General features: G+C 32.7%; 2 protein-coding genes and 1 pseudogene across 2 annotated transcripts; 1 reads left to right on the top strand and 2 right to left on the bottom strand.

Moving 5' to 3' along the window:
• The first annotated feature begins 38,274 nt into the window (after positions 1-38,274).
• Positions 38,275-39,998, top strand: LOC120195332 (annotated as a pseudogene).
• Positions 39,999-40,573: 575 nt separating this feature from the next.
• On the bottom strand, positions 40,574-43,015 carry LOC120195417 (G-box-binding factor 1-like). The gene is made up of 11 exons (XM_039197451.1): positions 42,912-43,015; positions 42,741-42,788; positions 42,548-42,637; positions 42,358-42,447; positions 42,092-42,249; positions 41,927-41,981; positions 41,723-41,771; positions 41,247-41,446; positions 40,989-41,066; positions 40,791-40,916; positions 40,574-40,663 (listed from the first exon to the last, which is right to left on the bottom strand). Exons 1-11 carry the CDS (start codon positions 42,972-42,974, stop codon positions 40,589-40,591), a joined length of 1,032 nt encoding a protein of 343 aa, XP_039053382.1. The 5' UTR covers positions 42,975-43,015; the 3' UTR covers positions 40,574-40,588.
• A 25,864-nt stretch (positions 43,016-68,879) lies between these two features.
• LOC120195368 (homeobox-leucine zipper protein ATHB-40-like) lies at positions 68,880-70,861 on the bottom strand. The gene is made up of 5 exons (XM_039197416.1): positions 70,593-70,861; positions 70,421-70,508; positions 70,066-70,156; positions 69,659-69,972; positions 68,880-69,092 (listed from the first exon to the last, which is right to left on the bottom strand). The coding sequence occupies exons 1-5, from the start codon at positions 70,859-70,861 to the stop codon at positions 68,880-68,882; spliced, it is 975 nt and encodes a 324-aa protein (XP_039053347.1).
• Positions 70,862-72,089: the final 1,228 nt, after the last annotated feature.

The raw sequence follows: 72,089 nt of genomic DNA, 5'->3' as shown, positions 1-72,089 counted from the left end.
ATCATATCAGATTAATTACAGTAAATACATACATACACATAACTCATCAATAACATTTTATCATGTAATCACATACTTTTATGCGTAACCTTTTCAATCAAACACTATACATACACAACACCATATCATTTCTATAACATTTATCATATCACTAACATATATTTGTTTATATCTCTTGATTAGCCCATGTACATATGTGAGAACTATAGATATGTGAGTTTATGGAGGTTGTGCACTAATGCTGTCACCACAGCTCATATAAATGCACCGAAGTGCCACATAGAATTGCACCGTAGTGCCGCGTAGAATTGCACCGTAGTGCCATATAATAATGTCCATAAGGACAACATATCATTCCTTAAGAATCATATACATATACTAGGGATCAAGTATGTGTCTCACCAGACTTCACACATGTTCCAAAGAATGCATATATGTCTCGAAGGACCACATAGACCCTCGACTCTTGGCATGCCAACTATACCCCTAGCTCTCATGACACATAACATGGGCATTGTCATTTATATCATTTCATATTCACACATGCATATTAATTATCTTTTATCACATGTCTGATCTCTTATAATCATGTAATCACATAGCTCATGTCATTTCTTGTAAAATCACATATATCATATAACACATATAACTTATACACTTTCTCATATGTTCACATGGTTCACATCACATGAATCATATCTTTTCATATAGTTTATGATTTATTCTCTTATATTCCCATACATGTAATACATATCAAGCATGGTTACACCACTCCTTTCGATATAACTTGCATGTACCTATATTCTTTTTCATATACTCACATAGTCATATAGTATAATATTTCATATAACCTCATGAAACAACTCACATGGATACATACTCAAATACTCATAGTTACATATCACTTAAATTATTCATATTTACCTAATCCATGGTCATATAGCTTTTATCACCAAGTCACTTATCTAATCTCTTATTCTCATATGTTCATATTTATCATATAACACATAAGTTTTATTGCATATTTATATCTCATTCCTACATCACTAATTCATAATATAATTTACATCTACCTTATTATGTATTTCTTAGTATACACTTACATTACCTAACCTACATTATACTTATAAACCTGAATATATTACTTCTATTATTTCTTTTATGTACAATTTAATCTATTTACTTAATTCAATTCCGTACAACTCCTATAATCATTTCATATCACTCCATAGCTTCTATTATACAACTAATGTATCATAATTTTATTTAAGCATATGAATCTTTCTCCTCTATCTTATTTTATATGCTCATAATATCACTGAAGTTCAAGTCTCCTAGTTAATATATTATTTATGTAACCTTTGCTTACTTAGTTCATATCCTTTTTCATAAACTCACTTTTACCATATTCTCATATTATTACTTAAATTATCTCATAACATGTATTCACGTAGTAATATTTCATTTATATATATATATATATCAAAGATCTTATCACATAACTTATCTTTTATATTCATATAATTTATTATCATATCATATGGTTTATATCATCATAACATATCACATATTCACATCAACCATATAATACATGTATGCAATAACATGTCAACACATATATACTTCTATTTATGAATTCATGCATTTTATTATGGAAATAGACTTGTCACAAGTCTTATTTCCATTTAACATCATATAATACTAATATGCACTCACCTGGCCTCACTAGTCCATTCCAATCTCTTATCTTCCCTTTTTATCGATCTTACTTGTCAATGATTCCGGAACTCGTTTAGGCTCTGAATCTACATAATTATACATTTTAAGACAATTATTAGATACCTACACCTTGTAATTTGATACTAGCAACTTAAACGAACTTATTAAACCAATATTTACAATTTTCCTTTAGGGGGTATCGATTCCCTACTGGGGTATCGATACCCTCATGACATTCTAGAATTATGTCGTTTGAGAGGGTATCGATTCCCCTTGAATGGGTATCAATTCCCCTAGCCCAGAAATCCTATTTTGAGCTCGAAATTCACTTCATTTCAGCTTAAACTTTCATATTTTACTTCCTTTAATATTCCTAACTTCCATACACATATTTAAACTCATTTCTATTCCATAATCACTTCTTTAAACCCAAAATTCCATCATTTACATGGCATTCAAGAATCACACTAAATTTTCAATGTGTTCTAATTCCAATTCTAACACTTCATACTTCTTAATTAGATTGATGACAAGTCAAATTCATCCATAAAACTTCAACAACCATACCATATCAAAATTCCATCTTAAAACTCATATTACAAATTCTTTTTTAATTCCTTTATCTTATTGTTTAAATCACATATAAGCTTTCCTTAAGCTTATTTAATAACCAAAGAATCAAAATCCACTTAATATTTACAGTAATTAACTATAAAAACCCAACTTACCTATTGTAGCTAAGCCCCACGTGAAGAAGAGAAAGCAAGAAGAAGAAAGCTTTCAGATAGCTCTCTTCCCACGTTTTTTTCCACTCTTATAAAAGAAAAAAATATCTTTTAAAGGAAAAAGACCATAATACCCTTAATTTCCTTTAATAATTACTAAATAACCTTCATCATATATTTCCAATAATCATTGAATTATTTCATTCTTCTACTTTAGTCACCAAATTCTGAAACTTTTCAATTTAGTCACTAACCCGGTATTGCGGATGTTACATTAACCATTGACGACATATATATAAGGAATTGTATGAGCGTTATTCAGGCCTTCGATAGAAATAAGAGATAAGTGTTAGAGAAGATCAACATTCTTTTAACTATTGTCATATCCACCTATATGGTTGAATTCCTTGTAATGGATATCATGCCTACCTAAAAAAATTTATTAGAGAGACCTTGGATCTATCAGGCAGGGGCAGTTTTATCTGTTCTGCATCAGAAGCTCAAATTTTTATTAAAGGAATGCTGATATGTATCCATTCCAAATAGGATATAATAAAATCTATCTTTACAAACAACCCTTACTTAAAGTAAGTGAAGAGGTCCTCAAATGTTCCTTTAGGTTTCTTGAGTTCGTTAACGATACCTTCATGATAGAAGGGAAATGGATGCCAAACCCTAGATGGTGAATATACACTCAGATGTGAATCAATCAAATCCTTGAAAGAGGGGCAAGAGATGAAAGAGCTATGGGCAGTGCCTTCAAGGGTCAATTAATGTCATATCCCTATCCACTAAGAGAGATCACTTTGGTTTGGTGTATCAGCCAAACTTGAAAGAGAAATTGAAGGAGATCTAGAAGAACCAAGAAAAGAGAAGAGCTAAATGGGCTGGGAAGAACTCAAATGGGAGACGAAAACTTTCCTACCACTTTACAATACCTTTGTATCTAGAGGTTATATATTTTAGGGAAGTCAGCCAGTGAAGAAGCCTATTATTAAATAAGCCATGAGGGATTTAATCATCAATGTCATTTTGGAGGATGAAGATAAAGAATGAAGGGTTGTAAGAATTTACTCTGCTCCGTCAGGCATTGTGTTAAATAATTAGATCGTAGAAGAGTTGCATGTAGTTTACATAATTTTTTCAAAGTAATACATGAAAACTTTCCATATTTTCTAAATATGGGGAAACATGTGATCTTTTGTATTTAATTTACAATAAAATATGCCTTTCTTTAAATCTCACTTGGCAAACATTCTTTCATTCATTCTTCCATTCATTCTTTCATTCCTTCTTCCATTCTTTATCATGTATGTGTGATATTTTATTCTATTTATTTCAAATGGGGTTGATTTCCCGTATGTGTATATGTATATATCCACTCATTCTTTATTCTTTTAGGTCCATATATATCAATGGAAATGATGACGATGATTCTGACCGAGAGATTGATTTCGAGCTACCCATATTTCAAGTGGAAATTAAGAATTGTGATAATGATGAGATATGTGACTTGCCTTTTGAATTACTAAAATGGTGGAAATGGAGGATAGACAGATTATGCCTTATGAGGAGGCAACAAAAATTCTAAATTTGAGACCTGCTAAAGAAAAGAAAAAGGCAAAATGGACACTACTTTATAAACTGAAGGATGTTAAAATTTGATTGAGTTGCTTTGAGAATACAAGGATGTGTTTCTTAGTCATCTAAGGACATGCCATGTTTACATACCAAAATGGTATTATATAAATTTCCAATAAAGCAGAGTGCAAGCCAGTGCAAAATAAAGTTTATAAAGATGAGACCCAAAATATTACTAAAAATAAAAAGAGTGAAGAAACATTTTGTTGTTAGTTTCCTTAAGGTAGTTAAATACCCTAAGTGGGTAACAAATATTATCCATGTACCAACGAAAGATAGAAAGTTTCGCATGTGCATTGATTAGCAAGACCTCAATAGAGCAAGTTCGAAAGATAATTTTCCTTCATCACACATAAACACCCTAGTGGACTGCTAGTAACTCATTGTTTTCATTCATGGATGGATTCTCTGACTATAACAAAATAAAGAATACCAAGATATGGAAAAGACCATATTTGTTACATTATAAGGAACATTTTGCTACAAGGTGATGTCATTTGAGCTGAAGAATATAGGGGTAATGAACCAGAGAGCCATGGTGACATTATTTCATGACATGATGCATAAAGAGATAAAATTTTATGTTAGTGATATGATTGTCAAAGCCAAATAAGAGTAATTACATGTTGAGAATTTGAGAAAATTATTCCAAAGATTGAGGAAATGTCAACTAAAACTTAATCTGAATAAATGTACTTTCGGGGTATCATCTGGGAAATTATTGGGCTTTTTATTAGTGAAAAGGGGATTTAAATAGACCTTGAAAAGGTTAAATCCATAACAAATTTACCACCCCACAAGTTCAAAAAGTAGTTTGAAGATTTCCATGAAGATTAAATTACTTTGCTCGATTTATCTCACAATTAACTAAAAATGTGATCTTCTATTTCACCTTATTCAAAAGAATAACCCGGGAGTATGGGGTGATGATAGTAATGATGCTTTTAAGGAAGTTAAACTATATTTTTCTAATAATCTAGTCTTAATCCAACTTATATTTGAGAAAGTGCTAATCTTGTACCTTAACAAATTGTTTTACTAATTGTGAGGTTATGTATTCACTAATTGAGAAGTTGTGTTTTGCATTGGTCTGGGCCACTCAAAGATTCGGGCAATATATGTTGTATCACACCACATGGTTGATATCCAAGTTGAACCATTTGAATTATTTGATGAGTGTACCTACTTTTTCTAGAACATTACCTCATTGGTAGATTCTAATATCAAAGTTTGATATCCAATATGTAAGTCAGAAAATAGTAAAAGATAATGTTATAGTAGATATCATAACAAGTAAAGCTTCTAAAGAGTATGAGCCATTGAATTTTATTTTTTGATAAAGATTTGATGGATATATCAATAGAGGAAGTAAGCACTTCTACAAATGAGTACTAGAAGTTGAAATTTGATGGTGCATAGAATTTATTATGGCATGAAATATAAGCAATTTTAATGTCACCCAATGGAGATCACTATCTTTTCACCAGTCTATTAAATTTTAAGTGTATGAACAACATGGCTAAGTATGAAGCTTTTGTCTTGGATCTTAGAGCTTCTATTGAAATAAAAATAAAGACACTTAAATTATATAAGGATTTAGCTCTAGTGGTCTATCAACTCAGAGGTGAATAAGAAACAAAAGATCCCAAACTGGTGCAATATCGTAAATTGGTCATGGAACTGATTGAGGAAGTGACATTCAATTATCTCTCCAGAGAAGAGAATCAAATGCAGATGGTATGGCCACTTTAGTAGCAATATTCAAAGTAAATGAGCATTCAAGTATGAGGCACATTGATATGCAGGCTTACAAGTACCCAACTCGTTATTATAACATTGAATAAGAAGAATATGGAAACCCTTGTTACTATGATATCTTGCATACATTAGCTATCAAAGTTATCCTAAGAAGGAAAGTGAGAACTACGAAAAAACTATCAGAAGGATGGTTACAGGGTATGTGCTTGATGATAAGATCTTATGTATGAAAAGTCTGATCAAGTTCTTTTAAGGTGTGTGGATGCTAATGAATCTAAAATGATCATAGAAGAAATGCATGAGGGGGTATGTGGTACCCACACCAAAGTACATACAATGGTTAAGCAGATAATGAGTTATGGGTATTATTGGTCGACAATAAAAAATGATTGTATCAATCATACTAAAAAAATGACATAATAGTCAAATCTATGGAGACATAATTCATACTCCTTGTTCATTGTATGTGATGAAAACTTCGTGGCCTTTCTCCATTTGGAGAATGGATTCGTTGGGTAGATTACACCCAAAGCTTCTAGTGTTCATGATTTTATCCTTGTGGTAATATACTACATCACCAAATGGGTAGAGGCAACCTTGTATGCAAGCGTAACACATTTTACAATATACAAGTTCTTCAAAAAAAGATATCATTTTTCAGTATGGTTTGCAAGAAAGAATCATCTCTGACAGCGCTCTAAATCTAAATAATAAGATTATAGAGTCAACTTATGCAAAGTTCAATATGAAGCATCATAATTCCACCACTTATTGTCCAAAAATGAATAGGAAAGTGGAGGAAACTAATAAGAACATCAAAATACTTCTAGAAAAGATGACTAAAACTTACAGAGATTTACATGAGAAATTACCATTTCCCTTGTTTGCTTATCGAACTTCAGTGTGAACTTCAACTGGGGCAACGTCGTTCTCTCTAGTTTATGGAGTGAAAGTTGTGTTACCCATCGAGGTGGAAATTCCATCACTTCGAGTTTTATCATAGGTGAAGTTAGATAAGGCAAAATGGGTCCAAGCTATATATAATCAATTGAATCTAATTGAATAAAAAAATTGAAACTTATATGTCATGGTCAAATGTACCAGAAGCGTAAGATGCAAGCACATGATAAGAAAGTTCACTCAACAGGAGTTTTATGAAGGAGATCTAGTACTTAGAAGGATCCTACCCTTTTAGAAAGATTTTATTGGTAAATGAATGACAAACTAGGAGCGACCTTACGTTATGAAAAAGGCCTTTTCTGGAGGTGCTTTGATTCATACTGAGATGGTCGAATTGGAGCAACCCAGTCAAGTGAATTCTGGTGCTACAAGAAATATTTTTCCTGAAGAAGAAAAAAGAAAAATATAGAACAATAAAAAGAGGGAACCAAAGTGAAAATTGAAATGACGCTTTGAGAAGAGAATTTTAAAAATATATATGGCGAAAAACTAAAAGAGGAGCTTAAGATATAAATAAGAGGTAAAAAATGAAATGAAATACAAAAGGAAAGGAAAGATAAATAAAAGAGGGTTCAAGATGAAAATCTGTAAAGGGCTTCTTGAAGACAAATGAGGTCTTAAGTTGAAAACTCAAAAAAGTCAACTTGAGTTTTTGTTGAATCCATGATTTGTGCATGGTGGATGTCTTGAATTGATATTAAATATGAAATTAGTTCTTGAATTTAAAGATATGAAGTTGAATAGGCTTCTAGCTTAAATGACAACATCAGGTGGAGATTAGATTTGGGACCTGTGATTGAAAAGGTCCTGATCGAGAAAACCAGAAGTTAAATTGAACGCAGATGAGATTTGATACTAGTTTATGGAATCTATTTTCTAGAGATTTGTTTGTTTAAAGGGAACTTTACACCCGTACGTACTGTCATAATTTTCTAGGTCCTCACAATAGAAGTTACACTTGAGTTAGTCTGTAGTGTGTCAATTCAAAGGCATTCCCACTCTTGATATATATGAGCACTTGCTTTTTTTCCAGTTAAAAGTTTTTCGTTTATTTACCCAAAAACTCTTTACATTTATATCAATAAAAAGATGCCTTTTCTTGTTAGCATTCATTTACAAGCATCTTATATTAAAATTAAATACATTTAGTTTAATTGATTTGAAAAAATGAGATCAACTTGTATTATCATACAAAAAGTCTTGAAAAATATAGGTTTTCAGAAGTTGACAGTGGTTCTAGCATGAAGCTTGAGTGATGATTGGCTCAAGGTGAATAAAATCTTGAGGTACCCAAAGAATTCTAACAAGTTAGGAATAATTCAAAATATTTGTCACCAATGGAGGAGATGAACCATGGAATCTACTGAAAACTATTAGAAAAGAGAATATCACTCTTTATTACCAAAGGTGTCTAGAATCGAGCAACATGCAAGGGGTTACTACTTAAAGAAGAAAAATATTAACAAGTAGTTGTTCATAAAAATTGTTTGTTTTCAAGAATAAGGGAAACAGGATCATGTCTATAATAGTATCCAAATTATCAAGACTGTAGGTCAGGTGGACTTTGATGGTGCTAAAATCTGAGATAAGATCGATTCAAGAGGCAATCAACAAGAGAATAACTTCTTCTGAAGATTAAAGATGCTAAAAAATTGCATTATCAATGCATTTTAGGCATAAGCGGGAACATGACAGTCATGAAATGCATGATAATAATGCAATTGATTATTTACAAGTCTTTTAGGAGAAACTGAAGACTAATAATAGTGAAACTTCAAGACAAGAGTAACCAGTCCCAAAACTTCTTAGACGGAGCAATTCAAAAACCACAAAATTCCACGCAAATTTTTATATCTATTGAATTTGAGCTAGACTTCTACAAGAAAAAATGAATTTTTTAAGTACTAAAACCTTTCAGTATGATATTTCTAATACTCTAATACACATTAACTATTTGTAATGTTTGATTTACAGATCTAGTCTTTCCTAAAGAGTAGCAAAATAGATCCCTTTTATAGATTTGATCTTCCTGAATAAAGGTGAAGCAAATCAACTAAAATTCAATTTTCCTTAAAGAGTAGTGAAATGAATCAAAATTTTCAAATTTGACCTCTCTAAAGAGTAGCAGAGCAAATCTCTTTTACAAATTTGATATTCTTGAAGATTAGTGAAGCAAATAATCCACGATTCAATTTTCCATAAAGGGTAGTGAAAAGAATAAAAAATTTCAAATCTGATCTCATTAAAGAGTAGTAAAACATATCCTTTTTACATATTTGATCTTCTTGAAGTAAAATAAAGCAAATCAACCATGATTCAATTTTCCTTGAAGAGCAATGAATGAATCAAAATTTCCATATCTGATATCCTTAAAGAGTGGTGGAGTAGATCTCTTTTCTAAATTTGATATTCTTAAAGAGTAGTAAGCAAATCAACCATGATTCCATTTTACCTAAAGAGAAATAAAATGAATCAAAATTTCTAGATCTGATCTCCATAAAGAGTATCAGAGCATAATACTTTATTTAGATTTGACATTTCTTGACAGTAGTAAAATAAGTCAACCTCGATTATATCTTCTCTAAAGAGTAGTGAAGTGAATTAAAAGTTTCAGATCTGATTATCCTGAAGAGCAGTGGGATAAATCAAACCGACCCACACTAAAATTATAACGGAGCGGATTGACCTTTAAAGTTTATTATAAAAAACCCTAACTTATATTAATCGAACAAAATTGGTCATCTTTTGATCTTTTACTCTGTTCCTGTTATGCAACAATGAGCAAAGAGGGCAGTTGTACATACTCATTTTTGTATGACTTTATTCAAGCTTTTAGTTATTATTTTTTTCTTTAATTTAGTTTTATTTTTAACAAGTAATAATATTAATTAATATTTAAAAAAATATACATTATTAGCATAAATATATATGTCAATAAATATATCTATGTCCTATGTACGTTTATACATTACATATATGTAAATATATATTATAAGCGTATATAGATATGTATATTATAGGATGTTATAGGATATCAAATACGTATTGGTTAAATTTAAATAAACTAAATAAATTTTTATTGATTTGTTTATAGGTCCATTACATAACCCAAACATCATGTGCCCAATACACAGATGAACCAACAGTAGAAGGCGCAAGGATCAATAACTCTTGTGCCAACTAGGGTTTGAGAAATGTTCTCTTCATTCGCACGCCACTAAAGACACTCATCGTCAAATCAAAAAAAATAAAGGTCTCAAATCAAAGTTTTAAAACTAGAAACCCTAAAGTTCTAATCAGGTTATCTGTTATCGCCAGAGGATCTAAGTAGTTGTTGTGTTGATCCAACCATCCCACACACTCTTGTTTCAGTCTCCATGACAATATGTTAACACAATTTTCATGGCTTGTCCCCTTAGTGTACCCGAGTACGAATGCTCATACAAGCCTATTATGCCTTCCTCTTCCATAACACTAGCAGCTGACAGTAGCCTTCTCGTGAAAAGGACAAAGGATTTTCTGAGAGAATCTCTCACCCTTGGATGAAGTAATGCAACCAAGATCCGTGAAGAAATTAGGATCTTTTCCCCTCACACCCAGATATAAAAGAAGAAACAAAAGATTAAAAAAAGTCTTTTTTACCTTTAGATGTGATAGGGAAGCGGTGGCGGATTAATGAACGTTGCTCTTGTTGAAGAATCAAACCTAGAAAGCTCTAGACTCGATGAAGAACAATGGATAATGAATAGGGGAAGGTGGTAGCAACAAGTAGGGTTTTAGCGTTTCTTTTATATACTGGAAACAAGGTAAAAAATAATATTAGAATAATATAAACAAAAGATAAAGAACTTAAAAATAAAGTATGATAATCAAGAAATCAAAAGATCTCCCTTGTGAAGGTGGATGGCAAAGGTGATGATGGTGAGGATGAATTTGTGGAAAATAGATGTATATCGAGCCCTCTTAGTCGCAATGAAAAGGTAAACACAATAATATGTCTCTAACCAATCCTCAAGTCGTGATGAAAAGCCAAATTGGAATATGAAGATTAATCTCCCTCACAAGAGATTGAAAGAACTCTAGGAGAGGAAGCTTTGAAGGTACAAGGTATTCAGCACTTGCAAAAACGAACTCTCGTTATATTATTAATCAAAGAATTCTATTTTAAAAAGTTGAATGAAGCCTCCTTTATATAGGGGCTGAGTTCTAAATGTCCTAAATAACTAATGAATAAAATAATAACAAACTAAACATGTCTTAACTCTAATTCCTAATAAAATAATAATAACTAAAAATAATGTTTTAACTCAACCTTAATTTCTAATAAAATAATAAATCTAATCCTAAAAGATAATTCATCATCCTATATTAAATTATATTACAAATAATCAATAAAAATATTGAAAATTCGTAATATTTACAAAATCATGTATTAATCTCGTATAGGATTTTCAGCATGCACCATCTTAACTAAAATGATCATATCTTGAGTTGCCGATATTGGATTGATACAATTCAAGAACCGTTGGAAATATAAGAGACATATGATCGTATCTCTAGAAAAGATGTTGACCAAATAATATCAGGATCCCATTCAAAAAGTTGTCGCAATTCTACTATTGTTCTGGTCTTCTTTTCCAAGGCTTGGACGAGTGGATCATTTGGAAGAGTTATTACTTATTCCTTTGATATGAGCCTTGTAATGCATGTATCATCCTCCCTTTCTTCAAAAATATTTGACCTCGAATTTGAAACATTAAAGGGAGCAACATTAGAATCGTTTAATGATTCATTCACATTATGCTTACTAAATAAATATGCTTTGAATCTTCGAGACTTTGTTCTTCTAGTAGGTTCAAGTAGAAACATTAATCCAAAGAAGAATGTATTATCATTATGGACTCTGGTGCGTGTATCATTTCCCCACTCAAAAGTATTCGTCCTCGAATCTGAAAATCCAAGAGAAAGAGAATTAGATGTGTTGAAAGGAAAACTTATGAAACATTTACCAGGATCAATGTGATGTGTCTTTATGTGATTTAGTCGAGGTTTATTATTTGTAGGAATTGATTTCTTGTAGTCTTGAAATCATGTTTTGTATACAAGTCTTGTAATTTGATGTTTAGGTTGAAATTCAACATGACACCGGCTACTATTGGCTTTCATTATGATTGCTTCATATATTCTCTCCATGGTTTGACTCGTGTGTGGCGAGAACGAGTATTGAAAAACCATGTCAATTGGTTTGTGAAAGTAATCCCTTAAGTCTCATAAGTGTGGTTTATGAATTAAGAATTCTCAGGAGGAGATTTGTGGACTACAGAACCTTCGTGGTAGTTCATCGTCTATTGTGTTTTGCTTACCTCGGTCTTTTATGCAGTTAAAGGAGTTGTGTTTAGTATAGATGGTAACTTCAAGAGTCTTACCTTGTAAAAAGAAGAAAAAGTATATTACAATATCATTAAAATGAGTAATAAATACTTACCTTTGAACTCTCATAAATCGTGACTCTTTATTGATATGGCATAGTGATTAGGGCTTTCAGGTGGTAACCCATCAGGAGGGTCACCTAGCACCATTCGACAACTCTTGGTGATGGAAGATGGTATGGGCCAGTCTCATGTTACTTTCACTTTTTCATCATTTACATGGATTCCTTATGCATGAACTATAAAGCATGTGGAGTTTTTCAAATAATGTTTCGTCATTAAGATGATGTCACGACTAAGGCTTTCTTGGATGTAGCCTTTTTGTAACAAATATAACTCTCTAGTATCTTCGAGATTGTATGTTTGACAAGGTATGATGGAACCTTGAATTAGATTGGTTTGTTTACCTCTTTCTGGTGGTAATTTGTCACGTGCATCACCTAACACTTCTCAAAAATCCTGTAAAAGAGATGAAAAAACACTAGGCAAATCCTTGTTAATGTTAGAAATCGAAACAATTGATTCCCTAAAGAGAATAAGGATGCAAGGTTGTTTGTAAAGAATGTTCTCTTTCAATTATTTTGTTCTCACACATATATTTTAAGTCACTTTTTTCTTCTCACAATTAGGTTCACTCACCTCCCATGGGTCATTATTCTTTTGGCTTTTATAACTAGTGACCTCTTTTGTTTTTTCCTCTTTCTCATTTTTTCCTTTTTTTTGCTTTCCCTACCTCCTCACAAATTATCATTTGATCTTTAGGGGCTGGAAGTGTGTCATTCTTTACTAGTCATTGTTTCTCCTTGTTAGGTTTGTCATCTCTTGGCTTTTTAGAGAAGATTGAGTAGAAGATCGAGAAGGATTTGAAGGATTACCTTGGTAAGAGGATGAAGTACCTTGGTAATGTTCTCTAAATTGGAATCTCCTTTGGATTTGTGCTTCGATTGTTATTTCCTTCTTTAGTATATCTTCAAGGTTTTCATACTCATGGAGGTCAAGAAGATCAGTGATGTTTGAGTTCAAACCGACGCCTAATCTTGACAAGGTGACCTCTTCTTTTTCGGTTATGTTAGCCCTATTGAGTAAGGATTGCATCTCCTTGTAGTAGTCTTCAACTGAACTTCTACCTTGTCGAAGTTGGTGTAGTCGTAGTTTAACTTCTCGTATATAATGCGTCGGTAGGAATCGGTTCCTCATGGTTTGTTTGGGGTTAGTCTAAGAAGTGATTGCTTGAATTTGGAAGTTCGCTATATTTTTCCTTGTTTGCATCCACCAAGTGTGAGCATATCCTTTGAATTTCATGGTGATGAGGGGAACTTGTTCAGCTTGGGGGTAGTCATGGTATGCGAACATGAGATCGATTTTTCCTTCCCAATCGGTGTACTTGTCTGGATCGTTGTCTCCTTTGAAACACGGGACATGAACTTTGTTTTTGTAAAGAGTTCGGGTGCTTGGAAACGTGGTTGTGCTCATCTGGGTACCAAAAGTTTAGCATTGTTTTGTCTTAGATTCTGGTTTGGTAGATCCAGTTGTGGTTCTTGTCATTTTTCTCATGGTATTGTTAAATTGATCAAATCTTGTTTCAAATTGAGTTGTGAGTCGTTCAAGTACGGCTAAGATAGCCGTAAGTGTCTCGTTGTTATTGTTGCCCATCCTGAAATCATAACACTCAAAAGAAAATTTTAAAGTAAAATAAAAATAAAAGAAAGAAAATTCAACAAAGCAAGAAACCTCACAAGTCACTCCAAGAAAGTAACACAGCGAGAGGCAAGTAAGCCAATCTTGTACTATTTAAAACTCACTTTACCAAGTAGTCTTCCGTAATTCTTATCGGAGTTTGATTACTAGCAAAGGCGATAAGAAAAACTTAAAATCTCTTAGAGGCCAAACAAATGTTAGACTCCAAGAGAACGAGAATGCAAAGAAGGAAGAAGTATACAAACTCTTTAGTCCTACTAACACAAGGAAGATAATGTATTAGATAATGTAAAAGAAAAATAAAAAGGAAAAAAAAGAACCTAAAGCACTAAGAGTCAAAGAAAAAAAAAAAGATCCAAACCAGAAACCTAGAAAATGATGGGTCAACTTGAGCAATGTTTTTGAGGGGTTACCGGTGTCCAAAAAATTTTGGAAAAATTATTGAATGTCTTTCAATGTGTCTAGAACCCACCTGTACAATTTCAAAACCAAATACCTTCAGTAGTATCCAATAGACTTTGTTGAACGGTGAGTCCTTAAATAATCTGTTTTTCGTGATCGCTTTGCTCGAAAGTGTTCTTGATCTTCAAAAAATTCTGATTTTTTTTTAATGATCTTAAATATATTTAGTTTCAATCTGAAAATTTTCACCACGAAATTTCTTCTGTATAATTTTCAAGAAATTTGACTACCGAAACTATTTTTACGAGGTGGGGGTGAGATTTTGAAAACCGCGTCATTTTTAATTATTCTCTTTTCAATTGAATTTTAATTAAAAACAATGCAATTTTAGAAAACCTCTAGTTTCGAAAAATTGGAAATTCCTTTACGATAAAAATATAAGGTTCGAGGAGTCGCCACCAATCTTTGATTAGGGTGTGATTGGGCACCCAAAAATGTTGTCATTTTAAATAAAAATTAATTTCAATTAAAACGACAAATTTACGGTTTACGTTACCAAAATCCAAGTTCGGGAGTCGATTACGTGTGGGGAATGATTAGCACCCCCACAACGCCCTAAATCGGTACCTAGTCGATTAATTTTTTTTTCAACAAATTTCACAAGTTCGAGTTTAATTTGATTAATAATCCCTTTAAACAACAAAAATGCAAATTTGTAACATTGAAAAGCAACAAAATATGTTGATTTAAAATTTCCAAGTCATTAGAAAGATAAAGGATATTCGATTATTTAAAAATATCGAGACCAGATCTTTAGGTGAGTTCTAACGATCTTTTCTCAAATAATTTAAATAGTCGAATATTTCTTTTTCTTTCATTCCCAAATTTTAAAGTGATTAATCCAAATTTAATTAGGTGTTACTGATGGGATACAATTTTAATTTAAAATTACCAAAACAACTCTCTAGTAAGTTAGGAGAAGCCATTCCGACAATTTTAAATTAAAAGAATATTACCCTTAATCTGATTATGTAACGACGTCGAGTCATGCACACGAGGTTAACATACAATATTGAAAATTATCTAATTAATAAATAATATATGAAAAACTAACCTGCACTAACATTACTTAACATATTAATATGTAACATACTAATGGGACTTAAATACGAAAAATAAAAACATAACATACCAAACTATGAGAAAAACTATACATGTTACACTAATAACCAAATCACATTAAACCAAATTTTAATATCCAAAATATAAACAAAATAATAATTGAAATGAACATATTAGTACACATAGTAAACAATGAAACCAGAATAAAATAAATCATCACCATAATGGAGTAAAATTATAATAAACCCTAAACATACATAGGACTAAAAAGAAACATGCAAAAATGTAAAGGTCAAATGTCTAAAAAGAAAAATGAAATATACAAACACTTGGGACCAGTATTAAACGCACATAAAATAAAATGAACAGAAATATAAACATGCAGATTTCAGACTAGGGACTAAAATGAACTTGAGGAGAAACCAAAGTGACTCCTAACCCGAATAAACCATGCGAAATCAGGAAACCCTAAACACTTACACGACATCATTTTAACCAAACCTTAAATTAATATCTAACCTAAAAAAAATAAAATGCTAACATCTAAGCCAAACAAATTCCCCCTATCTACGTCGTTTCTCTCAACTCTACCCATCTCTCATTTCTCTCCCCCATCCTCTGTTCCACAATCACACACTGCAGACACCAGAGAAGGAACTCGGCCACCACTCCATCGCCACAGGACCCAGACAGGTAAGGCTCTTCTATTCTTTCTACTGCTCTTAAACACTTCGAAACCCACATGCACACACTTGGTTGGCCTAAGGACGAGACCCCCGATGGCCCTAGAAACTACGGCCACCACACCCAACGGCCACCAAGGCCGAGATCACACCAGACCAAACCTCTTCTCTAACTCTAGCAGCAAATCGAGACCTCACTCCTCTCGAAACTAAGCCACGAATGCTTGCATCCCGATGACGGCGAAAGAACCCGCTAAACCCGACAAGGGGCTAAACCCCTTAAGGTAAACGTTCTACTCCCTACTATTTTCAGTTTTGTATTTACGTGGAAAGCTATTTAAAACAAATAAAGGAAAGCATGATTGTAGATGATAATGAAGAAAAAACCTTGCGTTATATTACTCTTTGAATAGGAGGTCAAAAAGGGACCTCGTTTACACCTTGCTTTTTTCAAATAGGGAAGTCGAAGCCTTTCTTTTTACAAACTGTTTTTTTCTTTCATATGATCTCCCCCCTCCTTTTGTTAATGATCGCTACTGGTTGCTGTGTATTTCATTCTGTCTCGTGGTTGATTTCTCGTTGTTCACTGCTGCCTTCCTTTGTTTATGAGCTTCCCCTGAATCTAATCCCCTCTGTTCGTTATCGTTCTTTTTGTTTTGATGACTGATTTCTTCTTTTGTAATCCCCCCTTATCTTTAATGGTTGCTTGCTATTTTTTAGTGGGCACGGTGATTGGGAATTGAACCGTGGACTACTCGATGTTGTCCCTGTGCCCGAGCTGTTTCATGGGCAGTAGTGATGGGCACGAGTATGGATGAGTGTTGGGGAGCTGAGTCTTGGTCTGCTCGATGTTGTCGGGCGTGGTGCTCAAGGCTGCTGTTTGATTCTTCACGTGAGAAGCATGGACATGAAATGGGGTGAACAGGGCGTGGTTCACGTGGATGCTCAGTTGTGGGTTTCACGTGGGAAGTAGGTTATTGCAAAACGTCGGGTCTTATATCTGACAGGTTTCGGTTTTGGGGTCTTAAACATGTAATTAATTTGGGTCTAGTTTGGGCTTGCAGAATGTACTTTGGAATTTAGACATTTAATTTGGATTTGGATTTTAATTTGTCTCTCGATCTCCAAAATGAAACATATACGACATCAATCCAATTAAGCACCAAAGTTTCTCAATTTCCATAATTCGTCACTTGAATTAAATCTTCATCGTGCATCAACACCTTCAAATTATTTCTTGGTCGTCTTCAAACGGATTCAAAAGGTTCGGACAAAATTAGGGTATTACATTGACAATATTCTAGATCGAATATGCCGATTGAACTTGAACGATGTATTTGAGGGCTCTAATGAACTCCGATTGGGGTGAATTTTCGATTAGAGATTACTCTTAGGATGAATATGATATCTGGAGAAAATCAACACCAAATTCCTTCGTTTGCAATTTGTTTTGAATTTTTGTGCTTTTTTGGGTTTTTTTATTTTTCAGCCTTTTTTTTAAAACAGCAAACTAACAAGAAGAATTTGAATCTAAATTAAAATTAAATAAAAAGAACCTGAAACGATAAATCTTTTGCGAACTAGCTTCGTTGGGGTACCTTGACGGTTTTGTGTGCAAGAACAAGCAAGATTGCTTGCTTCTTTCCAAGAATCGGCCCAAATATGATACCAATTGATAAGGAAGTGGTGGTGGATTAATGGACGTTGCTCTTGTTTGAAGAATCAAACCTAGAAAGCTCTAGACTCGATGAAGAACAATGGAGAATGAATAGGGGAAGGTGGCAGTAACAAGTAGGGTTTTTAAGGTTTCTTTTAGGTGCTGGAAACAAGGTAAAAAACAATATTATAATAATATAAACAAAAAATAAAGAACTTAAAAATGAACTCCGGGAGAACTTAAAAAACAAGATTAATCTCCCTCACGAGAACTTGAAAGAACTCCAGGAGAAGAAGCTTCGAAGACATAAGGCAATCGACACTTGAAAAAATGAACTCTCGTTGTATTATTAATCAAAGAAATCTATTTTACAAGGTTGAATGAAGCCTCCTTTATATAGAAGCTGAGTTCTAAAGGTTCTAAATAACTAATGAATAAAATAATAACAAACTAAACTTGTCTTAACTCTAATTTCTAATAAAATAATAATAATTAAAAATAATGTTTTAACACAACTTTAATTTATAATAAAATAATAAATCTAATCCTAAAAGATAATGCATCATCCTATATTAAATTATATTACAAATAATCAATAAAATATTGAAATTCGTAATATTTACAAAATATCGTATAGAATTTTCTGCTTAGGATTTTCTGCATGCACCGTCTTCACTAAAATTGTCATATCTTGAGTTCTCGATATCGGATTGGTGCAATTAAAGAACTGTTGGAAATATAAGAGACAAAAGATCGTATCTACAGCACATATGTTGACCAAATAAGATCAGTATCCCATTCAAAAATTCATCGTAAGTCTGCTATTGTTCTGGTCTTCTTTTCCAAGGCTTGGACGAGTGGATCATTTGGAAGAGTTATTACTTCTTCCTTTGATGTGAGCCTTGTGATGCATGTATCATCCTTCATTTCTTCAAAAAGATTCAACCTCGAATTTGAAACATTAAAGGGAGAAACATTAGAACCGTTTAATGATTCATTCACATTATTCTTACTGAATAGATATGCTTTGAATCTTTGAGACTTTGTTCTTCTAATAGGTTCGAGTAGAAACATTATTACAAAGAAGCATGTATTATAATTATGGATTCTGGTGCATGTATCAAGATGGGATATATAACGAAAAACAAAAGGAGAAAAGGGGAGCATTTTTTCGATCAGTAACCAAATACCCAAGGAAAACAATTTTTCGAAAAACAAAAGACACCCTAGGAGAAAAACAAAAAAAAACCCTAAAATCCTTACTTTGTTGGAGAGAGATTTTCTTCTTCTTCGCCAAAGTAAGAAGTTTCCTTCAACAATCGAAGGTAGTTTTTGAAATCCCCTTTCATTTTGTCACTTTGAGGTTCGAAAAGAGGAAGTGTTTAAGGTTTGGGATTGATTTTGGTTAGATTTAAAGGTATTAGTGGTAAGGGGTTTTTTTCGAGACTTGAAGAGGTCGTTCAGAGGTCGTTGGCTCCTTGTCAGAGCCGTTGAAGGGCGGTCGCCTTTGGGTTGGGTCTCCTCTCGAATGAAAAAGAAACAGATGAGGGGATTTGTGCACAGAAGAAAACGAATGAGAGAATGATTTACAAAATGATGAATTAAGGTTTGTTTAAGCCTTAATGAAGGCTTTATACCAAACTCAAAACCCTGTCATTTTAAGTCTAGGGCGACCTGTATGCTCTCAATGGGTTATGTATGTAACGAATTCGCATAATTTTGGTTCAACGCAAGTTAGTCCTCTTTTTAGATGTTTTTGACTTTCGGGTTTTACCTTTCATTTTACAAGAGTTCCATTTTAACCCTGCCTTTAAATTTGTGCGTTTAATATCATTTCTAGTCCTATATTCCATGGTTTTCTTATACCGAGACCTTCATTTTTCTATGTTTGTTATTGTTTCCTTAAAGTTACTATATGTCTATTTTGGTCATTGTGTTATATGTCCTATGTACACGTGTGTGTGTGTATATATATTATACCTTAAATCTTATGCATAATATTAAAGTTGCTTATAGGCAACTTGTTGTATGTTTTTAAACATGATATATGTTATATATGCATACGTACATATATTAGGCAGCTTTGCATCCTACTAAAAGTTATATGTATAAATGGTAACATATATAGCAAATGTATTTTATAATTTATTTAGACTTTTACGTGTGTGTGTATATATATATTCTTTAATTAATATTGTTTAATTTAATAATATTAAATATATATTATTCTTTACATGCTTTTAAATATGTAATAAGTGTGTTTACCTGTACATGTAGGTCCATATCTTATTCTTCAAATTAATAGGTATGTTAGTCTCGTAAAACATTACTTCAACCGATCACGTAATTAACTTAAAGGTAGCATTTTATTGTTTAAAAATATTGAGAGAAGGGTGATCTTAAAACAACTAGATATTTTATCTCAATTAATTTAATATCCTATTAAGTGAAACATAACAAAATAATTGTACTTAAAATTAACTAAGATAAAAAAATAAAAAGAAATGTTCTCTCATTTAAACATAGCGAGGAAAAGTCCTTTAATACAAATTAAAGACTTTAACTCGCTATTTTTAAATAATTGAACCTTCTTTATTTTTTCTAAATAGATTGGGTAATTAAAATAAAGTGGTTAATTTTCTCACTTTTTTTTCTAAACGTTCATTTTTGGAATTCTTTAGAAGGAAAGTGATATTTTATTGGCAAGAGAAAAAGTTGTCTCAATCTATGATTAAGAAGTTCTTTATCTTCTATTGGAAATCATGGAATAACATCCCTTTCTTCTTACGACCTCAGGCTCAATAAAATGATCATTCTTAAATTTAGAATTGTTTAAGAGAAAAAGATGAAATTCCATCGATTTGATTGGTAAGAGAAATAGTCATTTCAATTCACGTTGGGAGGTTCTTTTTCTTAAATCGAAAATGATTAAATATCTTTTTTTTAAATAACTCTTAGAAAAATGAAATGTTTGTTTGCGAAAAAAGATCCTTAATTAAATTAATGTCAGCTTCATAATGTTTTTCCATTGTAAAGATAACAAATTAATCGAGTATGCACTAATTTTGGGCGTTGTGGGGTGCTCATCCTTCTCCACACGTAATCGACTCCCAAAACCTTTTTAAAATGGGTTTTTGGTTACATGCATGCCACTTTTGTTTTTTAAAATGATTTTTCTTAAAAAAAATTAAAAATATGTTTTTATGTATTCAATTTGCCTAAATTAAAGATCCATCACGACTTCGTACTAATCTTTTTTAAGATCAAAATTTACACTTTAAACTTTAAATTTTAAGTCGAGACTGGTCTCATCCTATAATCGCTCGAAGACTTGAGGAATGTTCCGAAAATTGAATTAAGTCGTATTAATTAATAAGTTAATGAAGGCATATTAGTTAAGTTAATGAAGGCTTCAGTCATCCGAGTAATTTAATTAGTGAATTATTCATGTATAATTTTCAAGTTGTATCTTATAAAAGATCTATTCATATTTAGAACTCGAAAATTCACACGGTTGTTGGTTAATTTGTAGTTATTTGATTCAAAATTAAGAAAAATAATATTTGTTTACTAATATAAAATCATTCTTTTTATAAATAATTTTTAAATAATCTAAAATAATTATAAATATAATATGTATTCAAAATCTTTATTCCAAAGAACCTAATCGACAAAAATCAAATCATATAATATAACATAAAATACACTTGTCGTAACCTTCTTTCGGGTGGGCCCAAAATCAGGTACCGACTTAATTTTGATGTGATGGAATCGCCACTGATCATTTAAAATTAGGTTGATCGGATACCTTAATTTACCATTTTACCTTATCTGCATTTTTACCAAAATTGAATCTGATTCGGGAGTCGATTACAGCCAGGGAAGGATTAGCACCTCTGTACTGCCCTTTCGGTACCAATTTAGTTTCTCGGTTGTCTTAATGGTGAAAATTAAAAGTCAAATTAATGTTGTAACCGTTTTTCGCCCGGAGGGAAAAGACCGATATCGACTCGGGGGTTTTCTCTTTGAAAATTGTTTTGAAAGGTGAAGAGTCACCACCAATCATTTGAGGTGAGATTGGAACACCATAAAACTGGGTGATTTTAATAAAACATCTTATTTTTATTAAAATACCAAGTTTTGGGGTCTGCAAAATCCAAAAATTAGGTTCGGAAGTCGGTTACGCGTGGAGAAGGATTAGCACCCCTACAAGCGCCCAAAAATTGGTACCTAGTTGATTATCCTATATTTAAAATCAGAAATTTGGAGTTCGATATTTATTTAATTTAAAAATCATTAAGGATGCAAAGTTGAAAAGGGTATTCATTTATCGAGACCGATAGCATTCACCCCCAAACGTAATGCGGGAGATTAGCTATTGTGTCTAATAACCGAATATTGCCTCGTTTTTTAAAAACATGATGTGGTTTTGAAAAGGATGTCGACTTATTCAAGGAATTATCAGTAGTCACCCCCTGAGCACGATCGCGAAAGATATACTATTGATTCCTTAATAAGTAAACAATGCCTTAGATTTGTAAAAATAATGCAATCAAACAAAATTTTATTTGTCTTAATTAAACTAAAAATAAATTAAGGCCTTTTCTAACTTAGAGTGTCAAATTATGAAAAATAAGGAATCTAGGAGCTCAAATTTAAAATGTAAGTTATAGTATTAATACTTAATGCTATATTTTAAAATGGATTAAATATTCATGTATTAGAAAGTTTCTCTTAATAATTTTTAAAATGATCGAATATTACCCTTAGTCAATTTATTTCAATTCGAGTCAAGCAATGCTTATGAGGATACCATGCGAGATTAATTATGACTAAAATGAACTAATATACAGACAAACAAAAGTAATGCTTTTGTACAAATATTGAATTATCAACCATCTAAAAAACATTAACATGTATATATATATTAGCCATGCACATAATAAATAATCAAAATATGAGATTAATTAACATATTAAATATTCATACATGTAAAATATAATCGTAAAATATCAGTACATAAAAGATGTTACATATAAGAGTAAAAATATTTAACACAACAAAAAATAAATAAACTTATAATATAAATTTCATAAATATTGATGTTTAATAAAAATAATAACATACGTAAATTATATATATATATATTCGTATTTAATAAAAATAATTATGATATATACATGAAGTATTAAGCCTGTTATGCATATATACTTTAATATATATATTACATAATATGGATAATAAAATAGATATATATTCACATACTATATATATATATAAACACTTAAATAATATAATATATATGTACATGCACACGAAACAATTATTTATAACAAAGATATTAGTGTAAATATAATAAGGTATCAAAATTAATATGCGACTAACATATAAGCAAGTAATAAAATCACAATAGAATATTACACAACATGAGGGACTAAATAATTAAAACTGGAAATTTAATGTCTCAAAAGCGAAATAAATAACCAACACAACACAGGATATAAAAATCACATATTACAAGCACTAAAAATGTAATAAACCCAGACAGTTAGGACCAAAATATAAAAATTCAGTATTACATGCCGAAAATAAAAATATATTGTCTATAGTGACCAAAATAAATGTGCACAAAACGTGAGAGGCAAAATTATAAATTTGGGAAACTTTAATTAAGGACCAGAATGAAATATCCTTGAACTCAGAGACCTCACTCACGCGATTTATCCATGCAACATAAGGTGGGAACCCTAATCTACAAAACTACGTAATTTTAGTTTTAATATATATATAATATTACAAGGTTTTGGCTAAACCAAATTCATTCTCCTCCTCCCCTTTTGTTTATGCGACAGACTCGCATCTTTTCTCTCAACATCTTCTTCTTCTTCTTCTTTTGTCTTAAAACCTTAAAAATTAAACTAAAAATACCTTAAATGTTCGATCTAGCTCCACTCATCACCGGTGAGAGGTCTTAAAATGAGGTAAGGTCTCTATTTTTTCTTTGTTTTTTTTACATGCAAGGTTTTTTTTTAATTCGAAAAATAAATAAAAATATACCTCCAACAAAAATGTTCGAATCTGATTTTGGGTACCCGAATGGTCGCTGATTTTATATTCTTATTTTTTTTAAAAAAAAACACACACTTTAGAAATTGAAGACGAAAATGAATTCATAAATGAAAATATACCTCAATCAACTGTTATTGATTTCTGATAATTCAAAAATGAAGGGAGTGAAACCCTTTGTTTACACTGATTGACTATTGAATATTGGGGATCAAATATCTCTATTTTTTTTTCAAATCCGGTAGAAGAAAACCCCTAATTCCCTTTTTACAATTTGTTTCCCAGTTTTTTTCTCTGCTCGAATGATTCCCTCCTTTTTAGCTTTTAGTCTCCATCGAATCCTTTGTCGTTGTATGTTAATTTTTTGTGTTTTTGGTGAGATTTGGTTGGAGCAGGTGAATATTTGGGCGTACGCAATGACGTTCTCTGAAGATTTGATGGTGTTGCAAGGGTTTGGTACTTAGGCTTCAAGCTAGGTCATGTAGGTTGATGTTAAGTTTTGTAATGGGCTCTGGAATTTATTTTTGTATTTGACATGCATGTAAATTAATAATAATAATAATAATAATAATAATATTAATATATTAAAAAAATGAGACGAAAAATGAGTGTCAACAATTAAAATTTAAGATTCGATATGAATCACTTACTTTTGTCGATTAAGATTGCCCATAAAAAGTAAAAAAAAATGTTAGATTATAAAATTAAAATAAATAATTATTAAGTAAAAATGTTAAAAGATGAAAAAATAAAATAAAATAAAATGGAGAAAATATTAAATTTTAAAAGAAATAAAAAATAGAAAAAAAATAAAACATATAAATGTTAAAAGAGAAATAAAAATAAAAAAATATTTAAAAATAATAATAAAGAAAATGAAGAACATGTTAAAATTAAAATTAAAAAATAATAATAAAAATTTAAAAGATCAAACTAGAGCAAATTGAAATCTATGGATCAAATTGATGCTAAAAAATGAATTGTAATAGAAAAAACAAAAATTAGGGGTTTAATTTGTAAAATATAAAAAATATAAACAATGATTAAATTGAATAAATCCAAAATTCAAGAGCGAATTTACAACAGATGACCAAAATGAACTACGCATCAAACCTTCAGGGACGGTGGAAATAATTTAAAAAACTTGTAATTACACAAAGGTCCCCTATAAATATCCCTAAACTCACAAAAAATCATTTAATCTCATTTCTCCAACAAAAAAATATTTCTCTCCAAAAAAGCTCTCAACTCCTCTCAAACCACTCCCCATCCGGCCAACTTTCGACGACCACCCGCCACTCGATCTATCGCAAAAAAGCCCCGAAAAGCATAAATCTACGCCCAAAGTTTTGATATTTTACCTTTACCGATGGTGACTTTTCGACTCTCTGGTGTCCTTCGCTTCTCCAACGACACAAAGCTAAGTTTTTCACTCTCGATTTTTTGTGATTTTCTTTGTTTGGTTAGTAACTCGAATGGATAATGCTTTGCTCGATTTTTCTGGTGTTTCGATGCCCTAAAAACTTCATTTTGTAGGGTTTATATAACCCCTCGACTGAGGCTCTTCGGGGGTTGTTTCCCCTGTTTTCCGTTTTGCTTAAGTTCGTGTTAACTGAAAATGATGGGAACTCAGGATTTTGTTTTGATTTTCGGTTTGGAATGCTTCGATTTAGAGCATAGTGGTGACCTTGTCGGTGCGTAGTCTTCACGTGCCATTGAACGACGACCATTGGGTTCCTCTGATGCGTTTTCGGCCGTTGGATCAAAGAGCCAAATCCAACGGCTCTAGTTGATGTGGCGCCTAAACTAAACACAAAAACCCTAATGGATTTTCTTCCCAATTGAGCTTGCTTGTTGGGTTGGGTTTCACTTTGGACCCGGTTTGGACTTGATTGGACCCGAATTTGGACCTAAAGATAAAACCAAAAATAATATAATAAATAGATACTAATAATATAATACAATAAATAAAATATATATAATAGTATATAATATACCATATAAATGTATATACTATGATATAATATAACATTTATATAATATAAATATAACACTATAACACTATAACATATATACTATAATATATAATATATATTATAAATATATATTTATACTATTATAATATCTAATATCTAATACATAATATATAATATACAAAATATATACTATATACTATCCCGGACGAAAATAGGTGTCTACAACTCTATTTTCTCAAGTTTCTCGAGTATCTTAATTTAGTCTTTGCATAAAGCTTTGAGAAATTTAAAGTTTAGTTTTGATTTTATTGATTGACAAAGTTTTTCCCTTGCAAATTATCTTTACCTGTAAAGAAGAGAAACTATAAAAAAAATGTGAAAATTCTTTTGGGTATTTATAAGATAATATTTATTCATAATTAATTTTTTTAACTATTGATAACAATTATATAGAAACAATTGTTTGGACCCTAAATCTCTGTAGAAAATAACAATGCCTTTAAGGGATTGACTTGAACTCGACGGGTTTCGATTTGATCTGACTTGATTAGGTCTGATTTTTCTTAAAATCTGGGTCCAATTTTGATTGGGTTGGGTTTTTTTAGAGGTTATGTTTGGATTGGGTCGGGTTTGGGTCTAGGGTGAATAATATCTGACTTGACCCGACCTAAAAAATTTTATATTATATATTTAGGGATAATTACAATAATACCCCTCAATATATTATTTTTAATTAATTTCAAATTTTTATTGAATAAAAGTAATATCTTTAATAAATATATTATTTCATGTCGAATCTGATTGGGTTTGATTTTATCTCAAAAAAACGAGTCAAATTCAAGTCGAGTGTAAGATATATATTTTTCAAGTCGAATTCGAATCGAGTGAAATGTATAATTTTCAAGTTGAGTTGAGTGATCCAAAAACCCGACTATGCCCATTGCGATCCCTATTTTAACCACTACAAGATGGTGAGGAAGTGAAATTATATTTTGGGTTGATAAAGTGGCCTTAAACTACTTTATGATAAGGCTCCCTAACTATTCTACTACTTTTGTTTTGTGGGTAAAGGAAAAAGAAAAGCAAAAACGGAGGACTTTAACTAAAAGAAATGACTTTTTCATCATCCAAATTCAAAACTCCTCTTTTTCTATTTACTTCTTTTGCTGTTAATTAAGCATCGATCTTCATATTTGTTTTATCATTACATACTCTATTTGTCTCATACTTTTATGGTTTTAAAATTCTCTTTGACCAGCTTTAAATTAGACAACATTGGTTATTCTAATCCCTTTGTTTTATTATGAGTGTGGGATATGTTTTTATACATGTGTAAACTATAAAACTATTTTTTTTTGTTTTATTTTAGTCATTTAATTATTTTCTTTATTTTAAAAATCATATCTAACATTATGTTTTTTTTTATTTTGGTCACCCATTAATAAATAATTAATGGTGATGTTGATGGGTTGTTGTAGCATCATTGAAAACAATTTTAAAATACATCATTCAATAGTTCTGTTTTTTTAATGAAGAATAATTAAAACGAAACTAAAATATAATGTTAGATTTATTAATAAAAAATAGATTAGGGTTTGAAGGCTGAGTTCGTTTTCCTTGGAATTTTCATTGATGTACAACTACGTAAGTGTACTTATGCAAATTAATTTTTTTAATCGAATAATGCAGTCCATATCTAAAAATTGTGTTTGATAATTGAAAAATATTTTTTTGGAAAATATTTTTTTTATTTATCAGTGTTTGATAGTTGTAATTGGTTTTACGGGAAATATTTTTCTGTGTTTAATAGTTGTAATTGATTTTTCCAATGTAATTCATTTTTATAGTTCATTTGTATTTTCTGTAAAATATTTTACCATCTGATTTTTAGTAAAACATTTTCATAAGTTTTCACTTCATAGTATAAGCACTCAAAAATATTATTTTATTTAGTTAATATTTTAATATCATTTTAATAAAAATATTAATTATTTAAATATGTAATATTATTATAATATAATTTTAATAATATTATATTTTTAATATTATATTAATATATACTCAAATATATTATAATAATATATGATATTATATTTTTAATTTAGTAATATATAATAAATAGATAATATAATTAATTTTATCTATTATTTTTATAAATATTGTATTATTAAATTATTAATAATGATTAATATTAATTTATACATTTCATATTAATATAATAATTTAGTATTATAATAATAAAATAATAATAATTAAAAATAAAGGTGTTCAAATGATTAATTCAATTATATATCGAATTGAATTATCATTAACCGAATTAACTGAATATTTTTTAATTGTTAATCAAATTGATTTTTTTTAAATATTAACCAAACCAAACTTTATTCATTTTATGTAAATTGATTTCTATAAAATCAATTATAGTATATCAAACAATTAGTGAAAATGGTTTACACTATCATCAAAGCACCGTAAAATAGTTTTCGAAAATTGTTATACGTAAAACAGGTTTAGGTAATTGATTTTACATAAAACAATTTTTAAGTAATTCATTTTATGTAAAATAGTTTTTAAGTAATCTATAACCAATTACAATCTATCAAACATAGCCTTAATTTATTAACTATATATATAGGCATCGTCAATTTACGTCGGTGTAAAATTAAATTATTTTATATATTTTACAATTTTTTTGTATGATTTGTATATTAACAAATTTATTATTGAATTCCATTTTCATATGGCCGAAAAAACTCGAATGGGTTCAACTTCATTCCATTGTTACTTGAGCATGCTTTGTATATTTGTGCTAAATGGAAGGAATATTTTTATATTGAAAACACAGATATTTCTACGTCACTGCTAAATTAATTTTAATAGAGCATATGAAATATAAATGACCAAACTAGGTTAATATAAATAATACAAAAGTTATAAAAATGCTTTCATATAAAATGTTAGTATTACAAATGAAATGAGACATATCGTAAGGTATTTGAGTTTGACTCTATTAAAGTTCGATCAACACTTGATTTGAATGAACTTGACACGAGTTCGAACTCAACCAGAATTCTTAATGAGTCAAAGTGAGTTTGAAAACTCACGAGCAACTAAAAATATAATATATTAAAATTTTAATTGTTTTGAATTAAGTTATTAATAATAGGTTTAAGGGTGGACCACCTTTGCCCATATAGTAGACCTAATTTATCATTTTCATTCCTATTATATATTTGCATCAATTTAGCGCTCGAAGTTGCTCAAATTATATCATTCTATACTTTATTTCTAATTTAAAACCCTAAATCATAAACCTTAAATTATTGTTTAGCATTTAGGGTTTATGGCTTAAAGGTAATGAAGTTATGGTTTATAATTTAGGATTTTAAGTTAAGGATACTTTATAGAATGATGCAATTTGAGTAACTTCAAACGCTAAATTGATGCGAAAATACGATAGAGACGAAAATGATAAATTGAATCTACTACAGGGGTAAAAGTTACACTTTTGCCTTAATAATATTAATATTTATATAATTTTTTTAAAAATAAAATATAAGGTTTTCATGTATTTAACATTCAAATTTAAACTTCAATCAAATTAAGTCTAAAAATAATTGTTTTAATTTTTTTATCTCGGGTCAAATTTTAACTTTTTATACCAAATTTAAATTAAACTTGACAATTTATAAATTCGTAAAATTTTGAGTTAAGCCAACTCAAAATACTCAAATAATTCAACTAAACTTGTTTACAACCCAAGAAAAAGACCAATATATATAAATAATCAATGTTGGAAAGAAACACAAAATAAAGGGCGAGAATCTTATAAAAAAAAATAGAGATAGAAAAGGGTGAATTCACGAGATAATGTTTTCGAATTTTTTTTTTCACGATATGGTGCACATCCCAGATTAATTGCTGGAATGGGGTGAATTCTACAGTGGCCTTGGAGGTCGCCATGGCATCCGGGCGACCTTGGAGGAATAGGTCGCCATGCAATCAACATGGGACGTGGGAATGCATGGGGGAGGGGAGCGACCGACCTGTATGTATTTTGCAAAGGAATAGGTCGCCATGCAATCAACATGGGATGTGGGAATGCATGGGGGAGGGGATGCATGCTGTGCATGGGACGTGGGAACTGTGCATGGCCATGCACGTCGAACGGTGTAGGTCACGGCGGCGGTAGGTAGGTCGCCATGGAGTCTCGGCGACCAAGGTCTGGGAGATTCCTGTAGCTGCATGCATGCGTTGCATCATAGCTGAGAGATTCCTGCACCCGTAGCTGTATGTGTTGCATCTATAGTTGCGTTATTGCAGCGTTAATTTAGCTGTCAGCCTTTCAATGCTCAATAGTTAGACGATGCAATGCTAATATTATTTGCTTCAACAATCAAATTTAATGACTCTGTCCAACGCTCAGTTGCTTTATATAAAGGATATGGGGTTTAGGGTAGAAGCACAAGCAGAACCAGCACATATAAACTTTGCCGAGAGAAAGAAAAGGAAGAAGAAGAAAAGAAGATAAAGGCTCAAACATAGTTCGTGAGGTAATTTTTTATTGTTTAATTTAGTTTATTATATGAATATTAGTTTGTTAGTTTCGGGTTTAGGGTAAAATTAAAATCTAGTTAATTAGTTTGTTAGTATAAATTATTAGTTTGTTAGTTTAAGTTATATTATATTAGTTTATTAGTTTAAGTTATATATTATATTATATAAAAAATTAGTTAATTAGTTTCTTAGTTTAAGTTATTAAATATAAAAAATATTAATTATTTGTTAGTGTCTTTAAACGTATATTAGGTTGTTCGTTGAAGTTGAAGTTATATTATAAAAAATTAATTAGTGCTTAATTAGTTTGTTATTTTAACTAAGTTATATATAATAAAGAAATAGTTTATTAGTTTAAGGTATATATAATATATTAGATTATATAAAATTAATTTGTGGGAGCTATTGTTGTTTAAATAAATATTTTGTTTACACATATAGGACATTATTTCACAATATTTGCCCACGTACAGATTGATTCGAAGAAAGAAACAAGGCAGGAAAAGAAAGTAAAGGAAGAAGGCATAAAGACGTGAGTAATTTATTATTTTTTTTGTCCATTTTTTGTTGTTGTGTATGTGTAAATTAGTTAGTTAGTAAGTTTAGGGTTAGATTATATAAACTAATTTGTGCGAGATAATTTCCGTTTTAAAAAATATTGTGTTTAAAAATATTTAGTGTTGTTTTAAAAATATTTTGTTTAATTTACATTGTATGTGTATATTAGTAAGAAGTAAAAATTAATTGAATGAAATAATCCGGACAACGCATTATCTCGCGAAATAATTATTTCGAGAACATTATCTCGACAGTTTTGCCTAACAATTTGTTTGATAATTTTAAAAAATAAAAAATATTATCAAACTAATCATTATTATTAGTAATAATTACTAAATGATTAGTATCAAATCTAAATCATTAAATATTTATAATAAATAATTATTAGTGATTATGACTAAATCATATATTATTAAATCATTAAATATCAAATCATTAGATTAATAGTAATTATCAAATCATTATTAGGTTTATTAGTAAGCAATCAATCAAGTTAAATAATAAATTTTATTTGATCATTAATATATATATTATATTATATTTAATAATTTATGAAATTATCTTATCTAATTTTTTAATCTAAATTAATTTATTTTTTTATTTGTAGAGAAAATGAGCAACAACTTTTTCACGATTGTCCATTATAATGGACAGATTATGGAAAATGAGGTCGGAGTAGTTTTTCAGTCTGAAAAACCAATAAATGATGTTCAAAAAAGACATCACATTTATAGAAATGAAGCATAAGATAGAAAGAAAAATTCGAGCTGCAGTTGATGGTTTGAGGTATAGGTTTATGATATGCTCTAACCCAGTCAGATATGCTGCAGTTCCACTTGAAGAAGATGATGATATTGGAATCATGGTTGGATTACATGAGTCAACCAATATAGCAGTTATTGAATTATTTGTTGATGTGCGTAACATATGTGATGTTCCTGGGTCATCAAGAGGTGTGACTCAAAATCCATCTGAAATGGCTTTATATAGTCAGTTTGAGGAGCCGACATACAGGTTCCCGAACAGTTTTATGGCACTATTGGAAAGTGTAAATGAAGTCGGGGGACATCTACAGCAGCAGAGTATGAGACGAGAAACATACCGGAATTGGTTGTTGATATTGACGCTGAAAATCGATGGGGAGAAATTCATGATGATTCAAGCGAAGATGAAGAAACTGAAGAACCCGTTTTGGGCGACGACGAAAATATTTTTGGTGGAGGTACAATTGATGAAGTTCCGACACCGTATGAAGCTACTCCTCACATGTACGAGATAGATTATGATGCAATGAGGGCACCTGAATTCCCAGACATGCCACATTTACCTCCGTACCAAACACCTGAATCATTCGATAATTCTGGTGAATTTTCAGTTGGGGTGCAATTCAGAGGAAAAAATGAAGCTACGCTGGCGATTAAAGAGTACTGCATCAAATGCCATGTTGATGTCCATGTTGCAGAGTCCAACCAGAAAACCCTATACGCAAAGTGTGTAAAATATGGCCCAGAGTGCAAGTGGAAGATCAGAGTGTCGAAAAATCAAAGGCACGATGTTTGGGTCATCACGAGGTACAATGGTTCGCACACAAGTTTGCGAAACTCCATCGAACAAGACCACCGACTATTGGACTCCGATGTAATATGTGAATACGTGAAGGCGATGGTTGAAAAGGATCCAAGGATATCTTGTTCAGTGTTAGCTGCATCTATTCGAAGCCAATTTGGATATCAAGTAAAATATGGCAAGGCGTGGAATGCGAAAATGAAGGCAATGAAGTTGACGTATGGAGATTGGGATACATCGTACAATGAGCTACCACATTTGCTACAAGCAATGAAGCGATTTATCCCAAGAACTATAGTGAAGTCTCAAACCATGCCCGCATATGACGAAGAAGGTCAACTTCTGCCAGGGAAGAAAATATTTCATAGACTATTTTGGGCATTCAAGGCATGTATTGAAGGATTTCCATTTTGCAAACGTATGATCCAAGTAGATGGTACGTGGTTGTATGGTCAATATAGGCATGTACTTTTGATGACAGTTGCTCAAGATGGTGAGCGAAATATCTTCCCAATTGCATTCGCCATTGTTGAGGGAGAGACAACAGAGGCTTGGGATTTCTTTCTGACCAATCTACGTCAATATGTCGTTCGTGAAGATGGAGTTTGCTTGATATCCGATAGAGGAACGGGTATTTTGGCGGCAATTGAACGACCAGGAAGTCGTTGGATACCTCCGTATGCATATCCGACATTTTGTATCCGTCATATTGGCAAGAATAGTATCGACCAGTTTCATAATGCACATATTCGTAGCGAGATAGTCAGCATGGGTAAGTTTTATTTTCAATATTTGTGTATTTTTTACGTGGTTTTTTTAATTGCGGTTTAACACAATATATTATGGAACAGGATACGAACTACGTCGACCAAATTTTGACAAGAGATTGGAGAATTTGAATGTATTTTACGATGATCAGCGTGTTTGGAAGTGGGCTTCAAAAATACCGTGGGAAAAATGGTCGCAAGCATACGATGAAGGTCGGAGATACGGACATATGACCACAAACCTTGTTGAGGCCATTAATTCGGTACTAAAAGGTACACGCCATCTCCCAATAGCGAGTGTGGTAAAAGAGACGTACTTTAGACTGGGTAAAGTTTGGTCGGACAAAGGCAAGGAAATTGAGAGTCTCATAAATAGAGGTAAAACTTGGGCTCCTACAGTGTGGAATCAATGGAAGCAAATGAGCGATTGGCAACATCAATGGTTGTTCATAATTTCGACCGAGTTGGTCATACTTTTGTCGTGTCGTGCATACGTCGTAACGTCGGAGGAGAAGACCAAATATTTAGAGTTGATTTACGACACAAATGGTGTGATTGTGGTCGTTTTCAGGCATGGAAATATCCATGTGCTCATGCAGTCGCTGCATGTATGTAGCTGGTGTAAGCGCATACACTTATGTTGATGAATGCTTCCACCTACGTAGGATATTAAATGTCTACAGCTATGTTTCAGACAGATCCCGAATGAATCATATTGGCCCAAAAAGGATCATGATGAATGGCTACCAAATCCAATGCTTCGCAGAAGTCCAAAGGGTCGACCTGAGTCCACTCGAATTCATACCAGTATGGATTTTCATGCTATAGAGAGAGGTTAAGCAAAGAGATGCGGATTATGTAGGGGTGAAGGCCATTCAAAAAACAATTGTCCTAATTTACCAAGATATAGGCCTCATCATTAGTAATCATATATGTATTTCTATGTATTTATTAATCATTATAAAAATGATTTAATAATGATTTAAATATTTAATGATTTGATGATTTAGTAATGATTTGATAATAATCATTATAGTAATGATTTGACAATAATCATTATAATAATGATTTAGTAATAATCATTATAAAAATGATTTAATAATGATTTAAATATTTAATGATTTGATGATTTAGTAATGATTTGATAATAATCATTATAGTAATGATTTGATAATAATCATTATAATAATGATTAGTAATAATCATTATAAAAATGATTTAATAATGATTTAAATATTTAATGATTGATGATTTAGTAATGATTTGATAATAATCATTATAGTAATGATTTGATAATAATCATTATAATAATGATTTAGTAATAATCATTATAAAAATGATTTAATAATGATTTAAATATTTAATGATTTGATGATTTAGTAATGATTTGATAATAATCATTATAATAATGATTTTATAATAATTATTTAGTTATTATTTAGTAATTATTTATAATAATGATTTAATACTAATAATTTAATAATTATTACTAATAATTATAGAATACTAACAAATGAGTGTACAAGTGTGGATTACTGAGTTTAAATTTATACATAGTCGAATTTATTAATGATTTTAAATATTTAATGATTTGATACTAATGATTTACTAATTATTATTAATAAGGATTTATTGTTAATATTTAATTATTTGATACTAATGATTTAAAATAGTTGATTTACTAAATATTTAATTATTTGATACTAGTAATGATTTGATACTAAAAATCATTGTTAAGGTTAAAAAAAGTAGTCTAATTTCAATAAATAATTTGTAATAAATAGCAAACGAGTTTACAATTGTCGATGTCGAATGACAATGTCGGGGCGGACATACGTTGTGGCCGTTGTGGCTCAGGAGTATTGTACCATCCCCCTCATTCATTGGGGGTATTTGAACTGTCATGTGTTCAAAGTCATACGTCGACGAAAACGTAGAAGAATAGATGGGTGCCTCAGGCTGCACAAACTCTGGTATGTATGCCGGGCCAGTAGAATCATCAACTGCGTGATGCAACGATTGTGGTGCGCTATTATCCACATCGGTCATTTCCGCTTCAGTTTGTAGAGATGAACTCCCACTCCCACTCCCACTCGGTAGAGAGTATTCAGCTTTACCAAATCTTTTCTTAAACCTCAAAAATTGTCGCCTCTCTACTATTATTGTGAGGAACGGCTTTCCATTATCCAAAAAATAAGCAAGGTAAGCCGAAGTCTCAAAATTAAAGTCGTCGTCTTGAATGGCGTCAAGAGTTGGCATGAATGAAGCCCTATTGTTCCAAGCATTAATGTAGGTTGCATGCTTCTCAACCCAATTAACGCTTTCTTTACGACGACCATCAAATCTGTGCAGGTCGTCATGCGTCTCAACCCAATTCACTGGACGACGACCATCTAAGTTTTTGGAGGAGGTCATGATCCCATGGACTCCGCGGAATAGGTTGGTGGAAGTGGAATTGCCTCAGCACTCTATCCCCAAATTGGATCTCAACAAAAGCAAAATTGATCAATGGTGTAATAGCACACTAATATTGAAACCCATCTAAAATATCGTGCGGTATCAACGCAAATAATTCTTCATTCATGTATGGTCTCCAATTAAACTGTAAAATTACAAAAACAATAAAATTTATTTAAATCAAATAATATAGTTAATTTAAATAATAATTAAAAAATACAAATTATGCATACCTCCTTTTGGCCTTAATGTCGATCTTCAACCTGAACTCTTTAATGTTGTTGTGCACCAACCTGTGCCTTCAATTTTATGCCTCCATCTGTATATCAATCAAAACAAAAATAGAGACATTTTGTTCAATAATTTAATCAAAATAAATATTTTTTAATTAATATTTTATTAAAATAGAGGATTCATATTACCTTCCGGCAAGTGGAAAGTCAACCGCAGTCCGACTAATCAGTGTCAAAAACGGAAGTCTATGCCAAGCCCATGATTGTAGCAGCAACAGACATCCACCGATTTCTGTATTATTATCATTCACGACTAATGACGCCTTGCACATCTCACGATACAAGAACGCCAATATCGCCGAACCCCAGCTATATTGCCTACAATTCTCAAAATTTGTTAAAAAAAGAAGATACGGAGTGTGAACATAACTACCGGATTTATCAGGCATCAAAATTCCCCCAATCAATTGTAATATATATGCTCGTGTTGCATATATAATTTCGTGCTCCGTACTATTTGATTGAAGTTGAAATTCATTCTTCAACCATGACAACCTCACCCGCCACCCTTTACACTCTGGTGGTACGGGCGCTTTCCCAAGAAACAAGTTGCAAAGTTGTTCCACCTTATTAAACTCATGTGACATTACCACCGGCATCCCATTAGTTTGGACCCCGAGTTGCATTGCCACATCCTCCAAAGTTATCGTGCATTCGCCACACGGCAAATGAAACGTGTGCGTTTCTGGTCTCCAACGTTCAATCACGCACTGATCAAACCTGGGACCAACTTGTAATCTCGCACAAATGTTATATACCAAAATCCAGCCTCTTGCAAATTTCTTCTATTAGTGGGTGTGGCTTGGGCACTTTATGTAGTCGAAGACGAGGACTCGCTGCTCGTCCTCCTACAATTAAATATTTCAAAAAATTATCACAATCATAAAATAATATTCAAATATTTATTAATTATAATTCATTAAACAAATATTTATTCACCATTATTCCCAAATGACTTGAAATATGTTCATTGTCAAGCCTCAACAGTGGAATTTGGTCAGCCATTGGAATGAATCTGTAAAAAAAATTAAACAACAATATTTAAAAAATCATTTAATATAAATTCAACAAACAAAATAACTTAACTATTTAACTAACACAAACTAAATTAAATAATTTTTTTTTAACTACTATTAACAAAACAAACTAATTAAATAATTATTTTTTTATATAATAACTATCAAACATATACTAAAACAAACTAATTTTTTAATTTTTATAACTATAACTTAAACTAAACAATCATAATTTATGTACCCTACTAACAAACTAATTAACTGCTTTTTGTTTACCCTAAACCCTAAACTAACAAATTAAACATTATAATAATAAACTAATTTAATATAAAAAAATTTACCTTATCTCCCTTTCTTCTTTTACTTTCCTTCTCCCTTTCTTTCCTTTCTCCCTTTCTTTCTTTCTTGGCTGCAATCTCTTCTCCCTTTCTTCTGCAATCTCTTCTCCTTTCTTTCTTTCTTTTATAACCGGCTGCCTCAATTATTTCACCAATAATTGTACAATTGCAGCTATGATATCATCAGCTGATTTCACGCAATGGTTCAATTATTGTACCAATAATTCACGGCTCAAATGGTTCACATGCATGCATTGGCTCAAATGGTTCACATGCATGCATTGGGAGCTGTAGGCATGCAGCGGGGAGCACGTGAAGGAAGGAATCTATGTGGCTGCATGTGCATGGATGATGGGAATGGCGCCGGGACTACATGGCGACCTACAAGGTCGCCTAGGCTGCATGGCGACCTCTCTATTCCTGCATGCTCCCCATTAGCTCGTATGGCTCGTATATGGCTCGTATGTCACCCTCGTATGGCTCGTATGTCACCCTCGTATGTCACCCCGTATGTCGCCTGGATTGCATGGCGTCCTACAAGCTCGCCTGGATTGCATGGCGTCCTATGGCGATCACTGTTGAATTCACCCCATTCCAACAATTAATCTGGGATGTGCACCATATCGTGGAAAAAAAAATTCAAGAACATTATCTCGTGAATTCACCCGATAGAAAAAAGCTCCCAAGTTGATGGAAAAAGACAGCTCTGATGATGTGTCCAGCGTGTATATATGTCATCCTCATCCATACCATGCCATGCCCTGCCCTTCATCTTCCCCATGCAAATATAAAATGCCTGCAATTATAACCTCCAAAAGGCCCCCCGCCCCACTCCCTTTAATCTTCTCCTACTTTCAAACCTTAAATCATATCCATCCCCAAAGCGATGAGAGTCCCGGTTTCTTCTCCACAAAGCAGCCATTGTCAAAGCCCTAAACCTAACAACAATAACACTGATACTACTACTACAACAACTCGGAACTTAAGTTTCCATCGGGTGAACAGTGTTCCAACCTCATGCTATGAGCCAACTTCGGTTCTCGATCTTCGTCGAAGCCCGAGTCTAGCGACCGAAAAGCCCATATCCAATCGGACTAATGTTTCAAATTGTATCGCGGTACCCGATTCTCCGCCTCATCACCATTAGGCGCCTCTTGAGTGGGACGAGCATGTGCTACGAAACATGGATTGGGATTCCATCATGAAAGACTTGGGATTAGATGACGAATTAGTACCGTCTATCAAAACTATTCCTCCTAGAGCTATTAGTCCTTCCTGCGAGAATCGTATCCAGAACCTAACCGAGTTTGCTTCCAACGAGATGACTCACCAGTTTAACAATCTTTACGAGTTTTATTCGGGTTTAAATCAAAACCCAGTTCATCAAAGTGATTTTAACGCTGGTACTATCACTAATAACTACCTTGATATATCTAATAGTTGTGGTTTTCATAATATTAGCAACTTCAACTTAGGATTTGATTTTATAGAAGATTTGGTAAGAGCTGCGGATTGTTTCGACACCCACGAATTGCAATTCGCGCAGGTGATATTCGCATGGCTCAGTCAGAGGCTGCAATCTCCGTCAGGGAAGCCGTTGCAGAGAGCCGCTTTTTATTTCAAAGAGGCCCTTCAATCTCTACTCAACGGGTCAACACGGTCTACCCATTTGTCTTCGTGGAATGAAATCGTTCAAACCATCAAAGCCTACAAGGACTTCTGTGGGATCAATCCTATCCCTATGTTCAGCCAGTTTAGCACCAATCAAGCGCTCCTTGAAGCCCTGGATGGATCAGGACCGTTGATCCACATAATTGATTTTGATATCGGATTGGGTGGCCAATACGCTTCTTTGATTAGAGAAATGACCGAGAGAAACGATCATTCTGGCAAGTTCATTCTCATAACTGCGGTGGTTTCCCAGGAATATGCGATTGAGACAAGGCTTATTAAAGATAGCCTTGTTCAGTTCGCTCAAGACCTTAAGGTTCCAGATTGTGTTTCTTCTCCTTCGGACCTTCGAAATGTTGTCGTTTAAAGCTTTTAGGCTCATCGACGGAGAGAAAACGGCGGTCCTTTTGTCTCCGTCTATATTCCGATGTCTCAGCATAAACGTGACGGCGTTCTTGAGTGATCTTCGAAGGGTTAACCCGAGCATCGTCGTGTTTGTAGATAGTGAGGTGTGGATGGTGCCTGGGACGACATCGTTCAGAAAGAATTTCTTCAACGGTTTGGAGTTCTACGCCGTGATGTTCGAGTCATTGGACGCGGCCTTGGCGAACGGGGAATGGGCCAGGAAGATAGATACGTTGTTGTTGCGGACCAGGATATTGGTGGCAGTGAATACGGCGGCGACGAGTACGGCTCCCCCGTGGAGGGAGAGGTTTCGAATGGCGGGGATGAGGACGGTGCATTTGAGTCAGTTGGCGGAGTTTCAGGCAGAGTGGCTGTTAGGGAAGGTGTAGGTCCGGGGATTCCACGTGGCAAAAGGGCAGGCAGAGTTGGTGCTTTGCTGGTACGAGAGCGCCTTGGTTGCCACGTCGGCTTGGAGGTGCTAAGTAAATAAAATAAATTAGCCTAGCTGGATTTAGATGTTAGTATTTTGCATGGCCTTTTTTAAATTGGGGGTAATTAAAGTAAAATTAATTATGGCAAGTGAAAGAGCTGGGAGAATGGAGAGTGCCATTAGGTTGCCTCCCCAGTTTCTTTCTTATCCAGTTATATTAATATAAGCTGATGCAACAAAGGGGTAAACCCCAATAATGAAATGAAATTCCATTCATTTTTGTTTTGCTCATCTTTCAACACTTGACAGATGCAATCATTGTCAAATAATGAGGTGATATTGCTCAAGAATATGAATCAAAGTTGATACTTGCATATACTTTATTATCCAACATTTTTAAAATTTAACGAGGCATGGAAACCCCCATCCAAATCTTTAAAATTCAGATACGATTTGGTTATTTAAAGAAAGCAAAAACATCAAACCATGTAATTCTAAATAAAAGTGGGAAATTTTCTGAATCAATCCCTAATTATTCTTTTGCTGCGAATAAACTACAAACAATACAAGTGTTTGAAATCTGGTTAAAACTGTTTTGTGTTTGTAAAAACAGACATTACAGTTACAAAGGGTTAAGAGGTATAGATTAGTAACTAAACCCCACGAACTACTGCATAGGGCTCTTGTAGGTTTCCTATAAATTCTTCCCTTCATCGCCTTGCTCGAGATTAGTTACCGCATCAGGTCCGCATATCCGCGTCAGCTCATCCTGTTATACAAGCAACAAAAACATATTTTATCGATAACACACTCGACAACTTGCAACAAGGAAGAAGTAATATCAGCGCATTATCATTTCACTGTTGAATAATACGAAGAGCAAAGCTGTTGTATACCTTAATACAACTGTTTTCTGATGTAAGCTTCTCACATTCATCAGACAGCTTCTTTTGTTCCTCTCTCAGATTATGGTTTTCATTTGCCAAGCTCTCCACTCTGACCTGTAGCTCCTCGCACTCGGCCTACAGAAATATACAAGCTATAGATGTTAGGCTTCAACTACGTTGATTGACAAACAGATATAACCAGTGTACCTGCTTGCGTAATCTTGATCGTCTAGCAGACTCGCTATTAGATTGCTTCCTCTTCTGTCTTTTCAGCTCACGTTCATCCTGGAAGAACCCACAGTGCCGATTTAGTTAATTAAAAGAATAAAGGGGGCAAAGAAAGTTGGGGACCTTAAAGGACTAAGGCAAATTTTAACTTGGACAAAATATTGGATCGTTAATGGAGCAAATGATAATGAACATGTAAGATAAGAAAAGAAAAATAACTGCGTAAAGCTCGCGTACTTGAATCCATTGCTCGGGCATCACAACTCCATTAAGAACTGTGGCAACAGCACCAGAAGAGTTAGATCTCATTTTCGCAGCTCCTGTGGCTGCAGGGGATCCACTCCATAGATCCATCCCGATATTCGGGTTGGTTGCCGGCATTGCGACTATGGGTTTCCCAGGAACTAAAGCCCCAGCATTGTTACTCTGTGCGTTGGCTGTAACAAGAGTGATTTGTAAGTAGAAAACTATTGCAGTCTATAAAATCAACCCCAAATTTATTTACCAGAAAATACACTTTGCAACTGTTTTTATCTTTTTGCTTTTCAGTTTTCATACACAAAGTCCCACACTTTCTCACTCATATTCACCGGGAAGTAAGTTTGTGTGTCAGAAACCATAAAGATAAACCATTTTTCAAAGTAATCTTACACTAGTTTTAGAGATTTTCCATACAAATAAAAGCAGAAACTCGATAAGGAAGCATAAAATACCATCTGCAAGCATCTGGTTGAAGCTTCCCTTTTTACCGGCAGGAGGTTCCTAAAGGGGAAAAGAGGCACATATTCATTAGAAAGGACAATTCATCGCTTTAATATGCTAGCCACTAGCCAGTAAACAATGTTGATCAGAGAAACTGAATTTCCAAAGTATTCAGTATCCTTGATGACAATCAATAATGATAACTATGCACATACTTGTTGATCATTGTCGTCACTTCTATCTGATGTGCCCTCAGTGCCACTTTCAGCGCTGTTAAGAAAACGGTTAGAATTAGAAAAGGCATGGCAGAAAAATTGGAGAAACTTTTTAACCAAAACCCAATGTTGAGAAAGAAAGTGGAAATCAAAAGTCTAGTGCACCTTTGAGAGCCACCGTCATTTCCAGAGCCAGAAGCCGCCTTTGCATTTTCTCCAGCCTTGCTTTCTGAAGTTCCCTTCAACGTTTTGGCCGCACTTCGATCCTTCCCATTGGCACTCTTCCCTTCATGATCAGTATTATTCTGTGCAACGCTTGGAGCCTACAGAAAAAATTCCCAAGAGGAAGGGCATTTAATTTATAACTGTGAATCAAAAGCAATACAAAGAGCAAAACAAACATAAAGAAAGAAAGAAGAAAAAAATATTACTGGGGCCATAGTAGGATGTGCATACACTCCCCCAGGAGGATACATGGCTGGGAATGGAACCGGAGTTCCATACGGAGGCATTAAAGGATGCTGAAAGATCATCAAAAGCAAAGGAAAGTAAGAACATTGATCAATTATTGAGAGAAAAAAACACATTATTGTATAATGGAGATTTCAAAAGCGGTATCACCTGGCCTCCCCACATATATGGATGCGGAGTTGGCGAAGCAACAGTTGAGGCAAAGAAGGGAGGTGGAGCAGCTCCAGCACCATAATAAGCCTGAAAAAGAAGTTGAGTTTCAAGATCGAGTAATCACTAAATGAATTTTAAGGATTTCATAAACATGATAAACCACATGATTTATGTTCTAAAGTATAAAAACCTGCACCGGGCATGACCAATCAGGATATGAGGGAGTTGTGGGCATTTCCTATCATCCAAACGCAGAAATGTCAGTAAAACTTATCAATGTGTTAGTGATGAGAAGGTAAGAATGAAATGGGCAATTTTTTTGTCCTTTCCAGTAGGTGGAATGGAGGCAACAATGACAGACCTGTGTTGAGGCAGTTGATTTGGAAGAAGGCTTGGAAGGGGTGTTCTCCTCTTCCGTTCCCATAATTACTTTTGTAAGCCTCTTAGCTTCAGAAAAATTAGAATGAAATTCGTAAATCCTCAACGAACTTTAAGAAGCGCCCTGGAAGCTGATAACAAGTAACCCTGTATGTAAGAAATAAGAGATAAAAAGAAAATTATCAACCAATAGTTAGAAAAGTAACTACAGCTCACAATTCATGATATGCAGAAAGTCAGAAACAAATAAAATGTGAGCACTTGAGAATATTCATGAGGTTTTATGTTTTATGAACCAAAACATGATTCATAGAAAGATAAATCTATGCAAATTTCAGTATCAGAAAATTATCATGAAACTTTTTCAAGATAGAAAGATAATAGAGAAACAAAGCCATCCCAAGAATATTGTTATTGTATACACTAAACATCCAATAACAGCATCAGAATACCTTAATAACCATCAAAGTAGGTAAATTTAGAAATAAACTCCTCCCATTTCAAGTTCTTCACTTGTTCTGACCGCACTACTGTTGAATTAAGGATTCGAAGATAAGCTGGGTTATTCTGATCTTCCATGAAACCAACTTAAAATATAAAATAACTATCCATGTTCAAAAAAGTGACGGCATCAAGATTTAATTGATAGTAATATGAACACCAAAGCAGTGATAGAACATCTGACTACGATCCTTATGTAATCCAACAACCTTATAATAGAAAGTAATTATTCAGTTCGGCTAATTACCTTCCAAAAACAAAACACAATCTTCCCTCTAAATTTTTTGCCATAAAACATTCAACTTACTAAATAATAGACGGGGAAACCCCACAAGAAAATTGGCAGTGTCCGATTTAGATAGACCAAAGCTAAAGCCAGTCAACATTAAACCCTCTTATTCTTCACTATAATATATAATAAAAAAAAACTAAGGTTGAACAAATATAACAACTTTTCAGCAAAGATCAAGAGCTAATCTTAGTCTGCAAGTCTAAACCCACAGAGATGCTCAATATCCATAACACAAGCAAAGCTCAAATAAGTAACCAAAATTAAAAAAAAAAATAGAGTAAAAGATTAGCTCTCAATGGTTTTAAATTTAAAATAATATATATAAAAAGTAAAACTGTAAAAGTAAAAATAAGAAGGAAGAGGGAAGACCTGTTTTCCTGTGGTTGAAGAAGGAAGTGAGATGGAAGTCTAACTGGAACACTTACAAACAAACGATTAAGAGAGAGAAAGATAGATAAATATACGTGTTTTTTTTTTCTTTTTTCTTCCCCTTCCCCTTCCCCTTCCCCTTCCCCTTCAGTTATCAGACGGCTGAGAGTTAATGAGGGAACACATAAAAGCCGTACGGAAATGTGAAGTAAGGCGAGAAGGTTGTTATTGAAGTACTCGAATAAAGGGATGAAAATTCGTTGTGAAAATGATGATTGGCGAGTGATAGATCGATCGAATGATAGGTCGATTCGGATATAGATGAAAAAATTTTAATCCATTATCTACAGCATCCATCCACCTATTAATATATTCATCTATATATATATATATATATATTAAAAAAATAAACAGATGATTGTAAATATTTTTATTCTCTTAATTCTGACTTTTATCACATTAAAAATATGTCTAATTTTTTAATATTGATTTATCCCTATTGATACTAGGATGGAGATGACTTTTGAGAAGTGATAGTTTGTTGATGAAGATTTGAAGATTATATTTAGTGTACAAGACTATACATGACGCATCTATTCACTTGAAAAATGTATCACAAATATAGTGCACAAGACTATACATGACGCATCTATTCACTTGAAAAATGTATCACAAATATAGTGCACAAGACTATATAAACTGTGTTTCATTTTGTTTTTGTTTGAATTTGATGAAAATTTATTGTTCATGTTTTGGTTTCTATGAATGTTTGAGTATCAATGTTTGATTTCTATAAATATTAGGAGAATTTGAGGTTATTATGTAAAAATAGGTTTTATTCATAGTATCATCAATTTCTTATCCGCTCAACCCGCGGATGATAGATGGAGCGGATATGGATGAAATTTTTTATGGGTGATGAATGGTATGGATAAAGATTTGGATCACAGGTGATGGAGCGGATGAAGCTCCAGTCGACCTATCTCCTATCTATTGCCAGCCCTACTGTTGTCTTAAAAAGTGAGAGGAGGATAATAATCCGGTGTGGTCGGGTGCGTTGTTGGAGCGGAAATAGTGAATTCAGGGAAGGGGAGAGAGGGGTTAGGGTTTCGCAGGTGACACGTACGAAGGAAAGGGAAGACAGCTGGGATGTGTTGGAGTGGATTAGGTTTTATGACACAGCATCCAACTGGATGATTGATTCATCATTAAATTAAAAGGCACAAAAAAACTCTCTTGTTTCAAACGACACCGTTTCTTCCGGTCTTCTTTTTTGGGGTTTCGATCCTTTTTGTCCTTTACTCTGCCCGCTTTTGGCTTTGGGCTTGTGTGGCTTCCACGTCAATTAAATATAATCCGTTCTGTTTTTTTTTCATGTGTAATTGAACCCTTAATATGGGCTTACTATACCCAAATATCAATTATTTAAAAATATTTTTTAATTTTGATATTCATTTTTGATTACTTGTTGATAAAGTTTTGAAAAAAAAAAAGAAATTGATGCATATGTGATAAAGATTATTTTTGTTAAGGTGGCCAAACATTTTTTTATAAAACTGAGGTGATTACAAAATAATATATATCCTAAAAATTTTAAATCATTTGATAATAAACGTGTTCAAATACCTATGTTTACATACGTTAGTGTTCGAACTTAAAACTCTTAAGAATAACAATCAATTGAAATAACTTGGTTCGTACATGAAATGACAAATTTTTAAAAGGACACTTCATGCAGGATGTATTTTTCATCTATGTGACGAGAGTATTAGCACATATTATACGAAAACGAAAGTAAAAGAAAAAGAGATCAGAATTCAAATTGACTTCATGACTTCAATTTAATCCTGATTTAGTTATTTAGAAGGTTCCTAACAACGTCCATCATATCATTCGCAACTAAACTCGTATGCATGTAAATTATTTTGTATTATTTTCATTTATCGTCATTAGAAGTGCTATTAACTGTCTTTGTAGCCTTGCTTTAGAACAAATTTTTTGAAGGTATAAATTTTTAGGTGTGATGGGATGTTTTAATCTTCCTCATACATAATTTATTCTCGAACTCGGTTATGATTTTAATAAAGATGCAAATTAAATTTAAAGGTATTTTGGTCATATTCAGTTATGATCGATGATTTAAGTGTAATAGGATGTTTATATTAGAGAAGAGTTTTTTTTTCTTTTCAAATAATTTTAGGATTTTTATTTTCTTTAATTGATTTGAGTATTTTTTATATGAGTTTAAAAATATTAATGAGTTTAAGGTTAAAACTTATTAAGCATTAATATTTCGAACGGATATGGAGAACATAAACAAACAAATTATCGAACGTTCATGAATGTAAATGAACGAACGAGCCTTTTGTTCATGTTCGTTCATTTAATTAAACGAACTTCTCGCCCAACGATTAACGAACGGTTCACTAAACGTTCGGTTCGTTTACAAGCCTAGTGCAATAGGTTGCTGGAACCTAATCAATTATTTTGGGTTGAGTTATACAAACAACAACAGTCATCTTTTTTATGCTTCATTATTGTAAATAGTACATATAAGGAATCCTTTGGTTTTATCTTTTTTATAAGTATTAAGATGTTGAAGAGCTTTGAGAATTTGGTGTAAACAAGATTAATTATCTTGTTAATACTAAAAGGTTGAAGGAATTCATGATAATTAATTAGTTAAGACAAAAATAATATTATTGGGAAATTGTTAGACTTAGGCCAGTTTGGTGCAGCTTTTGAAAAGTGAATTTTAAAAGTGTTGTAGAAACAAACTTTTAAAAGTGTTATACAAAAATACAATTTAAAATTTAATTGTTTGAGATTGTTCTTACAAAGTAAGTTTGAAAAAGATAAGATGTATATTATAGATATTATCCTGTAAATTAAAAATATATCATTTAAATTATATTTACACTTATTAATACTATGATATATAAAATATATCATCTTAAACTATAATAAAATATAAAAAATATTTTAAGATAATTCATTAGTAATATTTATATATATAAATATTTTATTAATATATATATATATAATATAAATAATTTTTAACACATGAACATAAAATAAATACTTGTTTTGACAAAAAGAATATTATAAAAGTATTAGTAATTAAAATAAATTATTTTTAAGAATATTAATGTTAAATTATTAAAATAAAATATAAATAAATAATTGCGTGTTGTTTACGTATTAGTAAGGGTAAAATTATAATTTGCTTCCAAACACAATGTTGAAACTGAAAAAGCTAAGAGTCCTATCCAGGGTCGGTTCAATGAGTTTTAATGCCATGTGTGAGATAATAATTTTATGCCCCTATATTTGTAACGTATAATAGACCATCCAACTGCCATTAATTTTTTTGGATTTTCGAAGGGATAATTGATTAAACACCGTCTGGCGTCTACACTTCCAAGGGAGAATTAATTTTTTTGGATCTTCGTCGCCTACCCTAAGCCTTCCATCGACCGATTAGGTGTTTGGGCTAATTTTTTTGGGTCAAATATATATATATATATATATATATATATATATATATATATACACTATAAGCACTAGAAAACTGATGACCTCTCAAACATGTTATCCTAAGCTAAGGCCCATCTGACATATGTATTGGGCCAAACGTAGTCCTATCTTTTACGATTGGTTTGAAACTACTATTTTTACCATTTTGTTTTACATATTTTACTTATTTGACATTAATCTTACAAAAACGAACTTTTTACCTAAAATTACTTTTAGAAAGACACGTAAAACGGTATCTTATAATTTATCGACTAATTCACTCAACCATTGAACGCAATTCTTTGCCCCTTAGTCGTCCCCCTTTATACACCTCCACCAATAATTTATCGCCACGTGTATTAAAAAACTAAGTTAACAGAACAACAAGCCGTTAACTCTTTCTTTTTCACTTTTTCCTTCTCCGTTGTTCACATAGTATTACTTTTTATTTACTTCTTTAATTATTTATTTATTCTTCACGGAAGAAAGAAAAACAAACTATTATTTTAAAAGTAAAACAATTTATGAATTATTTTTTTACTCTTCACGAAAAAAAGGAAAATAATTATTTAAAAAGAAACAAATAAATCAAAATTTTGATTAAAATTATCAAATAAAGTAAAAGATAGGTGACAAAGGAGTCATTCGAATTAATTCGGGTTAGACACTTTCAGGTTAGGTTGATTTTAGTCGAATCAGGTCAGAACACTTTCGGGTTAGGTTGATTCGTGTCAGATCAGTTTGGTTTGGGTCTATGGTAAGTTAAGCCTAGTCAAATATCAAGTCGGGTCAATATCAGATTAGGTTAATTTTGGGTCAGGTCAATATTGTATTAATTGATTTTTTTTGTTCGAGTCAATATCACATTGGTTGATTTTTGAGTTAGGTCAATATCGAATCATTTTGTTTTTGGGTCAGGTCAATACTACATCAGTTGATTTTCAGGTCGGATAAACCTTGGATCTTCGGGTTAATTCGGGTAGATTTGGATATGAGTCTAATCGAGTATATATGTAAGTATTGATATATTCTTATAAAACAACGTCTTTTTTGTTTATAAATTTTGTCATTTAGACTCAATTTCATTCATATTAAATCATCATTTAGTGACGATATGATTTATTTAGTAAAAAATAAATTTTATTATAATTTAATTTTTAACTAGATTTATTTAAGGGTAGTAAAATTGTGTAAATTTTAATTAATAATAAAATTTATAATTAACAATTGTATTTTTCTATAACGCCTCGAATCCCGGGTTAGTAGTTTAGGTCAATCCGAAGCCCAGAGTTGAGCCATTGGAACTTATATTATAGTGGACCAAGTTGTTGTTTGGGGATGAGTAAATTTTTAAATTAAGACTAAAGGGACTAAAATTGTAGTTTACCCATAGTTATTTTGGAAGCTGAAAATCCCTCCATATTTTATGTTTTCAACATGAACTAAAACCCCTTACACAACTCACCAAACACTCTTCCTATCTTCTCATCTTTCTCTATCTTCATTCTTTCCTAAAGTGAGGAATTTAGAGAAATTCAAGCTTAGTTGAGTGAAGCCACTCCTTATTCTTCAAGCTTCAATATAAGCTCAATTTCATTAGTTTTTATGCATAGAACCAAAAAATGGGTTTTGAGAGGGTTATGAGAATCTATGGATTCTAGTTATGTTTTGGATATTAAGGAGTTATTTAGAATGTATTCAACCTCTAAATGGATTAGTAACCATTTTCTTACCTTGTTTAGTGAAGGAAGTGGGAGAGAGTTCCAAATCAAAAGGCAAAGAAAAGTCGAGCATTGGTTGAGTTGAGGAGAGTTCTAGCAACCAAATAAGCAAGGTAACACCTTTAAAATTCTTCTATACTCTTAGTGAGTAATTAGAAGTTCAAAATAGTTTAATGATTGAGATGAGCATGATTAACATTTCCATGGTGAAATTATTGTGTTAGAGTTATGAATGTGTTTAAATCCTTTATTATGACCCTTGTTGATCAAATAAAACTTTAAGTATGTTTAGGGACCTCACTAGGGTTTTTGGGATTGAGAATATAACATTTTAGTATGTGTTTTATGACTTCTGTAGGTAGAGTATCGATATTATAGGGATAGTATCGATACTTGTTCTTCATTTTATGCAAATTCATGAATTTTGAACAAGAGTATCGATACTCTTTCAAGAGTATCGAAACTTTGGGTCATAGTTTCGTCACTCCTATAAAGTTTCAAAATTGGGCAAAACAGAATGTTAAAAAGTATCGATATTTATATAAAGTATCGAAACTATTGCAGGAGTACTGATACTCTTGGGCTAGTATCGATACTTTCAGTCTGTTTTGGGCAAAAATGTCAGTTTTTAAGGCAATTAGACTTTATGTACCCCAACACTTCATTATATCATCAAATAAGACTACAAGTGAGAATATTAATGATATTAATTACACTTAGAAGCAAGATTCATTTAGGATGACATAAAAATAGCCTTGGATGATGCTCGGGAAACGATCAGGACACCCAAGTTCCTTTAGAAAATGCTAGCATTATCGAAAGTATAGTTTTAGTCCGAATAAATCCTTAGGTAGTGCACGAGATACTTAAAGCTAACTAGCTTGGGCGCAAGGTCCAATACTCAAAGAGTGGGCTAGTTGAGGGGGTTGATCGATGTAGAGATTCCAGGCAACCATACTCGGTAGACTAGAGAGGTGTGTGAGCTCCGAGATGTAGAACTTTTAGACGTACCATGATGTCTACCATAAAGCAAAGAGTGTATTTGTAATACCCCAAAATTTAGATAGTGACCAAAATGAAAATTTTGAAAGTTTGGTTACTAAAGTATAAACTTTGGAAAAGTTTAGGGACTAAAATGGTAAATTTTCAAATGTTACATTTTGGACTCGTAAAAAAATAGTTTATTTCAAGGATAACGTTTTGGTGGAAATCAGAATTTAATCTGAGATTTGTAATAAAAGTTATAGAACAAGGAAGTTGAGGAAAAAATTCGGTAAATCGGATCGAATAGAAAATTAAGGAAAATCTTAAGGATGATACATTAGATCGAAAAAAAATATTATTTTCACATTAGTAAATGTTGGAAAATAATATAGATCTTTAGATTTAAGGGTTTAATTCCATGTTTAATTTGGATCATTGGATTTAAAGTGGCAAGATTGTGATTTTTGGAAAAAGGCAAGGGCAAATCGTTAAAGTAAGATCTTATTTGTTCATATTTGACTTATGGAAGATGATAAGGGTTATGTTTCTTGGTTTGGAAGATGATAAGAGTTAGGTGTCTTGGTTTAATGATAATTATGAAGTTTCATTAAGGGTAAATTGGTAATTTCCTAGTGTCGTAACCATCTTTCGGTTGGGCCCCGAATTGGGCTTCGACTTGAAATAATTGGGTTGGGAGTCGCCACCGACCACTTTAAAATGACTTTAGGTGGGTCGGACACCATCTTACATGATCTGCGTTTTTACCATAAATGTGTCGGGTTCGGGAGTCGGTTACGGTCAAGGAAGGATTAGCACCCTTGAACCGCTCTTTCGGTACCAATTAATTTGTCGATTGTCTTAAATTAAGAAAATTGTAATTTAAAATTAAAAGGTAAAAATACGATCACAATTACTTACCTTAGATAGTTTTAAAGGTATGGCCTTTTATTTCATTTTCAAATCGTTTACAATAGCTTTGCCTTTGTATTTTCCGTGTTTTTCTCTGTATTTTGTATTTAAATCCCCTGTGTTACAAATGGGGAAGATTACATGTATTTATAGTAAAAAAAACTAACTATGTTTAGAATCCTATTAACAATAGAATCCTAATGCAACTAGACTCCTTGCTCGGTTGTTGCACGTTTTTTGGTGTGGTTGTTGTTTTAAAAGATATGGTGGTGGAAGAGTCCTCCTAGGAGAGAAACTCTTGCTAGTTTTATCTTTTAAGAAAATGGATGTCTACAGCTGCCCCTCTTTGTCCTTTTTCGTGGAACAAAAAATATGAAAAAGATAAAAAGACACAAATTTTCGTTAAGTGGAGTTGAATAATAACTCCATGTCGAATTGAATTACGGATGGCTCCTCAGTCGCGAAGTCGAGTCCATCTTGAAATGATTTGAATCAGAATGTGGTTTCTCGTTATAGTTCACTTTGGTCTTCATCTCGGTTTAAAGACCTTGGCTAAAAATTTGTCTGGAAAGTAATCTCTTGACTCCATAATGTGGTTGATATGCCCTCGAAAAAGTCTTCGCTTACGGAAAAAAGGCTTATTGCTACTAAGGCACGGCTAACCCAGACCTTCTTCTCGGCTTGAAAAACCTCGATTGTAGCCAGAAAATAGTGTGATTGAGGTGTCATCGAGCTTAATAAATCGAACTAGACAATTTTATTGACAGATAGCCCTTCTTGCCTTGAGCTATGATGTAAATGATGTGCCTTAGAGCTGAGCATAGTCGAACTCGAAGGTCTTTTGGTGACAGATAACCCTTCTAGCCTTGAGTTATGTTGTAAATTATGTGCCCTCGAAGCTGAGTGTAATTGAACTAGGAAATTGTTTGTTGACAGCCAGCCGCCCCTTCGCTCTAAAGTTAAACTTGTGCCATCTCGAGTCCAATATCCTTCGTTGTGAAGTTGAAATTGGCTCCGAAATTTGGAAATTGTTTGTTGACAACCAGCCGTCCCTTCGTTGTGAAGTTGAACTTGTGTTGTCTCGAGTCCAATATCCTTCGTTGTGAAGTTGAAATTGGCTCTGAAATTTGGAAATTGTTTGTTGAGAACCAGCCATCCCTTCGTTGTGGAGTTGAACTTATGTTGTCTCGATTGGCACGATATCCTCCATCGTGGAGTTGAAATCGCATGTGGCCCTTTCGTCGTGAAGTTGAGCCTTGACTTGGATATCCTTCGTTGTGAAGTTGAAATCCAAGTATTGTATGTTGTGGGTGGACACGATTCCCTTCGTCGTGATGTTGAAACCGTGGATGACCCCTTTATTGTGAAGTTTGGCTTCGAGCTAGATATCTTTCGTCGTGAAGTTGAAATCTACTCTCGAGTGAATTGTGTCGCTTTGAGTTCAATATCCTTCGCCGTGAAGTTGAAATTGACTCTGACTGAAACTAGAAAGTTGTTTTGTTATCAGACAGTCACCGATTCACTGTGAGGTAGAGCAACCACCATGTGCTTTTGAATCGAGCATCCTTCATCTTGAAGTTAAAACTTGACTCTAAAACCTGTAAAAACTTATGTATACAAAAAATGATAAATGCGATGCTCTTAAGTATGTCTAAGATGCATGTAACATGAATTAGTTCTGTTTTATCCCTTGGATGAAGTCTCATGCTTTGTGTGCTTGTTCCTGCATATGAGGAAATGCCTTCAAAAGGTCTGATAATTTGCATTAGGATGTTGAATTCCCAAAGATTTCCCAATATTCAATGTTGAATCTCAAAAAATGCCCCAACATTTGATGTTAAATCTAAAAATATGTCCCAACATTTGATGTTAAATCTTCAAAGATGCCCTCATTGTTCCTGATTTCTTGCTTCAGCATTGATTTTAAGCATGAGTTTTGTGTTTGAGAGCCACATGTCATTTACCAAGATCCACTCTAGAGAGATTGTCTTGTTTTGAAAAAAAAAATGTTTTTCTTTCTTTTTTATTTTCAAAGTTTTAAAAATATCAAAAAAGGGTTTCGAAAAATGTTTAAATAAAACTTTTGAAAATATTGCCCCTTTCACGGTTTTACAATTGAGATAAATCATAAAACTAAAGTTCATTGGATATCAAAGAATTAATTACATTGTTAATCCTTCAATAAAGTATAGTCGTTTGACACGTGCCAGGATCAAATTTATTTTTGGGAAATGGTTAAGTAAGGAAATGATAAAAATGTCTCAGGTTATTGTGTTTGGTAAATGGTTTGGAATTTTTGTTTATTTGATGCTCAAAGGTTTGATGGGGTATCTTGCATGCTCCTCTATTGGAAGTGTTCTCCGATTCCCAGCTTTCATGGTCAAGCTCGGATTGTGCGATGCCTTATCAAGGAATTCGTGCGATCGCCTCAGCTGCCCAATTTTTGTATTCGAGCCACCTTTTCAGGTTTTCAACTCGAATCCTCCTTTGGTTTCAAGACGTCGTTCGTAATTTACGTCTTAAACCCCTTTTTGTTATTTTTCTCTATCATGCATTAATTACACTATTTTTTACAAATAAAGATTAATCCTGATGGGCGGGATGAAATCTGAAGATAATCTCTTCTGTTTAGAAATCCATGTATGATTAGAATGGACTTTTAAGGCACGTAACGTAGGTCATGGTTCATGGTTATGAAAGAAAGGGATAAAAGTTCCAATCAAGTGTTTAAGAGTGATTGAACCAAGGATTAATTCATTCGTATGTGTCTCTCTCTTGATGCTCCATGTTCTTCGAGTGGAGTGATTCAGTAATTCAGAAATGATTGTGCTTGATCAATCTCATTTGATGCTCTATGATCTTCGAGTGAAGTGGTTCAGTGATTCAAAAATGATTGTGCTTGATCAATCTCATAGTTTAAATCTCAATGCGTCGTTTGAATCGAGAGAATCTTTGTATATGCATCTTGTCTTCTTTTTTCTTTAATTTTCCTTTTTTTCTTTTTTCCTTTTTTCTTTGTTTTTTTCTCTTTTTTCTTTTTGTTCTAATTGAATCTTTGCACTTGGCATTTGGTTCACCTTTCGGTACCTCATCTGAATCAATGTCTTCAGTCATGCGAGCAGATTTTCTCCACCTTGCCCCCCCAGTGTGGAGGGTGATCCTTGGTTAGGGTTGAATCAGAAGAAAAAAATAATATAGGCTCAAAAGGGGATACAAGGGATATATAATTTCTCCTATTGTGAAGGGATGAAGAAAGAAAGTCGCTCATCATTTCATACATGGAAGTCCTCACAGAAGAGGTATCCCTAGGGGGATAGATTTTCAGGATTATTTTTATTCACATGAAAACAATGTAATTAATACATTGTAGAATTATTTCGAGTGAATTCTTCTTTCTGCTTCTTGCCCCCAACATGTCTCAATGTTCATGCTCCTTGCGAGATACCCCAAGTTGTGTCTTAGAAGAATGCTCATGTTCAAATGAACAACTCAATGCCTTGGGTTTTAATGGCATAAAAATGTCAATTTTGAGTCTAAAAAGACAATGGTGTGACTTTATTTGACTCAAAGAAAGATATGGGTGTATCAAAAGATAAAGGCAATGTTCAAAATTTTCAAAGGGAGGTAATGTCAAAATTTGGTCTTTTTGGTAATGACCATGAGTTATTTTGGGTAAAGAATCAAGATATTTTATTTTCGGGTTTGAGACAGGATAAGAAAGGTCTAAACTTGCCATATGTCAAAAATCTATAATTCTTGAAGAATTAAAGGAATCCTTAATTCATTTAATATTCGAAGAACTAAAGATTAAAATTTGTTCAATTGCTCCACCTTAGAAAGTAACATAAATTTAATCGTTTAAAAGATTAAGCAAACATGAAAGATCAAAGATGTGTTCAAACAAAACAATCCTCTAAGTGCAAATAATATATGCAATGTCCCCTTCTTCGGCTGTCCATGCCCCTGAATCCATCAGGTTTTGGATCTCGCGCTTCAGTGCCTTATATTTCTTAGAGGAATGTATGGAGTATCCTATGTGGCAACTGCAAACAGCTTCAACATCGTAGCCCTTAGGATATGTGGACTCTTTTCTCATATCATCCTGGCAGGCTTAGTCGTACAACTAGCTGATCGGGCTCATTCTTTGTGATTTCAGTTTTTTTCTTTTGATGTTACAATCTTGCTTCCATGTGGTGTCATGTGGTTAAAACCACTTCATCGAATTCTCCATGAAGAAATTTCATGTCTATGAAAATGCTTAAAAAATGAAATGTAGATGCAAAATGCAAAAATGCATGAAATGTTTGAGGCATTGATAAAAAAAACATGTCTGTTATTATAAATAATCTTTATTGGTACAAAAGTGTTTTATCTTTTAAGAGACAATAAACATATTTAAAGGTACATCCGGACTAAATCCTCTAGACCCGGAACAGGTTGACTAGTCATTTGCCTTCGTTTTTCACCGATTGAATAAATTGCCGAACCGCTCTGACCTCTCTGGATGAACCGTGAAAATGTTGAGTTGTTTTTTGTACTTGTTCCTAGAAGTATCGAATGACTGCATCTCTGGCTTTCATCCTTTGCTGAACCTGTTATATAACGGAAACGTCATTGAAATCCTCTATCAAAGGGATTATCTGAAGTTCATTAAATTTGTCGACAATGGCTTCCAATTCAGCTATCGTTTTGTCATCTTGTTCTTGTTGTCTTTGAAGGGACTCTCGAGGTCAGTAACCTTTTTCTCGTCTTACCCCTGCCACCTTTGTCAACCCATTTTTGAAAAGTTGACTTTTGATCTATTTGATTGTGGGCACCATGTCTTCTTGATCGAATGTGACACATAGTTGTCTTGCAAATTGTCCTCATTTTCTTTCTGAGTCTTTTCTGACCATAGTCGGACCCCTGTGTTTTTCACCTCTTGTATTACAACCCCTTTGTCCATTAATGCAAATTATTTAGGTTAACAAACACGTTTTTTTGATGGATCAACACCTCTTTTAAATGATGCAAATGATGAAAACAAAATAAAAGAGAACAAAAAATAAAAATAGTTAGTGAGGTAAAATTAATAAAAAACAATCATGATAATAAAAGTTCTACCCCACATGATATCTAGCCCACATGCTTTAATTCTTACCCAGACATGATCTCTATCCCGCATGTTAATTCCACACAAATCCTAATCGCATATTTGTCTAGTTCGCATGCTTTGAACAGAAAGTAAAGCATAAAATAAAGCAACCTAGGGTTTGGAATGAGGTTTTGGGGTGGGCTCTAATTCTCCATAGCCTCCCGGTTTAGATTCTAAAAAACGGTACTCGAGTTCTCCTTACCGGTGCCCCCTTGGGCTTGCCAGACCCTTAGTCCTAAACCCATCACAGGCTTGTGTGGACTAAGTTAAACTCGAGAGGACACATTCCCTTATGCCCATACGGAGAATAAATTCACACGAAGACATAAGGTATATAAATCCCGAAGGTTACTTGCTAGGCCCATATGATGAATAAATTCACACGAAGACGTCGCTTTCACCCCCACTTAAAACGGGTTCAGAGCTCGGGTTTAGAGCCTTAGATGAAAAATATTTAAGGGCTAAAATCATTAAAAAACGGTCAGTACAACTATTTACTCGAAAAATAATCAAAGGTAAATAATTTGAATCGAATAAATAAATTAAAATTAAAATTAAAATTTACTATTTTCACATAAAAGACAACCGAAAATTAATTATGGCTTGACTCACTTACCTTTCCTCAGCGGAGTCACCAAGCTGTAGTAACCGTCTTTCGGTTGGGCCCCGAATTGGGCTTTTACTTGAAATAATTGGGTTGGGAGTCACCACCGACCACTTTAAAACGAATTTAGGTGGGTCGGACACCATCTTACCTGATCTTCATTTTTACCATAAATGTGTCGAGTTCGAGAGTCGGTTACGGTCAAGGAAGGATTAGCACCCTTTAACCGCCCTTGCAGTACCAATTAATTTGTCGGTTGTCTTAAATTAAGAAAATTATAATTTAAAATTAAAAGGTAAAAATACGATCATAATTACTTACCTTAGATAGTTTTAAAGGTGTGGCCTTTTATTTCATTTTCGAATCGTTTACAATAGCTTTGCCTTTGTATTTTCCGTGCTTTCCTCTGTATTTTGTATGTAAATCCCCTGTGTTACAAATGGGGAGGATTACATGTTTTTATATTGAAAAAAACTAACTATTTTTAGAATCCTATTAACAATAGAATCCTAATGCAACTAGACTCCTTGCTCGGTTGTTGCATGTTTGTTGGTGTGGTTGTTGCTTTAAAAGATATGGTGGTGGAAGAGTTCTTCTAGGAGAGAAACTCTTGCTAGTTTTATCTTTTAAGAAAATGGATGTCTACACCTAGTTTAATGAATTTAATATTCATTAAAGGTAAATTTTAGGTAAATTTAGCATGAAAAATATCTAAATTTCATGCCAAAGTTGTTCATCATCCTCTTCATTGTTGTGAGCTATACCAAGGCTAGGAAAAATATTTGTTTTCCATTTTTGAGCAATTTTATTGGGAATTCAAGTTATGTCGTAAAATAGGAAAGTGATCTAGTCGAGAAATGCTTTCTTTTGGTACCAATTATGCTTGCTCAACTTGCTTAATTTCAAAGATCCCAAATCTTAGAGTTTTTATTCATGATAGAGTTCATTAAATTGATGATGAATATTGATGTTTTTGAGGTTGTAGATTCATTTTCAAGCTTGATTTCTGATTAAAACATGTTCAAACTTCCTAAATATGATACTATAAATTTCGGTCAAATGAAGAAATTGAAGAACTTGGTGTTCTGATGAGATTTGATTAGGGCTTTGATTGTAGAGATGTTGTAAGGTTGATTAGAAGTTGATTTCATGCTTGAATTAAATCAAAATTGAGCAAAATCATGAAAACTTAGTTTTTAAGTTTAAAGTATTCAACTAAGAGGAAATTGAGTGAGACAAATTATGCAAAAATTATATAAGGGTTGGAAATGATGTATGAAGTATTCTACAAGCCTTAGAAAATTTGGGGACCATTCTATAATTTTTGAAAAGTTAGGGGACCAATTTGGTAATTTTTGAAAAGTTGTGAATGATTGTATAATTGTTCAATAATTGATATACTATGCTAGAAATTACTGTTTTGGGATTGAAATGAGTGTTTTTATGTGAAATATGATCATTTTGAAAGTTTGAAAGATTAGTGATTTAAGTACAACATTCGCATAGTTGGGGTACTTAAATGAATTTATGCCTTTGTAAAAGCATTTGAATGGTATAATTTCAATGCTGGAATTTTGGTATTAAAAATCTAAGTGATAAAATGGTGAACGACCATTTTGTGTAAATTGAAAAAATTGGTGCCAATGTTAAAATGGAATTATTAAGTGTTAAGTATTTTGGTAGAAAATGAGTTTCAAATATATATTATGGATTTTGTTTTGGGGATGTGTTATGTTAGTACAATACTAGCATAAATATTGTTATGAATTTGTGATTTTATACAGATCGTGATTGAAGCAAATTAAGTATAAAAGAGTTATTGTGGACCGTAGTGAGATATATTTTGGATATATAAAGTGTCGAGGTGAGTGCAACACATGCATGACATGGTACATAGATGTTTTATACATCATCTGGAAGACTTGCGACAAGTCGACCTTGTTTTATCAGCATGAGATTTTGACATGGATGTTATTTTGGGTATAAACTGCCCTAATGTTTATACATTTCCATGGATGATTTACTTTATGACTATATGCCCAAGTATGCTATTGAGGTTCAGTGGTATTAATGACATGCCATAGAGTCTAGCAGATGCATAATTAAGTAGTACTATAGTGTCAAATAAAGACACATAGTACAAGTCAGGTGGGTAAAACTCGACCTCAGCACTACGGTGCATTATTAGGTGAGAAATGCTCAACCTCAACACTTTTGTGCAATAATTGACTCCTATACCGGGTTCCTCATGGATTGAGAATTGTGGCAATAGTTGTTGATAAAAATGATTTTATTATTTTATGTTGTTTTGATTTTGGCATTTGAAAATGATATTATGGTATTGCATTGGTTTATTGTTTTAAATTACCTCACTAAGTATATACTTAGCATGTGATGATTTTCATGCATATGTAAAAAGCCAGTAGTAGAATAAAGAGTTCGGAGCAACATCAAGCATCAAGGAGTATATTTCCATATCTGTAAGACATCCAATGATTTGATTTTGACATAGTTAGTGGTATGTACTATAAATGTCCTAGTTGCTCTGTTTAACTATTTTGGAATTGGTTTGTAATATCTAAACTAAAATGTTTTACTCTATTTTTAGTATCGATAGCATAAATATGTACTAATATATGTTTTAAATAGTACGTGACTGTTTGATATGATATGATATTTTTATACTATTAGTTATCTTTTTAATAAAATAAATTTTAAATCAGTTTTGAAATGGAAAATATTTTGAAAAATTCATGTGACATCTATAATCTGCATTTGTATAATTATATGGGTTTTAAGTGTTACATTTATTGATATCAGAGCTTTCAGTTTAGCCATTTCTGGATATGAAATGAGTTAAAAATTTTGTTAAGAATGTATACATGCCACTAGGATGTCAAAAGTTTACTGATGGTTATATACATACTTTAATGATGCTCGTTAGTGAGTAAAGTTACTCTTTACTAATGTAAAACGATTTTGACTGTGTTCAAATGTCAGATCATCAAGAATCGAGTAGGGCAAGTAAGCGTGTTACTTCTGCACAGAGTGAGAGTAATGAGGTAAACCAGAATCCATCTAATGCTCAGCAGAATGTAGAGCCGGCTAATCTGAATCAATAGGATATGCCTGTTCAAGATAGGGGTTATTCTTACAAGCCCTGGATAACATTATTAATTGTCGAACCCCAGTGTCAGTTTTCGAAAGAACTGAGGAAGATGAGAGCACTTGAATTTTGGGGTGATTCAGACGCTGATCCAATGGCTGCTGACTTCTGAATGATGCCAAGAATATGCTGAGCAGGATTTCTTGTGATGATCAAGGAAAGTTGGAAGGGGTTGTGTCTCTACTGATGGAGCAAGCCAGTGAGTGGTGGAATACATTCATTGCACGAGTTTCCACTGAGCAGATCACGTGGAATTTTTTAAGAGAATTCAAGGAAAAGTATATTGGGGACGTGTTTGTCAATGAGATTATGCAACAGTTTCTGAACTTGAAGTAGTTAGGCAGAATAATTTATGAGTATGAATGTGAGTTTCACAAGTTGAGTCGATTTGCTTCGGAGTTTCTTCCGACTGAGAAATCTAGAATCGATAGACTTGTTTTTGGATTTGATTCTCAGTATAAGAGAATTTTGGTTTCTCATCATTTTACTTCTTTTCAAGAAGCAGTTAAGAAGGCTAAAGCTATGGAAAAAGTTGACCTTGATGATCTAGAAGCGAAGAAAGCACAGACAAATAAAATGTTTGGAAATTCCTACTCTGCACCATTTTCCAAATGCAACAAGGGTCAACAACAGAAAAATTATGCTTCTTCAGCAACTACGGGCAGAAAAGGATTTGCTGAAGGGATGTCTAAGCATACCCATGCAGCTTCAGTAGATATTAAAGGTTCAGAATTTCGTCCTAAACCAGAATGTGAGTTTTGTGGAAATAATCATTACGGTCAATGCCGACTCATGGAGGGGAAATGTTATCACTGCAAACAAGCTGGACATTATAGAAATAAATGTCCAGAACTATATCCAAATCAATCAGTAACAACAATGCAACATGGTGGAAGTAAAAGGGGTAGCAAACTAGGAACATCTGGGGTGGCATCTAATCGTGAAGGCAGAACTACTGCAAGAGTTTATCATATCAAGACTGATGATGACAGAGATGCTCATGAGATTATAGCAGGTACCTTTTATCTCTTTGATGAACCTGTTTTGTATTGATTGATCTCGGTTCTACTTACTCGTATATTAGTGCAAAACTGGTTAGAGATAGGAGAATCTCTTTAGAACCTATGTCTAGTGATATTGTGGCAATTAATCGTTGGGTCATAGTGTAAAGATTAGTCGAATTTATAATAAATTTCTGATAAAGATACAAGGAGTAGAATTTCCTGCAAACTTGTTAGAATTGTCTTTTGAGGAATTCGGGATAATTTTAGGCATGGATTGGCTATCTTCATACTATGGTTGGGTAGATTGTTGTTTGAAGAGATTGTTTTTAAAAAATGCAACGTATTCAGAGATGATATTTGTTGGAGAAAGGGTAAATCCCTTATCCAATGTAATTTTTGCTTTTACTACTAAGAAATTACTATTACAAGGGTGTCAAGCAATTTTAACAAATGTGGTGGATACAAAAGATACTGAAGTTAAGTTGGAAGACATTCCAACCGTACGAGAGTATACAGAGGTGTTTCCAGATGAGTTACCTGGATTACCTCCAGATAGAGAGGTGGAGTTTGGGATTGATGTATTTCCAGGTACATCGCCTATTTCGATTGTTCCTTATCGAATGACACCGACAGAATTAAGGGAATTAAATGCCCAATTGGAATAACTACTAGATAGAGGATTTATAAGACCGAGTATTTCACCTTGGGGTGCACCGGTGTTGTTCGTGAAAAAGAAAGATGGATCAATGCAGTTGTGCATAAATTATCGACAGTTGAAAAAGGTGACTATCAAGAACAAGTATCCTCTTCCGAGGATTGATGACTTGTTTGATCAGCTTAAGGGAATAGTAGTTTCTCTAAGATTGATATTCGATGAGATATCACCAGTTAAAGATTAAAGAGGAAGATGTTCCAAAGACAGCTTTCAGAATAAGGTATGGACACTACGAGTTCGTATTAATGCTGTTTAGTTTGACAAATGCTCCGGTAATATTCATAGATTTGATGAATCGAGTATTTCAACCTTACTTGGATCAGTTTGTGGTGGTCTTTATTGATAACATTCTGGTATACTCGAAGACAAAGATAGAACATGATGCTCATCTTCATACTGTGCTCAGATACTTAAGGATAAAAGTTATATGTTAAACTATCTAAGTGTGAGTTTTGGCTGTCATAAGTTGTTTTTCTTGGTCATTTTGTCTCGGAAGAAGGCATAAGAGTAGATCCAAAGAAAGTTCAAGCAATAGTGGAGTGGAAACCTCCAAAGAATGTTACAGAGGTCTGAAGTTTTTTGGGACTTACTGGTTATTATCGAAGGTTTGTGAAAAACCTTTCGATGATTGCTTCTTCTTTGACCAAGCTCTTGAGAAAGGATGTTTCATTTGCTTGGAGTGAGAAATGTCAAGAGAGTTTTGAAGCTCTTAAGAGGATTTTAACTGAAGCACCAGTGCTGGTACAACTAAAATCTGGAAAAGAGTATGTGGTGTATAGTGATGCATCTCATAATTGTTTGGTTGTGTAATTATGCAAGAAGGTAAGGTGGTAGCCTATGCTTCTCAACAATTAAAGATGCACGAGAGGAATTATCCCACTCATGATCTTGAGTTAGCAGTGGTAATTTTTGCTCTAAATATTTGGCGTCATTATTTGTATGGTGAACGATGCCACATCTACACAGATCGTAAGAGTTTGAAGTATCTGTTGACTCAAAAAGAGCTAAACATAGACAAAGAAGATGGATATAACTTTTAAAGGATTATGATTTGATTATTGATTATCATCCAGGGAAAGCAAATGTTGTAGCAGATGCACTTAGTCGGAAAACCATTGCAGCATTGCGAGCTATGGATCTGCGACTATTGTTGAAAGAAAATGGCGCATTGTTGGATGAGTTAAAAATAAAGCCGAAGCTTCTAGATCGGATAATAGAGTTACAAAGGAAAGATGGAAGATGCCTGAAAAGATTTCACTTTTGGAACAAGGTGAGACCAAAGACTTTGAAGTCAAGTATGATAGATGTTTGTATTATCGAGGAAGAATTTGCATTCCTCATAATGATGAGTTGAAGAAAGACATTCTTTCTAAGGCACATTATAGTCTACTGACTATGCATCCAGGCGGGAGTAAGATGTATCAGATGGTAAGAGTCGATTTTGGTTGCCGGGTATGAAAAGAGCATTTCTGAGTTTGTTGCTACATGTCTGACATGTCAACAAGTGAAAGTTGAACATCAAGTGCCTTCGGGATTATTACAACCCATTTCTATTCCAGAGTGGAAGTGGGAGAGAGTCACTAAGGATTTTGTTACAGGGCTATCTTTAACATTAAATAAGAATGATTCCTTTTGGGTGATAATTGACTGGTTAACTAAATCGGCACATTTCATTTCAGTGCGAATGGATTATGCTTTGGATAAATATACAGAGTTATATATCAAGGAGATAATCCAACTATATGGAGTTCCAGTATCAATCATATCCGACAGGGATCCAAGGTTCACTTCAAGATTTTGGAATTCTTTGCATAAACCTTTGGGTACTCGATTGAATTTCAGTACGATATTTCATCCACAGACGGATGGCCAATCAGAGCGTACTATACAAATATTTGAGGATATGTTGAGAGTATGCGTGATTGAGTTCAAGGGATCATGGGAAAAGTATTTGCCTTTAGCAGAATTTGCCTACAACAACAGCTATCAAACGAGTATCAAGATGGCTCCTTATGAAGCTTTATATGGGAGAAAATGTCGAACACCATTGAATTGGTACGAATTAAAAGATCAAAATCTTGTTGACCCAGATTTATTGAAAGCGGTTGAAGATAAAGTAAAGATAATTCAAGATAAATTCAAGATAGCATCTGATCGGCAAAAGTCCTATGTATACTTGAAGCGAAAAGAGATTGAATTTAAGGAAGGCGATAAAGTTTTTCTTAAAGTATCACATTGGAAAAAGATTTTATGTTTTGGATGCAAAGGAAAACTAAGTCCAAGATTCATTGGACCTTATGAGATCTTAAAGCGTGTCAAACCAGTGGCTTATCAATTATCGTTACCTCCAGAGTTGGATAAAGTACACAATGTTTTTCATGTGTCGATGCTTAGGAAGTATCGATCATATCCTTCACATGTTATTGCATCGGAGGAAATTAAGATCCGACCAGATTTGACTTATGAAGAAGAACCAGTACGTATCTTGGCTCGAGAAATCAAAGAACTACGTAGCAAGACGATTCCTCTAGTTAAAGTGCTTTGGCAAAATCATAAAGTCGATGACGCTACTTGGGAAAGAGAGGGGACATGAAGAAGCAATATCCACACCTTTTCATATCAGGTACGTCTTAAAATTCGAGGATGAATTTTATTTAAAGGGGAGAGTTGTAATATCCCAAAATTTAGACAGTGACCAAAATGAAAATTTTGAAAGTTTGGTGACTAAAGTATAAACTTTAGAAAAGTTTAGAGACCAAAATAGTAATTTTTTAAAAGTTACATTTTGGCCTCATAAATAAATAGTTTATTTTAAGGATAACGTTTTGGTGGGAATCAGAATTTTAATATAAGATTTGTAATAAAAGTTATATAACAAGGAAGTTGAGGAAAAAATTCGGTAAATCGGATCGAATAGAAAATTAAGGAAAATCTGAAGGATGATACATTAGACCGAAAAAATATTATTTTCACATTAGTAAATATTGGAAAATAATATAAATCTTTAGATTTAAGGGTTTAATTCCATGTTTAATTTGGATCGTTGGATTTAAAATGGCAAGATTGTGTTTTTTGGAAAAATGCAAGGGTAAATCGGTAAATTAAGATCTTATTTGTTCATCTTTGACTTATGGAAGATGATAAGGGTATGGGAAGATGATAAGGGTAGGTGTCTTGGTTTAATGGTAATTATGAAGTTTATTCACGGTAAATTGGTATTTTCCTAGTTTAATGAATTTAATATTCATTAAAGGTAAATTTAAGCTAAATTTAGCATGAAAAATATCTAAATTTCATGTCAAAGTTGTTCATCATCCTCTCCATTGCCGTGAGCTATACCAAGGTTAGGAAAAATATTTGTTTTCCATTTTCGAGCAATTTTATTGGGAATTCAAGTTATGCCGTGAAATAGGAAAGTGATTTGTCAAGAAACACTTTCTTTTGGTACCAATTATGCTTGCTCAACTTGCTTAATTTCAAAGATCCCAAATCTTATGGTTTATGTTCATGATAGGGTTCATGAAATTATGATGATTATTTATGTTTTCGAGGTTGTAGATTCATTTTCAAGCTTGATTTGTGATTAAAACATGTTCAAACTTCCTAAATATGATTCTATAAATTTTAGTCAAATGAAGAAATTGAAAAACTTGGTGTTTTGATGAGATTTTATTAGGGCTTTGATTGTAGAGATGTTGTAAGTTTGATTGGAAGTTGATTTCATGCTTGAATTGAATCAAAATTGAGCAAAATCATGAAAACTTAGTTTTTAAGTTTAAAGTATTCGACCGTGAGGATATTGAGTAAGAAAAAGTATGGAAAAAATATATAAAGGATGTAAATAATATAGGAAATATTCTACAAGCCTTAGAAAAATTTGGGGACCATTCTGTAATTTTTGAAAAATTGGGGGAACAATTCGGTAATTTTGGAAAAGTTGTGAATGGTTGTATAATTGTTCAATAATTGATATTCTATGCTTGAAATTACTATTTTGGGATTGAAATGAGTGTTTAAATGTGAAATATGACCATTTTGGAAGCTTGAAAAGATTGGTGATTTAAGTACAATATTCGCATAGTTGGGGTACGTAAATGAAATTATGCCTTTGTAAAAGCATTTGAATGGTAATAATTTCATTGCTGGAATTTTGGTATTAAGAATGTAAGTGATAAAATGGTGAAGGACCATTTTGTGTAAATTGGAAAAATTGGTGCCAATGTTAAAAAGAAATTATTAAGTGTTAAGTATTTTGGTAGAAAATGAGTTTCAAATATATATTATGGATTTTTTTTGGGGATGTGTTATGTTAGTACAATATTAACATAAGTATTGTTATGAATTTGTGATTTTATACAGATCGTGATTGAATTGTGATTGAATCAAATCAAGTATAAAAGAGTTATTGTGGACTGTAGTGAGGCACATATTTTGGATATATAAAGTGTCGAGGTGAGTGCAATACATGCATGACATGGTACATAGATGTTTTATACATCGTGTACATAGATGTTTTATACATCATCTGGAAGACTTGCGACAAGTCGACCTTGTTTTATCAGAATGAGATTTTTACATGGATGTTATTTTGGGTATGAACTGCCCTAATGTTTATACATGGTTATACATTTACATAGATGATTTAATTTATGACTATATGCCCAAGTATGTTATTAAGGTTGAGTGGTATTAATGGCATTCCATAGAGTCTATCAGCCGCAGAATTAAGTAGTGCTATAGTGTCAAATAAAGTCACATAGTACAAGTCAAGTGGGTAAAACTCGACCTCAGCACTACTGTGCATTATTAGGTGAGAAATGCTTGACCTCAGCAATTTTTTACAATATTTGACTCCTATACCGGGTTCCTCATGGATTGAGAATTGTGGCAATAATTGTTGATAAAAAGGATTTTATTATTTTATGTTGTTTTGATTTTGACATTTGAAAATGATATTATATTTCATGTATGATTGGTATTGCACTGTTTATTGTTTTAAATTGTCCACTAAGTATATACTTAGCGTGTGATGATTTTCATACGTAGATAAAAAGCCAGTAGTAGAATAAAGAGTTCAGAGCAACATCAAGCATCAAAGAGTATATTTCCATATCAGTAAGACATCTTATGATGTGATTTTGACTTAGTTAGTGGCATGTACTATAAATGTCCTAGTTGCTCTGTTGAACTATTTTGGAATTGGTTTGTAATATCTGAACTAAAATGTTTTACTCTATTTTCAGTATAGCATAAATACGTACTAATATATGTTTTAAATAGTATGTGACAGTTTGATATGATATGATATTTTTATATTATCAGTTATCTTTTTAATAAAATAAATTTTAAAACAGTTTTGAATTGAAAAATATTTTGAGAAATTCATGTGACATCTATAATCTGCATAGGTATAATTATACGGGTTTTAGGTGTTACAGTAGTATACAAGTATACTCACTATTTCAGTTTATCAGTTAGCTGGATCATGTCATGAACACTTTTAGTATGTCTTAGTTAATAGTGTGACATTGGGCTAGTTAGCTCATTGTTTGGAATTTGTTTCCTTACGCAGGTTATTCGAGGAGCAGTCTGAGGACTTTTTGATAGCAGTGATCCAGACCCAGATAGTGCAGAGTACGTCGCGAGTTCATCTTTAGAAGGCATGTATAATTTGTAAACTCCGATTTGTATATTTTTGTATGAGTCGTAACTCATTTTAAACTATGGTTTGTATGATTTAAATATTATTTTGGGAGCTCCTAATGTAAACTATTTTATTTAAATTGTAGTTGATTTATTTTAGCAAGAGTGATTACAAATGATCATTTTTTAAAAAATGGAAAAAATTAAAAGAAAATTTTGGTTAGCCACTCTGGTGGTTCCGTGTGGCATTTTGATTGGTCAACTGTATGTCGTACTGGTTTAGGGTGTTACATTTTCACTAAGTAAATCACATAGTAAATATTTTAGATAAGATCAATATGAAAAAATCACAGACTCTTACACATCTTATAGATCGAGTTCAAGTTAAATTATCATCGCTAAGTGATGATTGAATTTGAATGAAACTAAGCCTGAATGATAAGATTTATAAACAAAAATGGATGTTTTTTTACAAGAATATATCATCAATTTTACATATACTCGATTAGACTCATACATAACTCCACCTGAATTAACTCGAAGATTCAAGGTTTACTCGGCCTGAAGATCAACTAATTTGATATTGACCCGACCCAAAAACAAAATGATTCGATATTGACCCGACTAAAAAATCAACCAATGTGATATTGACTCGAATCACAAATCAATCAATTCAATATTGTCCTGACCCAAAATTAACTCGATCTAATATTGATCCAACCTGATATTCGACTAGACCTAACTTACCATAGACCCAAACCAAATTTGATTTGACTTGAATAAACCTAAGTTGAAAGTGTTCCGACTCAATCCTACCCAAATCAACATAACCCACAAAATTTCTGATCTAAACCCAATCTAAAAAACTCTTGCCACCTCTAAGTTTAGTAAGAATTTTTCAAATCTTTTACATTATTTGATAATTTTAATCAAAATTTTAATTAATTTATTTGTTTTTAAAATAATTATTTTACTTTTTTTAGTGATGAACAAATAAATAATATTTTACTTTTAAATAATAATTTGTTTTGCTTTTGTCCATAAACAAAAAATAATAATTAAAGAAATAAACAAAAATAATATTATGTAAATAACTGCAGAAGGAAAAAAATACAAAAAGAAAGAATTAAAGACTTACTATTATTTGTTAACTTAAATTTCTTTAATACACGTGACGAGAATTATTCGTGTGACATGTTAAGGGGTATAATTAAGGGGCAGGAGAATTGCATTCCTCAACCATCTTAATCAAAAGGTACGTTACTTGATATTTCTAAATTTAGGGGTTCCTTGTTAATGCTAGCAAACTATTTTAAGGAACCAAAGTTAGGGATTAATTACATTATATTTGATAATTAGTGATGATGATTATCTACAGATACTAGTTTATTAATTACATATATAGGTTCATCCAGTCGAAGCCATGGATATAAGTGCCTTGTCCTATGTAGAAAACATCTTGATCATATCCAAATTCCCCAAGGAAAGGTGGTGGTGGGCCCATTGATGATGAACTCGGACTGTTACTCGAAACCCCGTCCATACGTTCCGTCAGCCCTTGGATTTCCTTCTCCGCCTCTCCAAGCTGTTCCTTCAGCTTCAAAACCTGTATAAAAAAGACCGTAAACACCCATGTTTTTTATCAACTACGTACTTTTTGTTGTGTAATGAAGTGACAAAGTTTGCTGTTCATTGTCAATGTTTTTGTCCGAAGTTTTGTTGATAAAGTTTTATAATGTCCTAACCCAACAGCATGGCATGGTTTTCTTCGAGCCTAGAGCTCATGCACGTCCCTAATATGGTGGGTCACCTTGTCTTTTTCCAAGGGTATAAAGATTAAAGGGGCACTTGCTTGATTTTCTTCGAACCAACGCTCTTCATTCTTTTGTCAACTTCTAAAAAATCTAATAAATCGCGGAAGTGAGCTCTCATCATCTTTTCGTTTAAAATAATAAAATAATTCATGTTGAAAAAAGGGGGGAAAACATGTTATTGGGTTAGAACTTAACATCTGTTTGATTCCTGAGAAACCAGAATACTTTTGAAAAAAATGGTTTTCCTGAGAAAAAGGAAGCTTTAATAGAAAAAGGGTTTGTGTTTAAACATCCAACTGAGTTAATGATCTTTCGTAAAATGTATGAACACATTTGAGGTTGAAATATTTATACATACCTCCGATTCAAGTCGACATTTTTCAAGCACAACCCCTTCATGGATTGTCTTTAACTTGCTGTACTCCTCCTCAAGTTTCTTATTCTTCCACCGGGCCCTTCGATTTTGGAACCAAACCGCCACCTGCCGAGGGTCCAGCCCCAGCTCCGAAGCAAGCCGGTCTTTCCGTTCCGACTCGAGCTTATGTTCATTTCCAAAATTAAGTTCAAGAAGATGAACTTGTTCGTCAATAAGCTTCCTTTTCTTAGCTGCCGCTGCAGCGCCGCTTTCCGCAGTCTTGTTCTTCCTCCGCCTCCGTCGAGGCTTTGGTCTTCCTGTTCGTTACAGAAAAGGGTCTGTTTAAGCTAACAAGAAAATCGAAAATCATTAGCAGATTCAAGTTTTAGTTTTACTACACAAATTATTACCTTGCTGTGGTGCAACTTGAGTGTATACCCCAGGGTACATTTGGGAGATAAGAGCCATATGCTCTTCAAGCTCTTTCATTTGGTTTGCCATCTATAAACACTAATTTTTTTTTTCATTTCGTTTTATTATTATTATTATTATTATTAAAATTATTATTATTATTATTATATATTATATATATTATTATTATTTAATAAATATTACAAGCAAAAGCCCAAAACTGAGGCCCATATACAAAACCTGAAACCCAAATCACAGCCCAAATACAAACCCCAGGCCCAACCAGAACCGACCCAGACCAAATGGAAACCCTAAACATTTGGGGTTTCAGCTAGGGTTTCTAAACCCTAGCACTGATGTCGTCGCCTCAAGTTTCCAGAAGATCCCAGCTGCCGCCTCCAGATGCTTCCAGCCGCCCCACGTCCTGCTGTCGACACTACCACTGCCACGATGCTTCACCAAAGACTCAGAAATAGCCCGACGTTGAAGCTATATGGTGAGTCACCGCATAGCCATGGTGACTCACCGAAGTTTCCACTCTTTAACCAGTCCGAGAGGAGTGCCGTGGTGGCTATAAAAGCCACCGTTACCTGCAAAATAAAGGAGAGAGTAGAAAATCCGGAAGAGGACAGCAAGAAAGAGAACAGAAAACAGAGAGGAGACCAACAGCCACGGAGCAACCAAACAGAGAGCAGAATACGAGAACAAATCAACACCCAATAACCAGAAAGAAGAGGAAAAGGAGCATCTTACCATCATAGAAGCCTCCAAACCGTCTGGAACCACCGGAATCATTGAAAAACCGAAGGTAAAACCTTCGATTTATTTTAGATCTAGAACGATCTAAAGCGTTTTAGGACAAGCGAAGGCCATATTCGGCCTTAGGAGATGGAGATCTACACTCTAGGGTAATTTGGAAATTCCGGCCACCGTTGGTGGTGGTCGGTAGTGGCGATCAATGCCATTGGTGGTGGCCGACCGGTGACTTTTAGAGAGAAACGAGAGAAATGATATCTCTCTTCTCTAGAGAGAGAAGAGAAATGAGATAAATGGCCCTTCGGGCCAGCCGTTTGGGGTATTTATACCCCTTCCCAAACGACGCCGTTTTGGGAGGGGTATATCTATAATTTCGTGCATGGCCAAACCCTTTCTGCAGCCATCCTAGTTTGTAATCCTTGCAATTTAGTCACTGAAAGTAATTTTTGATTATTTTTAATTTGACATTCGAATTTAATATAATTTTATTTTAGTCCATAAATTAATAAATGAGTAAAATAACATGTTTAATCCCTGTAATTTTAAATAATTAATTATGAATTAGGTATTTAATTCTATTAGGTTATAATTTAAGTCACAAATTTCAATTTATTTATTTATTTTTTTACAAGTTTTATTTATTTTAAATATATAGTTTTAATTTTATTCATTGTTTAGTTATATGTTAATTTTATATGTTTACTTTTAATTATTATTACTATTATTATTATATATATTTATATAATAAATAATATTTATTTTATTTATTAAAATCTTATTTAATTACTTTTAACTTATTTTAATCATGTTTTAATATTTATTTATTTTTCAATATTAAGAAAGGACAGTCTTAAAACAACTGGATGTCCATTTTCTGATATTTTAAATAAATAAATATCCTATTTTATAAATTATATATTAATTATTTTAATTATTTATTTATTTTTTAATATCGAAGAAAAGAGCTGTCTTAAGGCACCTAGAAGTCATTTTCTGATATTTCTAAATAAATAAATATTTTATTTATAAATATATATAAATTAATATATTTTTTTCATAATTATAATTTTGAAATAATAGGATTATAAATTAAATATTTTAAATTTTTAAATTTATAATAATAGAGACAATTTATAATTAAAAAGTACCAAATTTGGGCGTTGTAGGGGTGCTAATCCTTCCCTAAACATAACCGACCACGAATCCCTTTTTATTATTAAAAAGAATGAATTTTTGGTTATAAACGCAGATCAGTTCATCTTTTAAC

Source organism: Hibiscus syriacus, unplaced genomic scaffold (genome assembly GCF_006381635.1).
Source record: "Hibiscus syriacus cultivar Baekdansim isolate YM2019G1 unplaced genomic scaffold, ASM638163v2 tig00117012_pilon, whole genome shotgun sequence".
Classification (NCBI taxonomy): Eukaryota; Viridiplantae; Streptophyta; class Magnoliopsida; order Malvales; family Malvaceae; genus Hibiscus; species Hibiscus syriacus.
The sequence above is the reverse complement of the archived record's forward strand: the minus strand, read 5'-3'. Positions and strand labels throughout refer to the sequence as shown.

Bases quoted from the DNA above. Each gene is read 5' to 3' on its own strand.
- LOC120195417 (XM_039197451.1), bottom strand. From the start codon at position 42,974: ATGGGAACGGAAGAGGAGAACACCCCTTCCAAGCCTTCTTCCAAATCA. The intron at 41,982-42,091 runs GTGCACTAGACT...TTTTCTTAACAG, and splicing joins AATGACGGTGGCTCTCAAAG to CGCTGAAAGTGGCACTGAGG. The intron at 40,917-40,988 runs GTACACTGGTTA...ATATTTCTGTAG, and splicing joins GATCAAGATTACGCAAGCAG to GCCGAGTGCGAGGAGCTACA.
- LOC120195368 (XM_039197416.1), bottom strand. From the start codon at position 70,861: ATGATTCCGGTGGTTCCAGACGGTTTGGAGGCTTCTATGATGGTAAGA. The intron at 70,157-70,420 runs GTGCTAGGGTTT...TAGTGTTTATAG, and splicing joins AACTTGAGGCGACGACATCA to ATGGCAAACCAAATGAAAGA. The intron at 69,093-69,658 runs GTATGTATAAAT...TTTTTTATACAG, and splicing joins AATGTCGACTTGAATCGGAG to GTTTTGAAGCTGAAGGAACA.